This window comes from Megascapheus bottae, unplaced genomic scaffold (assembly GCF_031878675.1).
Source record: "Megascapheus bottae isolate mThoBot1 unplaced genomic scaffold, mThoBot2.hap1 HAP1_SCAFFOLD_79, whole genome shotgun sequence".
In the NCBI taxonomy this organism is placed as follows: Eukaryota; Metazoa; Chordata; class Mammalia; order Rodentia; family Geomyidae; genus Megascapheus; species Megascapheus bottae.
In genome coordinates, this window is record NW_028327439.1 from 227594 (window position 1) to 299682 (window position 72089).

The 72089-nt window shown below is 41.5% G+C and overlaps 1 protein-coding gene, 3 long non-coding RNA genes and 4 pseudogenes across 6 annotated transcripts in view; 4 read left to right on the forward strand and 4 right to left on the reverse strand.

Moving 5' to 3' along the window:
- Nucleotides 1-10266: 10266 nt before the first annotated feature.
- Nucleotides 10267-27683, reverse strand: LOC150039836 (uncharacterized). Of its 2 annotated transcripts, none has more exons than XR_016534209.1 (4): nucleotides 27610-27683; nucleotides 19645-19708; nucleotides 13160-13325; nucleotides 10267-12667 (listed from the first exon to the last, which is right to left on the reverse strand). It is a non-coding gene; the product is annotated as an uncharacterized LOC150039836 (long non-coding RNA). The 2 variants fall into 2 exon arrangements; XR_016534210.1 differs by having other exon boundaries at nucleotides 27635-27674.
- Nucleotides 26301-26748, reverse strand: LOC150039837 (SOSS complex subunit B2 pseudogene; annotated as a pseudogene).
- A 3074-nt stretch (nucleotides 27684-30757) lies between the features above and the next one.
- Nucleotides 30758-32130, reverse strand: LOC150039838 (pre-mRNA-splicing factor ATP-dependent RNA helicase DHX16 pseudogene; annotated as a pseudogene).
- Nucleotides 32131-33057: 927 nt separating this feature from the next.
- LOC150039839 (stromal interaction molecule 2 pseudogene) lies at nucleotides 33058-35535 on the forward strand (annotated as a pseudogene).
- A 2228-nt stretch (nucleotides 35536-37763) lies between these two features.
- LOC150039840 (uncharacterized) lies at nucleotides 37764-41547 on the forward strand. Its single transcript, XR_016534203.1, has 3 exons — nucleotides 37764-37832; nucleotides 40646-40705; nucleotides 41483-41547. It is a non-coding gene; the product is annotated as an uncharacterized LOC150039840 (long non-coding RNA).
- Nucleotides 41548-47614: 6067 nt separating this feature from the next.
- Nucleotides 47615-56169, reverse strand: LOC150039841 (uncharacterized). The gene is made up of 5 exons (XM_090327562.1): nucleotides 55984-56169; nucleotides 53684-53779; nucleotides 49681-49807; nucleotides 49426-49483; nucleotides 47615-49135 (listed from the first exon to the last, which is right to left on the reverse strand). The coding sequence occupies exons 1-5, from the start codon at nucleotides 56167-56169 to the stop codon at nucleotides 48076-48078; spliced, it is 1527 nt and encodes a 508-aa protein (XP_090183688.1). The 3' UTR covers nucleotides 47615-48075.
- LOC150039842 (small ribosomal subunit protein uS2 pseudogene) lies at nucleotides 51894-52613 on the forward strand (annotated as a pseudogene).
- Nucleotides 56170-71914: 15745 nt separating the features above from the next.
- LOC150039843 (uncharacterized) overlaps nucleotides 71915-72089 on the forward strand; it is a 3958-nt gene continuing 3783 nt past the window's right edge. For both annotated transcript variants that reach the window (XR_016534206.1, XR_016534205.1), the window contains exon 1: nucleotides 71915-71948. This is a non-coding gene — a long non-coding RNA (uncharacterized LOC150039843). The remainder of the gene's footprint in view (nucleotides 71949-72089) is intronic.

The following is a 72089-nucleotide window of genomic DNA, read 5'->3' on the forward strand; positions in this document are numbered from 1 at the left end:
CCCAGGCTCCCCAGCAGTATATGGCCTCCCCAACCCTGTTGTTCTTGTTCTTCTGTTCTTGATGGCTAGGGCTCACATACAGTACTTCAGGTTCCTTCCTTTGGTTACTAGTTGGCTACAGGCTGCTCCTGTGAGTCCCAGCTTATACCTCTAAACAATTTGTATTCCTAATTTTTAACCCCCCACCCTTTGGCATGGTAGACAAGAGTTCCTATAGGATGTCACACAACAGCCCTCCCACCCGCCCCACCCCTGCCTCACGTTTACATCTGTAAACCCATAGTTCAGTGGTTGCTAGTGACTCACACCTGTAACTCTAGTTACGCAGGAAGCTGAAATTTAGGATTATTGCATGAAGCCCATCTGGCAAGAGGATTACAAGACTGTTATTTCCAATTAATTATCTCCCCTGCCCACCCCCCAAAGAAATAATCTGTTAGTTGTAGCTAAAGTTGGGGCATGCCTACGCTGTGAGTTCTACCCCTCCACCATGAATACATGCGCGCACACACACACACACACACACACACACACACACAGTTTTTTGAGTCCTTGAGCAGGCTGGAAGGAGCATGCACAATAGTTCATGAGCATATCACCATCTAGCGACTATCAGGTAACTGCAGGGCAGCCTGAAATGTTTAAACAATTATGGACCAGAGTGGCAACTCAGGAATTTATTGGGACCCATGACCGAGTACTTTATAGTGTTTGTTCTTTTTGAAAGTCCTGGAGCTTGAACTCTGGATCTGGGCACTATCCTTGGACACTTCTTGCTCATGTCTACTGCTCTGCCATTGAGCTACAGTACCACTTCTGGCTTTTTTATGTGTATGTGGTACAGAGGGACTGAATGCGGCCTATCTGTATTCTAGGCAAATACTCTACCACCAGGCCACTCTACCGACCCCAGAGTATTTTCTTCAGTAATAATAACATTTTAGCCAGGACAAGATGCATTTCTTTCCTTGTACCCTTCCCCACCCCAACCCCTCAGTGTCTACTGCTTGCTACATTCTTGCTGGGTATTTGGTTTTCCACTTCATCTCAGCTACCCAATTGTTATGATTTTTAGGCAAAATTTCCTTCTATGAGACTCCAACAGACTGGGCAGTGCTACCCAAACCATTATGTCTACTAAAGAGAGAGAGGAAAGACATACAGCCATTTGGCATGACCTCATTGAGAAAATGAGATAAATTGACCCCAAGTCAATTTTCCAGAAACTGACATGAACTATTTATGATTTCTACAAAAGGAAGACAAAGTACTTGGACATATGTGGTTGAGAGAGCATAAACCCTGATCAGGCCAATGTGCTGTCTGATCATTAACTCAGTTGTGGCTTTCTGGAGGTTTGGAGACACTCTCAATATCATCACCAAATCAAGAAGGCAATCTAGTCCCCAAAACTTAACTTGAGTAATAGGATTTCTAGGGAGGGCCAAGTGCAGTTTTGCTGGGAGAGAGAACTAAGGGGAAGGAGTCTTGGTGGAGTTTCTCAAGGAGAGACAACTCAGGCAAGGGGCCATTTTCCAGGACCACCTAACATCCCAGCCTTTTGATCATTATTAAGGAGCACAGACTCTCTCTATCTACTTCCCGCCGACAAGGGGCATCCACCTCAAGGGTAGAAGGCAGAAACGTAATCCCATCCAGAGAAGGCTGCAGTAACAGTTCCTCTGTGGTGAACGCCCCTATTTGTCTCTGGATGAAATCGAAAGGACAAGGCAGGAGCCATACAGTTAGAAAAAAAAAAGACCAAGCATAATTAGCGCACTCATAAATGGCAGAAGAAAGGAGAGTCATCAGTTCAGGCTAGAAAAGAAAGAATTGAATGTCTTGGCTGGTTCCTGTCCCCTTTGTTGTAGGTGGTTCTGCATTGGTAGGTATGTCCCTAACTACTCCTGAGTGACATGTGGCCACTGGCTAGAGGACAGCATAGTGGACTTGTTAAGAATAACCAGTCAGAATCTGTGACTGGATTAGAATGGTATGGGCCCAGTGGGAGGTCTTGGTCATTTTCTGGAGTAAAGAATATGGATGGTAGACTCGGTATAAATAGAACTAATAGGTAGTAGATATGTGTTCCTTCCCAGTTAAAAGACAGATAGGAATGAGTATTAGATAGGCATGCTTATGAAGTCTGTACTTTTGATATCTGGACTCTGGTTAATTTTGAAATGGGAAGCACTAACTGACTCTGTATGGGATTTAACATCCCCTCTTACCTGACCAGTTCTCCCCAGCTTCCTCTGGGGGGAAACTTGTGGCAGCAGTAGTTCTGTGGAGGGGTGTGTGGAAACTCCCTTTTTCCTCTTCTTGCATACCATCTTCACTAACTTTACTAATAAGCTCTACCTTCTCAAACCAAGACATACTCATACCAGCTGCTCCTTACTCAATCCAGTAGTCTTCATTTCCTCCTTTCTCTCCTTGGAAACAACCTTTTCAGCTAATTCTTACTTCCCAAATCCTTTCTTCCTTGCTTCCTTTCCCAAGGCTTCCTTTATTAACTTCCCTCTGTTTCTTTACATTCCTAATCTCCTTCCTATTTTCTTTACAATGACTTTTGAACACCTTGGTTGGTGGAGAAGGAGAAAGATGGGAAGAAGAATGTTGGTCACAAGAATACCTACCACTGTGTACAAATACCACAACTTGTTGATCCACTCATCAACTGAGGGACATCTAGGTTGGTTCCATATCTTTGCTATGGTGAATAGTGCTGCAATGAACATTGTTGTGCTAGTGGGTTTAGTATGTCCTTGTTTCTGGATGGTTGGGTAAATGCCAACTAGTGGAATTGCTGGGTCATAGGGGAGTTCTATGTTTAGCCTTTTGAGGCACTGCCACACTGCTTTCCATAGTGGTTGGACGAGTTTGCACTCCCACCAACAGTGTAGTAGTGATCCCTCCTGGCCACATCCCCTCCAGCATCTGTTGTCACTCGTTTTCCTGATCCTGGCCATTCTAGCTGGAGTGAGGTGGAATCTTAGAGTTGTTTTGATTTGCATTTCTTTTATGACCAGAGATGTTGAGCATTTCTTCATGTGTCTATAGGCCATTTTTGTTTCTTCTTCAGAGAAGACTCTCTTTAAGTCTTTGGCCCATTTTTTAATGGGATGGTTGTTACTTTGGAGATGAGTTTTGGAGTGATTCAATTTTTTGAGTTGTTGATATATTTTAGATATGAGGCCTTTGTCCGTTGTTTGGTTGGTGAAGATCTTCTCCAACTCTGTAGGCTTCCTGATTAGTTTAGTTGCTATGTCCTTTGCCATACAAAAGCTCTGCAGTTTAATGCAGTCCCACTTATCCAGCCTTTCTCTGATTTTTTGTGATTCTTGGTCCTTATTAAGAAAGTTTTGACCTGTGCCAAGGAGCCTAGTGTATCTCCGATTCCTTCCTGTAGAGTTTTCAGTGTGTCAGCTTTTACCTCCAGGTCTTTGATCCATTTGGAGTTAATTCTAGAGCAAGGTGACAAAGAAGGATCCAGCTTAATCATATTAAGTGAAGTAAGCCAGACTCAAAGGAACTTAGGCTCAATGGTTTCCCTCATTCGTCATAATCAGTAGAAACCTTGGGCTCTACTAGCAGAGATTTGCAATAGAGCAAAATCTTGATACATAAGGACATATAATGTGAAGCTAATAAAAGGGACCTCCAGGATAGTGAAACAAAAGCCATACAATGAATGATTGTTGTCCTTAATGTACTATGTTGTCTCTCATCTCCTTTGCTGTCCCTTGTTATCTCATAATGGTATAGTATCTCACTTTGTTATCTGATATATTGAATTTATTTGTATTTGGATATTTGAAATTTGATAGGGAAGGGGGGAAAACCAAGACGGGTGGGGGTGTGGGGGGGAGGGAAACGGGTACCAAGACATGTGAAAGGGTATCAATGTATGTGAATTAACGCACCTTCTATATGGCAAATATCATGTAACCCTTTTACTAATTACAATAAAAAAGAAAAAAAAGAATACCTACCACATGACCTTTCTCTTTTCCTAGGTGGGTAGCAGTCTCCAGGACCTGCAAAGAGGATTGGGGAAAGTGCCCTGAACAGATTTTCAAGGAAAGGAGGCAGCCCTTCTCTTACATTCTATTAGCTTACATTTTATTTCTTTTCCTGCAGCATGAAGGTACACAGAGCTGAGACTGAATGTTTGGTGCTAGGGGAATATCAATACCAAACTTCAGACTCCATTACAGAGCTATACTAATCAAAACAACATGGTATTGGTACCAGAACCAGCCAGAGGACCAATGGACTAGGACTGAAGACCCAGAAATTAACGCACATACCCATGGCCCCTAATCTGTGATAAGGGAGCAAAAATATGAATGGAAGAAAGATAGCCTGTTCAACAAATGGTGCTGGCAGAATTGATTAAGCACCTGTACATAGCCAAAATTGGATCCTTATATATCACCCTGCACCAGAATTAATTCCAAATGGATCAAAGACCTTGAGGTAAAGGCCGAAACCCTGGAAACTTTACAGGAATAAATAAGAGACACACTAGGGCTCCTTAGCACAGGTTAATAAAGGCCCAGAAATACAACATAATAAAGAATGTTTGGACAAATGGGACTGCAGTAACTGGGTTGGTTACATATGCAAAGCATATAGCTAGATGTCAAATAAAAATGGGAGAACTTCACTAGCCATACAATAGACAAGGACCTCATATCAAAAATATACTAATGGCTCAAAATATGGACTCTCTTAAAAACAAATCCTCAAAAAAAATGATTCCATTTAAAGGTGGGTCATAGACTTAAAGAGAAACTTCTCTGAAGAGGAAATAAGAATGGCCATCAGTAGAAACCTTGGGCTCTCCTAGCAGAGATTTGCAATAGAGGAAAACCTTGATACAAAAGGTCATAGAGTAGGACGCTAAATGAAAAGATCTCTAGGATATAGAAACATAAGCCATAAAATGAATGATTATTGTTCTTAAGGTACTATGTTATCTCTCATCTCTTTTGCTGTCCCTTGGTTATCTCATAGTGTTACAGTATCTCACTTTGTTACCTGATATATCGGATATATTTATATTTGGTTATTTGAAATTGGATAGGAAACGGGGGAAAACAAGATGAGGGGTGGGGGTGGGGGGAGGGAAATGGGGACCAAGACATGTGAAAGGGTATCAATGTATGGGAATTAAGGCACCATCTATCTGGCAAATATCATGTAACCCTTCTATTAATTACAATAAAAATATATGAATAAAATGGCCAATAGACACATGAAGAAATGCTCAATATCTCTTATCAAAAAAAGAAATATAGGGCTCAGGAGATTGGCCTAGTGGTAGAGTGTTTGCCTGGCATGCATGAAGACCTTGGTTTGATTCCTCGGTACCACATACATAGAAAAAAAAAGCCGGAAGTGGTGCTGAGACCCAAGTAGTAGAGCGCTAGACTTGACAGATTCCAAAGGACAGTTCTCTGCTCCGAGCTCAAGCCCAGGAGTAGCAAAAAAAGAAAAAAAGAAGGAAATGTAAATCCAAACAATTGAGATTCCTCCACACTCCAGTTAGAATGGCCATTATCAAGAAATCAAATAGTAACCGTTGTCAGTAGGGATGTGGCCAGAAGTAATGTAAACTGCATTGTGAGTGGGAATGCAAACTTGTTCAACCACTCTGGAAAACAGTGTGGCAATTCCTCAAAAAACTTAATGTTCAGTTCCATTATCACCTAGCAATCCCACTCCTGGGCATTTTCCCAAATGTCCATAAAAAGGACATATTAAACCTAGTACCACCACCATGTTCATTGCAGCATTACTTACCATACATAAGATATGGAACCAATCCAGATGTCCCTCAGTTGAAGACTGGATCAAGACATTGTGGTATATATACACAATGGAATTCTCTGCTGCCATCAGAAAGAATGACATCACCCCATTTTTTAAGGCAATGGAAAGACTTGGAAAAAATCATATTGAGTGAAGTAAGCCAGACCCAAGGTGTGCCTCATTTGTAATCATTAGTATACCTCTAGGTTTTCCTAGCAGAGAATCACATTAGCTCAAAAGCAATGAACCTATGACTATACAGGGTGAGGCTAAAGGAAATGAGTGTGGTGAGGATGTGCAGGGAACCCAGTAAAGACACAGAGGGAGTCTAGAAGGACATATTATTCTTGAGGTCAAAGAGGGAATGAGGAAGTGGATGGAAGGCATCCCAGTGTGCTCCAGCTCTCTCCAACTGACTGTCAAATTCCGATTCATACATCTTCAGAGGGGGAAGAGACTAGCCAGAAGGTATAGAGTTTCCCTTGGGTGTGGCACCACGTTAAAAACAGAGACAGATGAACAGAGGGCTCAGAGTCAGGAGTTACACACCAGCAAGACATTGACAGGAGATGATGTGGTGCATGCATGGCCAGCATGGGAAAGGCTAGAGTCCTGAGGTATTTCTGTGTGTGCACATGTGTCTGTATTCTTCCACTATAAATTCTCCCATAGGGCATTGCAGATATCCTAGCTTCTACCTCATGGCTGATGCATTAAATCAGGCACCATGCTTCCAGGCACCATTTTGCTGAAGAATTGGATTTGTATGCTGACACATGTCTACCCTGAGTTTCCTTCAAAATTGTTTCCCCTGGCCTCAGGCATAAGAGTAGAAACTATTTTACATGTCAGACAGCAGGATGCTCAAGATCAAAAGTATGGAGAAAGCACAAAGGTATCATTGAAGAATCAAGCACATGTGAAATAGTGACTCTATCTTGAGAGCATGTCTATTACAGGCCCCTGAATTGCCATCTCAGTACCCAAGAAAAACAGTGGTGGGGAGGAGGAGCTACAGATGGATCTCAAGTGACATTGCACATACCAAACACGCTCAAGGCCATGGGTACACTACTGTGGACAATACACTATGGACAGACGTACGATTTCTTCCATAATTACTTCCAGATTCTTTTTTCATGTATGTGTTGAATTTGTTAATGGTGAAAACAGCTAGTTTGCAGCCATTGTCACTTCCTCAACTAGACATGATCATTGTTGAGTTAACTTGTCATTTGTGTTTAATCATTTTGGAATATGATAAGAATATACAGGATGCATAACAGCCCATAAATATCTGCATGAAATTTTTTCAGATGTCAAAATGAAATAAGGAGACTGGGTCTCCACACCATCACCTTGTTCTCACAGCCATCCTGGCACCAAGCTGGGTGATAAGAGCTTTTCATCCAGCTACAAAACCTTCAAAGTGAAACAAGCCATTTTTAGGAGAGCTTGTCTTCAGAGAATATGGAGATGCCATGCTGTTTGGCTTTAGGGAAGATTGGCTCCAGAGAATGACTGCTCCTCACCCAAATCATGTGTTTTTTGTCTTTAAAAGCTTTGTGCAAGCTCTATGCTAGGCTGCAGGTCTTTGAACAGAAGTCTCCCTGCAGTCACTGGCTCTCCAATAAAGACTCCCAATTCTGCATCTCAAAATCTGGCTTCTCTGTTTTTCACTGACTGAGTTCTCATACAACAAAAATAAATGGAAAACAATTGAAAAGGACAAAAGATAATTGCTTATGGTCTGTTGTGAAGTCAACTACTAACAAACACAATGCTTAGTAAGATTGCCACAATGGATATATGGAAGTCACAAGCCACTGAAGTGAGAAGGCCCTAAGAAACAAAGGAGCAAACAAACCCAGGATCAACACTTAATAACAAAGAATTCTCCTACTCTGACTGCCCCATTTGATGAGGGTCCTGCTTCTATCCTTCAGCTCCTTTTCCCTATCAGATAGGCAGGTCAGACAGGAAGCATTAGCACAGCAAGGAGTGAGAAGAGGGAACATGGAAGCAGAATTTTAGATGTGGAGTAAGGACATAAGTTCCTACAAAGTATGTTAGCTTTAAAATGGCTTAAACAAGAGGACATTTAACATTGGGTTGGTTAACAAGGAAAGAAATTTTCATCAATGTAGCATAAAACTTTGCTTTTGTAGAGTCTCATGTCTATGAAAAAAACAGGAAATATCCTTCTTCATACGCACCATTTAAAATGGTGCTTAGATAAACTGAAGTAAAAGTGTGTGAAAAAAGTAAGTCGAATGAATTTACATGGTATTTGACTATAATTTCATTCTTTAGCATGGATAATGAGGACAATTATGTGAACAACAACTATGTCAAGAAAAATCATTGATTATAGTTTTGTGACTGGGTATTCTAGTGAAATCACATTCTCAAAGAAATTATAGTGGGTGTGTGTTGTGTGCGTGTGTGTGCATGCATGCACATTGCTTATATGGCATTATGCCCCATGACTCTGTATTCCTTGCTAATGCTTGAAGTCTTGAACTGTGCTTTTCCCGTCCAGCATTATGCTGGTGAGTTGGAAATGGCTATCAATAACAGTAAAGCCTTATATTCAATCTTGAAAATAAGCAACAGTAGACTATGTGGAAAGACAATTGCTCCTGTTCTCTTTGGAAGTCAAGTAGGAGGAGCTATAAGGTCAAATGCAGATGGCCATAGTACATGTATGCAGCTCAAACTTATTGGAGGGAATGGAAACAAACTTCACATACAGAGTAGCTAATGGAGCCTGAATCAGTTTTCTGTACCCCACAACTCTGTTATATTGAAAGGTCCACCACCATATTGGATGGGAGTTCTGCAGATCCTTTATCAATCAGATAGGCTGGACAGAGAGCCAACAGTGGTGCCAGCAGGGAGGAACAGAAGCATCATGGAAGCAGAGATGCAGATGATAAATGAGCTTTGTATCCCACATAGCAAGTGAACTAGAAAATAAGCCACAAAACCACAGGAAACATTAGTGTATAGTCATAAGGAAAGAACTATTCATCAACCTTTCTTCTAGTTTTTTAGCTATATTATGCTTTTTGACTGTTGCAAATTAAGGTAGTGATCTGATTGTATCCTTGGCGTTTCTATGTGACCTTAGCCACATGTCACTGATTGCTGCTAAGAAAAGATTCAGAATTACTCCTACTTTTTGTTTCAAAATTATCTGATTAGTTCAAATAAGTTGCCTTACTTCTACTTCATTATTTTGTGGAAGCTGCTTTAAAACATTAAGGGCTATTGCATCTGACCAACCTCATCTCGATAGCATTAACCAACCCCCACTCCACTCCTGTCTCTCAGGCATACTGCCCATGCTCCCATGTCTTGTACCTCTTGGAAAACAACTTGTAACTTCCATATTGAAGTGAGTGTGCTGCTCAGTATTGTGTTCTTCATTAACTTGAAGAAAGTTCAAATTTCCCTGTTGATTTCTAAACATCGTGTTCCCTAGCTGGATCTCATGAATTATATATCAAAACATGCTTTGGGCACCAGTGTGGAAATGAGCTGAGTAGGAAGACATGGTTGAATCTCATTTTTAACACAGGCCTGTGTGACTTCTCTGTATGTTCAAACATCTAGAGAATCCCATCAGAGTTCTGAGCCAAGGCTCACTGATGGAAATGGCTACTTTAACAACTGGGACAGATAACATATTTCTCTATGTGTTCCAATAAATATTTTGCTTCTGTAATTTTTAATCTTGGTGTAGAAATATTCAAACACTGGATAAACAGCAAAACCATCATCAGTGTACTCTCACACACCCAGCAGTGCCTGGCATGTGTCACAGTCTGCGCATTTCCAGGTGTGCATACACGGAAACTTACCGGGTTTGTATCATAAGGTGGGATGAAATGGTTACATGACGTCTATAGATGAGAGAAGAACAGTAAGCGCAGAATCCAAATAGGAGAAACACATTGATAACTTACAATCGCCATACCTTGCCGGAGGCACCCGGCCAAGCATCCTGGAAGAGTAGGGCTGAGAGGTTGAAAGGAAAATAAGACAGAGACAGAGGGGTTTGGGAGGGCCAGAACAATTGCTGCATCTGACAACTTTATTAAACAGCTTGTCTATTTTATACCTTAGTACAAGAAAGCAATTGCTTATGTTGGCAATGAAGCTACAGTTCCATACTTGAATAATAACAAGAATTCTCAGAAGACTTATTGTTTGTATAAAGAATCATCCAGTCTCAACTATCAAGTTATTCTCAGCAAATCTATCTCCTGGAGGGAGAGGGTAACCAAACAAGTCTGGGAATACTTTCAAAGCACACTGTCATGACCTGTGAGAATTTAGGCAAAAAGGTTACTCCACCCTCGCATAAAGGCAGGCAGATTGTACTCTTCACCCTTTGTCCTCAATATAGGCCTTTCCAGTATAACTCTGTTAGACCCCAGACTCATATTGGTTTCCCACAATACCTAACATAGAAGTTATTAATATTCACTTATCCAGCAGGCATTCTAGTGATGGCAAGACAGTGAGAATTTAAAGACAAAGGTATAGAGCTCACAAGTGTGGCACAGGAAGTTTGACCTGTAGCATAGTAAAATTCAATTATTTGCTTAGAACTGAAGTGAAATCTACCATCACACCCAAAAGACTTACAGCAATAAATGTTATTTAAAAAAATTAATGTGAAAGTGTTGTCAAGAAAATTACAATTTAGAGATTTTGTGTTTGCACCTAGGATTCTCCTGGTAGAGGATTACAGTCGCACAAAACCTAGATACATAAGGCCATATAGGATGAGGCTAAATGAAAGGATCTCCAGAATATGGAAACAAGAGCTTTATCTTGTGTGATTATTGTTCTTAATGTACTATGTTATTTCTCTTCTCCTTTGTTGCCCTTTGGTTAATCTCATATCATTACAATATCTGACTTTGTTGCCAGGCATAATGTACATACGTTTATTTGTTTATTTGAAATAAGAAATGGAAGGGGATAAAACAAGATGATCGGGTGGGGAAGGGGAATGAGGACAAAAACATGAGGAGTATCAGTGTGTGAGAAGTAATGCGCCTACTATCTGGCAAATATAACTGTAAACCCACTATATATTACAATAACAAAACCACATAGAAAAAGATTTTGTGTTTGAACAAAATTTTATTGACACAATTTTATTCATGAAACAGAGTTCATTTTTAAAGTTTACAGGTCCATAAAATTATTTGCTGACATTCAATTGTAAGCATATGAGCTCCAGCATGGAGGGTAAGCTTGAGATGGTGCAGGACAATCAGGTTTTGTGAGGTGAAATCATGCAGGTGGTGAGCATGGCCAGTGATGTGTCTCGACAGCAGTGTTCATTTCCAAACCAGTTCAGATGCCGCTTCCACAGAAACTTAAAATATGCTAATTTCCATATCCTTATGGAGTCAAGTTACACAAAACATAACTTTTCTCATCGTACCTTTGTGCCTATTTTAGCACTATTCAAAAGAGTTGAAGCTGGACACCAGTGGCTCTCGCCTGCAGTCTTCACTAGTCAGGAGACGAGATCTGAGGATCACAGTTCAAAGTAGCATAGGCAGGAAATACATGGCACAGTACTCTCCAATTAATCACCAGAAAAACGGAAGTGGCATTGAAGCTCAAAGTGTTAGAGCCCTAGCCTTGAGCTGAAGAGCTCAGGGAAAGAGCCCAGGCCCAGAGTTCAGGTCTCACAACAACAACAACAAAAATGTTGAAACACAGGAATCAAAACTATTGCCTACTCATCAATGAGTATATACAAAACTGCTATATGTGGACAAAATGAGGAATGGGTCTGCTCTAAAAATGGAGTGAAATCATTATGGGGACAATGGATAGGAGAACTCATTATGCTAAGCCAAATACATCACACTGAGAGCCAAATGTCACATTTTCTCTCCATTTTGTAAATCTAGACTTTAAAGATGAATAATAGGAATGTACAAGAGGACCTTTTGCGGTAAGGGCAGCAGTGGGGAGTGAGGACATGACAAGAGAAGGTATGGGACATGTATAAAATGCTCTTCAGTATACTATCTGATAAACATTAATAAAGTCAGAGCAACTGTTGAAATTATCCCACGAATAGAGAACACAAGTATGGAGGATACTGGAAGCCCCACTGAGAACAAAAAAGACATAACAATAACAAACAAACAAAAACAGCTGGCCAGCCACCATGGCTCGTGCCTGTAATCTTAGCTACTCAGGAAGTTGAGATCTGAGGATCACGGGTCAAATCCAGCTCAGGCTCTAAAGTCAATGAGACTCTTATCTCAAATTAACGACTACAAAATCGGAAGTGGCGCTGGGGCTCCAGGGTAGGGCAAGAGCTTTAGCTTTGAGCTGAAAGGGCTCAGGGACAACACCCAGTCCCATGACCAAAAAAAAAAAAAAAAAAACCTGTAGCAATTCAGAATGAGACCTAGAGGTTTTAAAAAATGCCAAGATCTCCAATTCTTTTATGAACACTGAATGGTAGCAATCTTAACTGAATACATACAAGGCAGTCAAACAAGTCAGGATGTCAAAAACTGAAGAATAATCATTCAAATACCGCAAGCCAGTGGAAAACATTGACGCAACTGACCCTGCTCAGGTACTGGTCCAGGCTCTCAACTGAAGTGTATGCATTTGAGGATGAAGTCACATGGTTTTCTCCAGGAGAGAAACTTCCCTTCAATTCTGCAACATGTGGAAGTTTTTCTGTAGACTAGCCCTCGCTGCTAGGCCTTGTGATAGGAGTATGGGCAAGAGACTGAGTGTGTGCATCACCAAGGAAATTCCTTCAATGGCCTCCTTCATGCTGTCCACAGTCCTGTGAAGTTTGCCAAGGACAAATACCAGCATTTCATTAGTCAATAAAGAACTCCTAAGGAACTTGCATTTCTGAGAACCAGAACAAAAGAATAAATGAAAAATGCCTTTGCATCCATAGTGTTAGTAATATTGGACATATGTCATAACATGGCTGAGTGCTGAGGAGCTGTGAATGAAGATTCTTTCTATGAGTATTTTTGAGATATTGATCAAACTCATGTTTCAATTTTATAATCCTATACATAAAAATATTTGTTGAAAGTAATTAAATAGGAACATATAAAATTATTTATATACAGAATATTTTTTCTGGCAGCATCAACAAATAGCATATTCAAAATTTTTGCTTTACAATGAGATCTCAGTATATTCTCCTTTTAGGAAGTCATTAAAATTGTGATTTAAGAAATATGCCTTTAATCATTACATGTATCAGTGGTAAACTAACTTGTCCCAAACTGTCAAACACTACATATAGATAGGCATTTACCTCAAAATGACAAAATTCTCCTTCCTGTTCTTCACACTGTAACTGTGATAACATATTCTTTGCTTTTTTTTTTGCTCCTTCTCTTGGCATCTCCACATATTTCCCAAGCATATTCTCATATGTATTTTACATATGAATGAAGTGCATTCTGGCTGAAATAACCAACCTGAAAGAAAACAAGGGAAAAAGCTATGTCAGGTTGGGTTATTTTTTTATTATAAAGGAACACATATTTTCTCATCCACTCTCTGTCCAAGTGCATAAAGAGGTTCTACTTCAGGAAACAACTACATGAAGATCTGTAGGTAGATGAGTTACATCCTTGTTCTGGGTTAGCTTAGAGACTAGGGCAATGGAAAGGCAGAAAAATGGCCACTATCGATTCACTAGATGCTGGAATAAAATGCATTTTCTCCTGGGAATTGACCTTCTTTAGGCACAGGAGTACTTTCCAGAAGAAAATAGCTACATTGATAGCTAAACACTAAAAAGGAAGCAAGAAGAGAGACTATGAACTGGCATTTATCCAGTCTACAATATTTACTGATGCTTCATGGCAGTCTGTTTCTACCTAAGGTGGAGTAAGCTGCACTGAGCTCTGTTTCTGTATGAAGCCAATCCAAAAATATTCAAGCAAACCACATTAAAGCACTTTGAAGACAACCTATTTGAGAGAATGGAGTCAGTGAATGCACAGACCAAGGCAAAGAAAGAAGGGAGCTAGGTGGTGCATACTCCAAGTTCCCAAGATGCAATGGTGAGTAAAACAGGCTGATGGAAGAGAGGAGGATGAGTGTCACGTGACAGCGCACTGGAGTGTTCAGAGTGGTATGAGGGAAATCCAGGAGAGCTACACAGGACCCCCTTGCATATGTAACAGAGCAATGGATCACGTGTGTTCAGAAAGGAGCCTGACATTGAGGAATAAAACACATGAAGAGATGACAGGAAAGTACCTATTGTTCACACACTGCCAGGAAGTGATGTCTTTACAGAACAGAGGACATCAGAGATGCCTTGCTACAGCAGGGCAAAATTAACACTCCATAAATCCTGCCCTGAAATATCCAACAATTTATAAAACCAAGAGAGGAAGAACCAACTTTCTTGTAAGTGATCTAATTATTGCCAAAAATAGGGCTCAAGAAATCTAATTACACATTATAGAGATAAAAGATTGAAATCATACGGAAGGTTGATGAGCATAGCGAATGTTAACCCATGTGTTAAACATCAGTGTTTTATCTGAGTAGTCCTAATTATAAGTCATTTGTTTTCCTCTGACATTTCTTACAAGTGAATAAAAGAAAGAAACCCCATGCCAATAGATATGCATGCCAGTAGTTCATCTCTTATAATCCTATTTACTCAAGAGGCTCAGAGGATCTTGGTTCATAGCTACCAGGGGTAGGTAAATATAGAAGAACTTTACCTTCAGTTAGTCATCAAAAAACTAGAAAGTAGAGGATCAAGTGGTACAGAGCCAGCCATAAGTAAACAACCAAGCAAGTTTTTGAGGATTGGATTTCAAGCCTTAGTACACACACACACACACAGTGATCAAATTAGTGCCAGAAAGTATCCTCTCTAAGAAGGAATCTAGGGCTGGGAGTTTGGCCTAGTGGTAGAGTGCTTGCCTAGCATGCACGAAGACCCGGGTTCAATTCCTCGTTACCACATACATATACACAAAAAAGCCAGAAGTGGTGCTGAGGCTCAAGTGATAGAGCTCTAGCCTTGAGAAAGTCCAAGGACAGTGCTCAGGCCCTGAGCTCAAAGCCCAAGACTGGCAAAAAAAAAAAGAAGGAATCTAGTAGACTGAAGAGACCCCTCTCTAGATTTCCCCCTAATTTCCTGAGTAAGCTGTGGGCTGTAAATTCCTGACAGAAGAACAAAGGCAAGAAACCAGGTGGAAATGTTACAATTTTTTTGGCCTCTTGCATATGGCCAGCTTGTGCCTTATGGTCAAATTACTAAAAAAAACCCTGCTAACTGACGGGTCGGGGCTCTCAATTCTAACCTGCTGTGTGGCTGATGATTAGGAGCCCAGGCTCAAGCTTGCAATAAAAGACTCTCAGGTGTTTACATCAGCTCCTAGCTACTCAGGAGGCTGAAATGTGAGGATCAAGGTTCAAAGCCAGCCCCAGCACAAAAGGACTTGAGACACTTTATCTTCAGTTAATCTCTAGAAAGCGGGAAGTGGGGCTTGGCTCAAGAGTAGGGAAGCTGAAGAACTCAAGGACAACACCTAGGGTAGGGTGGTAAACTTGAGCTGAAGAGCTCAGGGACAGTGCCCAGGCCGAGTTCAAGACCCATGACCCACCCCCCAAAAATTACAAGATGTGGTTTAACAGATGCCAGAGGAAATAAAAGTAGTTTTCACAGATATTAAAACTCCATCTTGCACACTGAAGTCATCATACAGAGAAAATCAGAGCTTTTATATTTGTGTTTATTCTTTATTTAACTTAAACTACTATAGTTGAGTATCAAATACATATTTTAAGTACTAATATATTCACTGGGCTAGAAATAAAATATGAAAACACTTTCTAGAAGAAAAATTTCTTATGTCTCAAAAGATGATATTGATACAATCAGAGGGATCCTAATACTGAATTAAGCAAAAGAAAAAGTATCATCAGCTGGGCTCTAGTGGCTCACAACTGTAATCTTAACTACTCAGGAAGCCGAGGTCTCAGAATCCCTGCCTGAAATCAGCTTAGGAATCAAAGTCTATGGGACTTATCTCCAACAAACCTCCAAAAAACTAGAAAGGAGCTGTGGCTCAAATGGGAAAGTGCTAACCAGGAGCAAAAACATGTAGGTGCCCAGCTCTGAGTTAAAGCCATAGGATCATGACCAACAAGCAACACCAACAAGAAGAAAAACAAGTATTTTCCTAGATACAAAAGGACCCAAGAGGGTGTTAATCTAATTATTAAGGAAAAGCTTTCTCTGGCAAGAAAGCAGTAAATCATGTGAGAGAGTTCAATGGAAATTTTCTTCTGTACATTAGCTTTATTTTTTTCTTTTTTTTAATTTTTTATTGTAATTAATAAAAGGGTTACATGATATTTGCCAGATAGAAGGTGCATTAATTCACATACATTGATACCCTTTCACATGTCTTGGTACCCATTACCCTCCCCCCCACACCCCACACCCGTCTTGGTTTTCCCCCCTTCCCTATCAAATTTCAAATAACCAAATACAAATAAATTCAATATATCAGATAACAAAGTGAGATACTGTAACAATATGAGGTACCCAAGGGACAGCAAAGGAGATGAGAGACAACATAGTACATTAAGGACAACAATCATTCGTTATATGGCTTTTGTTTCAATATCCTGGAGGTCCTTTCAATTACCTTCATACTATATGGCCTTACGTATCAAGATTTTGCTCTATTGCAGATCTCTGCTAGTAGAGCCCAAGGTTTCTACTGATTATGATGAATGAGGGAAACCATTGAGCCTAAGTTCCTTTGAGTCTGACTTACTTCACTTAATATGATTTTTTCTAAGTCTTTCCATTTCCTATCAAATGGGGTGATGTCATTCTTTCTGACAGCAGCATAGAATTCCATTGTGTACAAATACCACAACTTGTTGATCAAAATCAACTGAGGGACATCTAGGTTGGTTCCATATCTTTGCTATGGTAAATAGTGCTGCAATGAACATTGTTGTGCTAGTGGATTTAGTATGCCCTTGTTTCTGGATGGTTGGGTAAATGCCAAGTAGTGGAATTGCTGGGTCATAGGGGAGTTCTATGTTTAGCCTTTTGAGGCACTGCCACACTGCTTTCCATAGTGGTTGAACGAGTTTGTACTCCCACCAACAGTGTAGTAGTGATCCCTCCTGGCCACATCCCCTCCAGCATCTGTTATTATTCGTTTTCCTGATCCTGGCCATTCTAACTGGAGTGAGGTGGAATCTTAGAATTGTTTTGATTTGCATTTCTTTTATGACCAGAGATGTTGAGCATTTCTTCATGTGTCTATAGGCCATTTTTGTTTCTTGTTCAGAGAAGACTCTCTTTAAGTCTTTGGCCCATTTTTTAATGGGATGGTTGTTACTTTGGAGATTAGTTTTGGAGTGATTCAATTTTTTGAGTTGTTGATATATTTTAGATTGTACATTAGCTTTAAATACTATGTTTGAGCCAGGAGTTTGTCCTATTGGTAAGAGTGCTTGCCTATCCCATATCACATATCATGTTTGATTCCTCGGTATCACATACATAGAAAAAGGTGGAAGTGGTGCTGTGGCTCAAGGGCTAAAACACTGTCCTTGAGAACATAAGGACAGTATTCAGGCCCTGAGTTCAAGTCGTAAGCCTGGCAAAAAACAAAAAGGAAGAAAAGAGAAAGAAAGAAAGAAAGAAAGAAAGAAAGAAAGAAAGAAAGAAAGAAAGAAAGGAAGGAAGAAAGAAAGAAAGAAAGAAAGGAAGGAAGGAAGGAAGGAAGGAAACTACAGCCAAGCACAGTGTCTCATGCCTGTAATCTTAGCTATTCAAGAGTCTGAGATCTGAGAATCTCTATTCAAAGCCAGATCAGGCACTAAAGACTCTGAAGACTGTGAGACTCTTCTCTCCAATTAACCACTAGGAAATGGGAAATGGCACTGTGGCCAAGGGGTAGGGCAGTAGCCTTAAACTGAAATGCTAAGGGAGAGCACCCAAGCCCAGAATCCAAGCCCAACAGCCAAAAACAGAAGAAAATACCATTTACAGCTTTCCTCTGTGAATAAAAAAGTATAATAAGCTTTAAAAAAAGGCAAAAGGACAGTTGCTTGCTTAATCCATTTATCTTTCTTTCTTTGGATTTCAGATTTAGCTGGTTTCAGCCTTTAAACTGAGGGCCTCTCTTACTCTTTCTCGCCTTTCTATACCACACTTGGCCTTTACCTCATGAGGTACACTGTCTGCCTCCTTTTTTTTTTTTACTACTTATTGTGGATAGGGAGTCTCCCAGACTTCTGTGATGGGTTGGCTTTGAACCTGGACCTACCAATTCCCAGCCTCTTGATTAACAGAAGTATAAGCTGTATATGGTAAGAAGAGTTACTTTTTTTTTTGCTAGTCCTGGGGCATGAACTCAGGGCCTGAGCACTGTCTTTAGGCTTTTTCCTCAAGGTTAGTTCTCTACCACTTGAGGCAAAACACCACTTGGGTGTATGTGGCACCAAGGAATCAAATCCTGGTCTTCATGCATGCTAGGCAAGCACTCTACCACTAGGCCAAACTCCTAGCCCAAGAAGAGCTGCTTCTTAAATGTGAGAAATCTCCTTGTCCTCCCGCTGTCATTCCTTTCTGTTCATTATAACAATGTAGATGCCAGGATAATGGTATCTTTCTAGCTGACACCTGCTCAGCCCCTGACTGTCAGGGTAAAATGATGAATGTAGGCGTGCTCTGCTCGTCTCCCTGGATGATGATCCTCCTAGAGATTCACTCATCTGTCAGCTTTCTTTCCATGGAGGATCAATGTCATATTAGGGAACCTGTTGTTTGAGTAGGGAATTTTCTTCCTTCTGGCTTCCATCTCAGGAACAAAGGAAATGTAAATCCTTCTCAACATCTTCACTGGAAGGGGTTCTAGAGCTAAAAATTCTTTGCTGACAGATTCCTTCTCTGTCATGTCAATACAATGCAAACATGCATGGTTTGTTTCCTGATGGTGTCTCCATAGGTAACTATTCAGAAAGGGAAACTGATTCAGTTTTGAATACACAACACAATTTTAACATGGCATGAAGCCATGATTTCTAAGTTTCTATTGGATATATGGATTAATGGTTTCCTTCCACTTGGTTATAGTCTATACAGGGTCTTTCATCTGTGTATACTCACAGCAGAAAGTCCAGTGTGAATCTATGCTAAGCTATATTTATATCAGTCTATAAAAATGTGGTTGTATTTTCTGATCCAATTCATTAAAATGAAATATTTTGGGTTTTTTGTAATATTCAGCACCCTTCCCAATCATCTCCTTCAGATACATGTCAGACTCTTCTCTCCCTCAATCCACACATTGAAGGTACGCATACCACATGATATATTTCTGTTCCAGTCTTTGGCATTAATGATTTTAATATGAAATTATGAATTGGGAGCCATTAAGAATTATTTCCCTTTGATAAGAAGCTAAGGGTTAATGACAAAATAGGATTCTTAATTCTGACTAATTAGTCAGTCTTTGATTTGGATTTAAAGTTTTATCACATGAGGCATATTTATTATCAGAAGCACAAATCAATCACACATTTTGAGCATAACTCTAAAGATCATACTTAATATGATGCTGATATTTCTTAAGTGTTTTAGTAAGTACTCATACTTGCAAAAATAATTATAGCAGTTGCTGATTTGACCTATTAATTGTTCAGGGTAGTCTTGGAAGTAAATTCCTTTGGCTATATTATTGAAAATACAAAACCCACTTATACGAGAAGATAGAATATAAATAATGAACATACCAAAGGATGGATATGTTTCCTCACAACTGTCTTGCTCTTCTGATGCAATATACTGAGTCACATCCTGTAAAGTCAGATAAATCATGGTATTTACAGCAAAAAAACACTGATCCTTAAATAAGAAATAACAAAAGTATATTTCCTCAAGTGTTCAATGTAATTCTTATTGGAATACTTTTATTTTTCCTTCAGGTATTACTTCAATGACCTAAATCTTCATCATTTAAATATATACTGAGTATCATGTAAGATGCACACACAGAAATATTTTGGTTATTAATTTGACACAAGTAAGCTAGCAGAATAAAAAGAAACAGTAGGGCTGGAATTGGGAGCAGTAGTATTCTAATGGTCTAGTGCTCACATAGCATGTATGAAGCCCTAGGTTCAATTCCTCAGTATCCCATACACTGAAAAAAAGCTGGAAATGGTGATGTGGCTCAGGTGATATAGTGCTAGCCTTGAGAAAGCCCAAGAACAATGCCCAAGCTGTGAGTTCTAGCCCCAGGACTGGCAAAAGACAGAGACAGAGACAGAGAGACAAAGAGAGAGAGAGACAGAGAGACAGAGAGAGAGAGGCACAAAATACCAAAATGAGGGCTGGGAGTATAGCCTCATGGTAGAGTGCTTGCCTAGCATGCAAGAAGCCCTGGGTTCAATTCCTTGGTACCATGTACATAGAAAAAGCCAGAAGTGGTGCTGTGGCGCAAGTGGTAGAATATTAGCCTTGAGAAAGTTCAAGACAGTGCCCAAGCTCTGAGTTCAAGCACCAGGACTGCCATTAAAAAAAATATCAAAATGAGGGGCCGGGAGTTTGGTCTGGTGGTAGAGTGCTTGCCTAGCATGCATGAAGACCCAGGTTCAATTCCTAGTTACCACATAATAGTGCTCAGGCCCTGAGTCCCCACCCTGGACTGGCAAAAAAATAAAATAAAATAAAAACACCAAAATGAGCAAATTTAAGGTGCACGTTATTGTGTACTTCACATGAATAACCTATAAACACCTTGTTCCAATTTCTTTCACCTCAACAATAGGTATTTTCCCAAAGTATTTCTTCTATTACTTTGGCAAGTCTTTTCCTCATTAAAGACTTAGTCTACCATTTGTAACCTTCATTAAGGATTCCTTTTCCTCCTAGATGCCCACACTAACATTCTTTGAGGTTAGCTTAATTCTTTATCAAATTTTCACTGCATCTATAACTCTCAGAATGGACAATATTTCCTTAGATGGTTTTTCCCTTTCCTGCTGGTAAGGAGTTTTATACTGTCTTATTTACCCTGACAAGATCAGAAAGGAATGGCCTTGTGAGCATGTAGAATTAAGATTGTATTTTGGTCCAGTGATCAGACTCTTTCCAAATAGCTTTCTCAACATTAAGCGTGACACCTAAGGGAATAATTTATTACATTTCTAGCAAAAAAATGTTGTTCTTCATTTGCCCATAGCCATTTCTATACACAAACTTTGTTTTCCTGGATTTAGTACATTGTCTCTGAGTGAGCTTCATTATCATTTCCTTCCTCCTGTAAGCCCTATTGAAACTCATTATGGAACCCCATTCTGTGGCATTCATAGAATTTGATGATAAAAAATGGTCAATTTACAAGGTAACTTTTGACCTATAAAGAAAAAGGCAAATTCAATATGCTATTGTAATTATTCCTTGGATCTACCTTCTAAGCTTACCTTTATTATCTATCATTTGATTGATCATTTAATGTAATAGTCAATCTGTTAAGTAGAAAATTTTCTTTTTTATTTTTATTGCATTTTATCTTCAGGATAATGTATACAAAGGTTACAGTTACATCCATCAGATAGTGGGAATATTACTTCTTCAACATTGATACCCCTTCTCATGTTTTTGTTCCCCTCCCCCTTCCCCCACCCCCTCCCAATCATCTTGTTTTCTTCCTTCCCTTCTCTTTTTCAAATACACCAGGTATACAAACATATATACAATACACCAGGTAACAAAGTCAGATACAGTAACCACATAAAATTAACCACAAGGGAAAAAAAAGAGAAAAGAAATAACTTCATAACAACAATCACAAAGATAAACCTCTGTTTCCATATCCTAGAGTTCATTTTGTTTAGTTTCATCCTATATGGTCAGATGCACTTAGCTTTTGAGCTTTTGATCTCTGCCAGGAGATGCATAGATGTGTACTAATTATTACAAAGGGAGCCTATGTTCCTTTGGGTCTGGCTTCACTTAATATGCTTTTTTTCCCCAAGTCTTTCCATTTCCTTACAAACAGGGTGATGTCATTCTTTCTGATGGCAGTATAGAATTCCATTGTGTATAAATACCACATCTTCTTGATCCATTCATATACTGAGGGGCATCTGGGTTGGTTCCATATCTTAGCTATGTTAAATAATGCTGCGATGAACATCGTTGTGCTAGTAGCTTTTGTATGGCCTTGTTTCTGGACTATTGGGTAAATGACAGGGAGGGGAATTGCTGGGTCATAGGGGAACTCTAGGTTTAGTCTTTTGAGGAATCGCCATACTGCTTTCCAGAGTGGTTGAAGGAGTTACACTCTCACCAACAGTATAGTAGCACTTCCTTCTGGCCATATTCCCACCAGCGTCTGTTGTTATTTGATTTTTTGATAATGGCCATTCTAACTGGGGTGAGGTGAAATCTCAATGTTATTTTGATTTGCATTAAGAAGAAAATTTCTAACTGGGCACAGTGGCTCATGCCTGTAATGAATGCTAGCTACTCAGGAGGCTGAGATCTGAGGATTGTGGTTCAAAAGAAGATGACTACAAATTTCTGTCAACTAACATTTTAGAACTTAATTGGATTCCTCACTTAACACTAGTGCCTTTTCTGCAGTTTGTGTTGTTAGACTTGCAGCCTCAGAGGACTGAGCAGCATACTTCTTTAAAAGAACAAAGGAAGAAGTCTGCAGAATAATGGGATGAGCAATGAGCCATGGGGAGATGTAGGGATCACATTCTGACAAGATGCTTGTACTTCCTCTCTTAGCAGCAATGGGACAGGAAAATGTGAGAAGCATGTATGTGAAACAAAAAGCACATGAATACAAGGGCTCATATATATGATCATGTACAACCAATATGTCTTTTTAGGATGTGGACCCACTGACCAGTAATCCAAACACCTATGTCTAGACACAACTTCCTGATATACAGAATCATAGCACCCAGGAATACATTGGGGAAAAAAGGAAAGCAGGAAGACAAGACCTGAGTTCAAGCCTCAATACCAGTACCAGGTGATAGATAGATAGATAGATAGATAGATAGATAGATAGATAGATAGATAGACAGACAGATAGACAGACAGGCAGTAGATTTTATAATTATATCTGCACATAGGTACTTTGTTGGAGACCGACAGTGGGGTCAGTAACCGTGACTGTGGGGTCAGTGACCTTGGACCCGCACAATTGAGTACACAAGGAAGTAAGCTCTTATCATGATTTTGGGCTGTGTCAATAGCTTCTCATTTAACCTGTTTGGGACTTGATAGCTTCTCATTTAACCTATTTGGGACTTGATCGCTTTTCATTCAACCTATTTGAGACTTGATACTGTTTGTACGAATGTAGCCACTGGCAGTTCCCTAGTTTAAACAAGTGTATTTAAGGTCAGAACTGGAAATAAACTGGGCTACAGTCTTGGGCTACTGTCTTCTTAAGCTGTGGCTCCTGATTTGGGCTGTAGCCCTCCCAAACCCCATCTGTTTGTCTCTCTTCTATTTTTTCCTAGTCCCTGCCCCCTATTTCAGGAATCCCAATTTGTGAACCCTGGTTCACTGCCGGCTGGCCCCAGCAGTACTTGTATTTAGGAAGCAATCATCTGAACATATTAACATTCAAATATATCAGCAAACCATCTGGTTACTGAAGGATGTAAGTTAGTGGTTAATATTTTGGGATGGTGACAATTTTTATGATTTTAGTTTTTCTTTTTCTTCATATTCATCTCTATTCATGTCTTCTAAATTGTTCTTTTTGGTTCTTTCCATCTTCTTGTTAACTGAAGATAAGAGTTTCCTACCCTTTTCAAACCAAGCTCAATTTGCACTGCGATCCTCATCTCAACAATAAAAAGCTGGACGTGGTGATTCATGCTGTCATCCCAGTTCAGTTAGAAGCATAAATAGGGGGATAGAGGTTCAGGATGGCCTGGGATAAAGGAAGGCCCTATTCAGACAATCACAAGAGAAAACCTAACTAGGGGTATGGCTCAATCAGTTAAAAAATTAATCAATCCCAAGCCAAGCACAGTGGATCATGCCTATAATCCTAGCTACTCAGGATGCTGAGATCTGAAGATCAAGGTTCACAATCAGCCCCAGCACAAAAGGACTTGAGATGCTTCTCCAATTAACATCTAGAAAATGGGAAGTGAGGCTTGGCTTAAGGCAGTAGCCTTGAGCTGAAGAGCTCAGGGACGGTGCCCGGGCCGAGTTCAAGCCCCATGACTACCTCCCCCCCACAAAAAATTAATCAATCCCAAACCTTGCCTGGCAAGCACAAGCCTCTGAGGTCAAACTCCACTCTGTATAAAAAAAAAACCAAAAGAGAAAACAGGAAAAGAAAAAGAATATCCATAACAGTTACATTCATCACAAACCCAAAATTACAAATAAATCCAATGTCCACGGATAAATAAATATGGGGATAAATGGATGAATAAAATGTGATAATGGATAAACAAAATGGGGAATGTTTATGTAATAGAGTACTATTTCAAAATATAAAAAGAATGCAGAGGGTTTATTAATAATTTATAAGTATCTTGGAAGTTTTATATGAAACCATGCAATATGCAGAGTTATATTTATAGAAGGTCCTACAAAAGGCAAAATCTAAACTACAGTAGGTAACAATAAGAACAGGTCAGGTATGGTGAAGCTTGTCTGTCTTAACAACTCCCAGAGAGCTGAGACAGAAGGATCTAGAATTCAAGTCTAGCTAGGCTATCTGTGTCTCAGACCTTGTCTCACAAACAGAAAAAAAAAACAGAAAGGAAGGAAAGAAGGAAGGAAAGAAAGGACGGAGGGAGGGAGGGAAGGAAAGAAGGAGGGAGGGAGGGAAGGAAAGAAGGAGGGAGGGAAGGAGGGAAGCAAAGAAAGCAAGAAGGAGAAGTTGGATGTGCTGCACATGCTTTTAATCTCAGCTACTCTGGAGGCAGAAATATGAGTTTGTGACCTGTATAGTAATTAGATGTCACACAACTTATGTTTTATGGTGGTCTTTTGGTGGGGAAGGTGCTGGTATAGACACAATCTCAGGCCCTAAGTGCTGCCTTGTAGCTTTTATCTCAAGGTTTGTGCTCTACCATTTGAGCCACTCTCCTCCACTTTTCACTTTTTTTTTAAATTTTAAAATGCTATGACTTTATTGTATGATTTGAGGTAGGAAGGAAAAAGCAACAAAAGTGGGAGGGGGGAAGACAACAAATATAAAACTAAGAAGTCTCCAGGTTAATGTTATAATGTCAGGAAGATGTATAGGCTCTCCACTGTTGTCATAGAAAAGAGTAAAAATTAGAAAGATCTTTTAATATTAATACAAGTTTTATTCAAAAGAGGAGGTGAAACTTTAACAAAGGAAAAAAGTTACTAGCTATCCACCCATATAATAAAAAGTAAAAGTGGGTCTCATTTGTAACATATAAATAAAGTACACGTTAAAATTTTTAATAAAGCTGCAACCCACTCTTGAGAGTCATGTAACTTTTGCTTATAATGTCAATCTATTCCAAAATTAGGACACATACACACAACTAAAATAAAGGGAAGTACCTAGCACTTTCACTGAAGGCTGTTAACTACCAGGGCAACTTAAGACTGCTAATTGCTACATGGATTCAATTTAAATCACCTTCATTATATCTACTTACACTTTTTTTAATAATCAATGTTTGTGATTTTACAACTCCTCCAAACTACATTTTAATATTTTACATGGTAGCTTCAAAACTAAATACTTAAGGCCTTAGTTTTAAATTTTCCCCCAACATAATAAGTAGTTTTAAAAACAAAGGTTAAAAGTACCACATTACAGAAAGCACAGAAAATGTACTTTCTTACAAAATAATTACTTTTATTCCATAATTACGATAAATTGAGGGGGGCAACTCAAGAATTCTAGATGATTCAGTGCTAGGGAAAATCTTAATAGCAGTCAATATAGTCAGTTATTCCTAGAGTCAAAATGGCTGTTAGCATTGATCAAATTTCACATTTTTGGTGGTTGTTGCTTTAGCTGGTAAACAGCTGGATTTAAAACAATATATCCCATTAAACTTTATGCCAAATATTACAAAAACATATACAGAAGATAGACTCACAGAGGCTATAAAGCTTAATATCTCAAGTAACTCACCCTTAAAATGGGTACAGATTTTTAAAAGAGGATATCCAATAGTTTTGCTCTAAGTAAATGCCCCTAATTCTCAGAGAGCTCTTACTCTTCAATAGGATACTTGAGTAGCTTAACAGTTTTGCTATAAAAATCAACCACTTGTCTTAACAAACCAAAAATGTAAAAGAAAACTAATAAAGGACATACGTTTCACAGTTAACAATAAATAAAAGTGCAATATGTGTTCAAGTAGGTCATGTAGTTCAAAAACTACATGTGACTATTTGGCATAGGTCATCTTTTAAAGGCCCTCCGGGGATCCCTGCCATTACTCATTGTGGTCATGACTGTGTGATTATTAGTTGCTCCTGATAGCTGTGGATAGGTCAGTCCCCGGCCATTGCTTCTACCAGAATATGAAATTCGGCATCCCCTTGATTCGGGGCCAGTTTGAACACCATTTCCCACTGGTACAAATGTACCTGTACTGGTATTACTATTTTTCAGCTCATTATTTACCCCTTGGTTCTGCTGTCCTTGATAATCTGGGTTGGGTTCACTGAAATTTGGCACTTCTGAATAAACCATACAAAATTCCCCAATTTTTTGAAGTTCACCACCTCTTCCAGTATAAAGTGTCAGACATCCTTTCCACATAGATGCATATCCTCGGGTCAACCGTATGATATCCCCGGTCTGGATGAGACTGCCGACCTCATCCCACACGGAGATGGTGATGCTGCCCGTTTTATCGGCCACTTTGCACGACCTCACTTCATGGCCATCTTTGGTCTTGGTCACGCGCCACACGCACGGGCGCGCGTCCCATCGGGCCCGGGCTCCGGAGAGGGACGGGCGGTGACAGCGAACCCTGAGCGCAGAACGCAGCCCCCGCGCCACCGCGTCCCCAAGCAGCGACTGCCCCACTTTTCACTTTTTACTGGTTAACTATGGACGTTCCTGCTTGGCCTGGCTTCAAATCACCATCCTCAGCTCTTAGTCTACTGAATAGCTAGAATTACAGGAATGAGGTGCCCAAGAACAGAGCTTAGATGCAAATGTTAATATTCTATACCTAAAACTGTAACAAAAACAGTCTTGACTATCTTGAAAACATAATTTTCCATTTTACCCAGAAATTTTAATCTTTTATGATAGAAAAAGTGATGTATAAATTTCAATGGTGACCTCTTCATCAATTTAATTTACAATTGTCAAATCAATCCTCTGGGTAAAATCGTAACAACCTTTTTTTAAAGTTTTCACTTGACTGAAACGATGGGATATGGAAAATGGCAAAATTATTTATTAAGAATATTTTAAGCCGGTTGTTAGTGGCTCATATCTGTAACCCTAGCTCCTCTGCAGACTGAGACTTCAGGATAATGGTTTGAAGCCAACCCAGTCAGGAAAGTCCATAAGACTTCAATAAACCACCAGAAAGCCATAAGTAGTGTGGCTCAAATGGTATAGCACTAACCGTGAGCAAGAAAACCCAGACCTTTCCCCAACCCAGTTCAGGATCCACTACCCACAAAATGAATGAACAAATTATTAGTTATAAGTAAACTATATATAAATAAACGTTTAAATTCTAAAGTACATATTTTAAGTTAAAGTCAATGTACGAGCAAACTCCAAATGCTCCTTTAGTAGGTCTACCAAGAGCTCCTGTCCCTCGGCCTCCAACTGTGCTTTCCACAGGGACTCCAGGCAAGCAGCTCCCATGGTCCTCTGGGCAGGAGGGGCGTGTCTAAGCGCGGGTGGGTGGGGCCGCGGGGCGGGGCTTGGATGGACTGCAGTCCACCTGCAGGCTGCCAGCCCAGCTGGTAGGGGCATCCTCACTGAGCTCTGAGGGAAGGTCAGTGGAGCAAGAGCCAGCCGAACTCTGGTAAACCATCTGGAAGAAGATGGGTGAAAACCAGCTGGTTGCCAGGAAATAGCTCTTGAAGCTGCAGCACTGATCTCTCAAACTTGGCCAGGATTTCTGTTCTTTTTGGTTCTTTCCATCTTGTTGTTATCTGAAGATAAGAGTTTCATACCCTTTTCAAACCAAGCTCAATTTGCACTGTGATCCTCAGATCTCAGCTTTCTGGGCAGCTAGAATTACAGGTGTGAGCCATCAATGTCCTGCAAAGCCTCTCCTCTTTAGAAGTTCACTCTCAGGTATTTGTTTCACGAATGGAAACTTGATTTCCAACATCTACCATTGCAAAAGCATGTGTTACCTAATAAAAATATTTATCAGGTACTGAAAACCTCTCACCTATTCTGTCTAACAAATCTAACTAAAAGTAGTGATTTCCTGTCAGATATTTACATTGTCATAATTCTTGGGCATATATGCCAGGACTGAGACTTAAACTCAGGGCCTTGCATTGTCCCTGAAGTTTTTGCTCAAGACTAGTACACTAGTGGTTAATTGGAAATAAGAGTCTCATGGAATTTCATGCATAGACTGGCTTTGAACCTCGATCTTCAGATCTCGGTCTCCTGAGTAGCTAGGATCACAAACATGAGCCACCAGTGTCAGGCAATTTGATTTTTCTATTTCAAATAAATGAGAGTAGCTGCTTTCTTGGGGTTAATAATTTATCAGTAATATTTTACAATCTTTTTGTACAAACTAGGACTACAATTAACTCTCAATGTGAAAACACAACAGTTGTTGATTCCAGTGACTCACAACTATAATCCTTGCTACTCTGGAGGCTGAGAATAGTGGTTCAAAGTCTACCTCAGCAGAAAAGTCCATGAGACTCACATCTCCAATTAGCCAGAAGAAAAGCTAGGGGTGAAAATGTAACTCAATTAGTAGTGAACTAATGTTGAGTGAAAAAAGACAAACAAGTGCCTTAGGTCCTCAATTGGTGCCACATTAAGGAAAGAGTAGGAGGAGGGAAAGAATCAGGAGGAGAGAGAAGAAGACGGTGAAAGAGAGGGAAAGGGGGAGAGAGAGAAGGAGAAGGAGAGGGGAGAGATACAATTACTGAAATTCAAAGTCTTCTTTTCAGTTTCTCTTAGTCTGCTGCCAACCTGCACTAGCCATCTGGCTGCTTTACCTGAGTCTCCCTTCGGGAAGAACTATGTGAGAAAGAGAGTAAGAGGCCTGTGAGGTAGCTGAGTCATGCCCAGAGAAGCAGTCCAGCTCATTCTTGTGGACTTTGGACACGATCTTTACATTCGAATTTGACATCTTCCTACCTTAACCCAAAATATCACTCACACTATCTGCCCATATGCATAAAGTTTCTCACTTGCCATTTACAAAATAACTGGAGCCTACCAGTAAATTTTGATCTTATCTTTATAAAGACATTACTGTAAGTTGCCAAATGTAAAAGTCTTACATCTATTTAAACCATCAAACTACAGCTGCTAAGGAAATGTACCTAACATGTAAAACACAGGAGGCCTGAGGTGTTATAAGCTGTAAGCATACTATTACACATTCTAAAGCAGCATATGAAGGCAAGGACAGTTTTATTAAAGAATTTCTATATTAGGGGAAGCATTCACTGAAATCTAGCTGTTATTTTTACAGCACATCATTAGCCAAACATGAGTTAGTGATAACCAAGAATCATTTATGAGAAGTGTGTGTGTGTGTGTGTGTGTGTGTGTGTGTGTGTGTGTGTGTTTCTTCCTGGGAATCAAAATCCTGGCCTTGTCCTTGTTTACCATAGGGCTTCACCTACATTTCTATTCATGACATATTCGGGGGGAGGGGTAGCAGTGCTGGCACTTGAGCTCAAGGCCTTTTTATTCACCTAACATGTCCATTTTTCCATGATTGCCTGAGTCAAGGATTAAAGCAGTTTTAGAATTTCAGATGTGAATTTTGTTTTTCAACTTGAAAGAGAAGCAGTAAAGGCTGGACTATGGTTTGGAAAGAAATTGATAAGTCTTCCCCAATCCAATGTAAGTTCTGTAGTTAAGCACCCCCTGAAATTTTCATTTGATTTCAATGGAACTAATTGTACTCTGTCATGCTATCTGTGGCTGGTGGCTATTGTGTAAATTAATACAGATTGTACCACTTTCCCTATCTACCAGGGTAGCCTTCGTTCTCTCTTATGTATTTGCAAAATGTCCTCAACAAATGAATGGATAGAAAGATGGGTGATGGATGGAGAAATGGATAATGAATGATTGGCTGTATGGGAGGATGGAGAGCTGAATGGATGGATGGGTGGTTATGTGGTAAGAATGGATCAATAGGTCAGTGCGTGAATGAACAGCCTCAAATGTGCTTAACAAGGTTGCTAGTGCTGAAATTAGTATGCAATTTCTTTTCTTTTCTGATATTTAGTTCAATTTTTGGTAGGGCCTCTGTGTGCTAGGCAGTCTTTACCACACAGCTGTGCCCTCAGCCCAAAGCACTGCTTCCTGTCATCAAATTCCTTTGTATAATATCTTGTTGCATGGAGCAATTTGAGCATTCTTGGTGATTGTGGGTGCTGAACAGCAGACATTATTCTTGGCTTGGAAATACCTACCCATTTCTTTCCAAATCCTTACAGTCCTTACTGATCCTACTTTCAAATGGAAAAGCAAAATTCACATCTATGATCCCCAAACCAACTGAATTCCTGACTGAAGGGAGCAGGAAAAAAATGGACATATCACGTGACGCAATATGACTTTTTTTTATTAAAAATAATTTTATTTAACAGGAATTAAACAATGTACAGAAAGAAAAGGTGCTGGAATCAAGATCTGTTTGTGTTCCTTCCCATTTGTCCTTTTCTCTAGCCCAGTTCTTCACGTGTCTTGCCTATTTTGGGGGGCATTTTCTTTGTGTGGGCATCTTCGACCTCCTTGGCCTTGTAGAAGTGGGGAGCTACTTCCAAAAGCCAACTGCTGTCAATCTCCAACACCTGTCTCATGAATGCCTTGCTGGTCAAGACAACTTCATGGCAAAGCAACCAGTGGGGCGGCTGCTCTTTAAAGAGGGAGGAGTTGGGAGGAATGACCACTTCGTGCCTTTTCTTCACTGTTCGGTAGCCAGTAGGTGTCAGCCGTGCTATGTGGTAAAAGTAACCAGAAGTGATGGCCTTGCGGACCCGGATGTAGTCCCCCTGGCAGGAGCTCAGCCCAACTTCCACATGCTCCAAAGCCCTTCCAGCTGTTCCCGCACATCCCGGGCTCGGCGCATGGATCTGACCTGTACAAAGTTCTCATAGCACCACTGGGAGGAGTAGCCACTCTCAGCCCACTGTGTAAACACGTTTAGCAGAACCAGGTGGTCTCCACCAGGGAGGAAGAAGTTGACACGGGCATTGTCAGCGTGGACAGCCTTGTCCTTAGGCCGGTAGAAGATGGAGTTGTTGACAGAAAGCATGGCAGCCACTGTCAGGATCTCCTCTGAACAGCTGTACTTCTCAGAGGCCAAGATCATTTTACATAGCATGGGGTCCACAGGCAGCTCTGCCATCTTTCGACCAGTCGTGGTGAGCTCTCCAAGGTGTTTGAGGGCTCCTAGAGCGTACAGTTGTTCCAAAGCCAGCAACAGGGTCTCATATGGTGGAGGGTCCAGGAAGTCAAAGTGCACCAGGTCATGGATCCCTAAGCTCTTAAGCAGCAGCACAACATTGCCCAGGTTGGTCCTCTGGATCTCAGGCACTGTGGTCTCTTCCAGCTCATGGTGATAGGCCCAGGCTGTATACAGACTGAAGCACTTGCCTGCAGCTACTTGACCTGCTCGCCCAGCACGCTGATTGGCTGAGGCCTTGCTGCAGGGGGTGACAGTGAGCGACTCCATGCCTGTGCGAGGATTGTAGCTCTTCTGCTTACACAACCCGGGATCCACGACGTAAATGATGCCCTCGATGGTGAGTGAAGTCTCTGCAATGTTGGTCGCCACAACCACTTTTCGGGCCCCAGGAGGTGTGAGCTGGAAGATTCAGGCCTGCATGTTAGAGGGCAGGTTGGCATACATGGGCAGCACCAGGAGCTCCCGGATTTTGGAGCCCAGTTGGCAGCAGCAAACCTGGAGCATCTCGCAAGCAGCCTCAATTTCCTCCTGTCCAGTCAGGAACACCAGGATGTCCCCAGGGGACTGTGTCACATGGGTCTGCAGCACAGACGAAACACAGGCTTCCAGGTAGTCAGTGGGGCCAGAAGGGAGAAGACATCATGCAGGGAAGGTCAGGGAGCAGGCAACAAGCAAGTATCATGCCCCTTGTCACTGTGAGAGGCCTAACATCTGACTACCTTTCCAGCTCAGGGAAATCCCAAGATGAGTGGGAGTGAGATTGAGAGGAGCTGATGCTCCCTCTTCTGTGATTATTTCTAAGTAGTTTTACAAACAGGCTTTGATTCAACCAATCAGTTAATTAGTACAACACACCTTGATAAAAGTCACCTCTTCTCTCCTTCCCCATCTCTCTCAACCATACTTAACTCCCCTCAGTTTATCAAGTTCCAGTGTCATACAATTGCATTAAATAGTATGGCTCTATTAATCAAATGCTTATGAATTTTATTTACTCAGTAGATACTTGAGTTTAATTCAGTCACAAAATACGTATGAATTTAATTCACTCATTTTTGTGTTTACAAAGCCTCATTCTCACCCCTTTCTAGATGCTTTGGATAGGATGTTTCTGTCGCTGTCCCTGAGGCACTCACTGGAGGAGAAACCAGGCAAGTAGGCGTTATATGTTACAACAAAGGGAAGATAAATGAAAAACAAGAGGATTGGGAGGAGTTGAGGGAGGGAAAACCTGGGAAGGGATAACAATGTTCAAGAAGCAAGGTACAGGGCGGGGATTGGTGTGCTAGCAAGAGTGTGCGGGGCGGAGACGTCCCGGCCAAGCATGGTACTACCACAGGCGCGGGCTGGAGGGGGTGGGGGGGGCGATGTGCGGCGGCGGCGGCCGTGGCTGCGCTGGCAGCTGCAGTGCTGGTGCTGGGCTGGAGCTGAGCCATGCCAGAGCAGTGGATCCTGGTGTCGCAGGGGCAGCAGCGCGAGTTCGCGCACGGCCAGGAGAGGCGGTGCCTTTCTGCCTCCCACCCACTTTTTTTGTTTTGTTTTGTACAGGAGCCAATGAACGCCGCCGCGACCCGAGCTCCAGAGGCCGCAGGGGTCCCGAGGAACAGACTGGCGTCCAGCGGGAGGCAGCGTCTGGGGTGGCAGGGCGGCCCGCGGAGTCGCCGGCCATGGTGGCGCCTGGCAGGGCCAGCGAGTGGCCGACTGCCGGGGCGCCGCCGCCCCGCGGTCCCCTCGACCCGCATCCCTCCAGGACGCTGGCCCCGGCCTCGGGCTGGCTGCCAGGGCGGCACTGGGCTGCGCTGCTGGTGTTCGGGCTCCTGGTGGCCGGAGCCATGGACGGATGCGACCTGGTGCCCAGACACCTCCGCGGGCGACGGTTGAGTGGCTCGGCCAGGGCGGCTGCTTCTCCAGCGCCAGTGGCTGGCGATTGCCAGGCGCTGCTGACAGATCCCTGCATGTCACTGAGTCCACCATGCTTCACAGAAGAAGACAGATTTAGTCTGGAAGCTCTTCAGACGATCCATAAACAAATGGATGATGACAAAGATGGTGGGATTGAAGTAGAGGAAGGCGCTGAATTTATCAGAGAAGATATGAAGTATAAAGATGCGACTAATACGCATAGCCATCTGCACAGAGAAGACAAGCCTATTACTGTTGAGGATTTGTGGAAGCGATGGAAAGCATCGGAAGTTCATAACTGGACCCTTGAAGAGCCCCTTCAGTGGTTGATAGAATTTGTGGAACTCCCACAATATGAGAAGAATTTTAGAGACAATAATGTCACAGGAACAACACTTCCCAGGATCGCAGTACATGAGCTTTCATTTATGATTTCTCAGTTGAAAATCAACGACCGGAGTCACAGACAGAAACTACAGCTCAAGGCCTTGGATGTGGTTTTATTTGGACCTCTGACACGTCCACCTCATAACTGGATGAAGGATTTTATTCTCACAGTTTCTATTCTAATTGGTGTTGGAGGATGCTGGTTTGCTTATACACAGAATAAGACATCAAAAGAACATGTTGCAAAAATGATGAGACTTAGAGTCTACAAACTGCAGAACAAAGTCTTACGGACTTACAAGAGAGGCTTGAAAAGGCACAGGAAGAAAACAGAAATGTTGCTGTAGAGAAGCAAAATCTAGAGCACAAAATGATGGATGAAATCAATTATGCCAAGGAGGAGGCCTGTCGGCTGAGAGAGCTCAGGGAAGGAGCTGAGTGTGAACTGAGCAGATGTGAGTATGCAGAGCAGGAATTGGAGCAGGTTCGCATGGCTCTAAAAAAGGCTGAAAAAGAATTTGAACTGCGAAGCAGCTGGTCTGTTCCAGATGCTCTTCAAAAATGGCTTTAGTTAACCCATGAAGTAGAAATACAGTACTACAACATCAAAAGACAGAATGCTGAAATGCAGTTAGCTATCGCTGAGGATGAGGCAGAAAAAATTAAAAAGAAGAGAAGCACCGTCTTTGGGACGCTGCACGTTGCTCATAGCTCCTCCCTAGATGAAGTAGATCACAAGATTCTGGAAGCAAAGAAAGCTCTCTCAGAGTTGACAACTTGTTTACGAGAACGACTTTTTCGCTGGCAACAGATTGAGAAGATCTGTGGCTTTCAGATAGCCCATAACTCGGGACTCCCCAGCCTGACCTCTTCCCTTTATTCAGATCACAGCTGGGTAGTGCTGCCCCGAGTTTCCATTCCACCCTACCCAATTGCTGGAGGGGTTGATGACTTAGATGAAGACACACCCCTAATCGTGTCTCCATTTCCTGGGACTGTGGCTAAACCTGCTGGATCTTTAGCCCGAAGCAGCAGCTTGTGTCCCTCTCGCCCTAGCATTGTGCCCTCTTCACCACAGTCCCAGCGAGCCCAGCTTCCTCCACATGCTCCTCATCCAGCCCATCCTCGTCATCCTCACCTGCCTCAGCATCCCCAGCACTCATTGCCTTCCCGGATCCAGACATCCTCTCAGTGTCAAGTTGCCCTGCACTCTATCGGAATGAAGAAGAGGAGGAGGCCATTTATTTCACTGCCGAAAAGCAATGGGAAGTGCCAGACACAGCTTCAGAATGTGACTCCTTCAACTCTTCCATTGGAAGAAAGCAGTCTCCTCCCCCAAGCCTCGAGATATATCAACCAGTGTCTCCTCGGAAGATATCCAGAGATGAGCTCTCCCTAGAGGATTCTTCCAGAGGAGATTCACCCATGACGGCAGATCTCTCCCTGGGCTCTCCTGATTGTGTAGGTCTGACAGAAACGAAGAGTATGATCTCCAGTCCTGCAAGCAAAGTGTACAATGGCATCTTGGAGAAGTCCTGTAGCATGAACCAGCTCTCTAGTGGCATCCCGGTGCCTAAACCTCGTCGCACATCATGTTCCTCCACTGGCAATGAAAGCAAACCAGTTCAGGAAGCCCCAAGTGTTACCAGGATAAGCAGCATCCCCCATGACCTTTGTCATAATGGAGAGAAAAGCAAAACGCCATCAAAAATCAAAAGCCTTTTTAAGAAGAAGTCTAAATGACCTACCTGGCTGTTTTGTTGGGATTCCATTTCGGTAGCACCTGTACACGTTTTTTTCCATCCATCCTCTACTCCCTATTTTTGTTTTAATTTTAGGACTGCAATTAACTCCATTGGGGCTTTCGAAACTGGATGCCATAGTGGAATGTCCTGCAAGGCAACTGTCTACTGTCTGCTTATTTAAGTGACTACAGAGCCAGTTCATCAAGCCAATTACTGAAAAATCATTAAGAGATGAGACAGTTTACAGTCATTTCCTGCCTATTTATTTCTGCATTTTTGATGGTGATGTATATACAATATTTTGTTGAAAGCCACTATGGACTTCCAAGCTTTAATGGACTAGTAAGCCAGCATGGGCTTGCAAAAATTTCTTGTTTACCAGAGCATCTTCTTATCTTTCCACAGAGCTATTTACATGATGGACTATATAACTTAAAAGAAGTAAAACTAATTGCACTACTGTTTTCCAGACTGGAAAAAAAAATCTCTGCAAGTTAAACTGTATAGAGTTTGTAAAATGACTGTGGATAGGGGACTGTTTTCACTTTTAGATCAAAATGGGTTTTTAAGTAGAAACTAGGGTTTCTAATTGACTTGATTTCTGGAAACGAAAACCCATGCTTTTTTTTTTGCCAGTCCTGGGCTTGAGCTCAGGGCCTGAGCACTGTCCTTGGACTTTCTCAAGGCTAGAGCTCTACCACTTGAGCCTGAGCACCACTTCCGGCTTTTTTTTTCTATGTATGTGGTACCGAGGAATCGAACCCGGGTCTTCATGCATGCTAGGCAAGCAGTTTAACCACTAGGCCAAACTCCCGGCCCAACCCATGCTTTTATTATGGGATGCTTCTTCAAAATGCATTTAATATAAAGGTTCGAGTCCTGCTGTAAAGATCATGTTTTGTTTTCCCCAGGGCTTTCACTGGGATTTACTGCATTTCAGGGTGTATGATACAAATATAAATAATTTAAGGAGAGAAACCTCTTGATTCCTTATGTGAATGGAAGAGCTAAAGCTTGATTGAAGGACTTAAAACATTCACAAGCTGAAACTGAGGTGGGGAGTGTGGGGATTCAGACCCTTGTTTACAGACTTTGAATACCTGCAAAGGACTTACGGTTTGTGAAAAATTTGTACTGTGGAAAAGATAATAAATTGGAGACAATATTGAAAAAAAAAGAAGCAAGGTACACTGGGGGGAGAGGGGGAGCGGGGGCTCACGCCTATAATTCTAGTTCCTCAGGCGGCTGAGAGCTGAGGATCAAGGTTCAAAGCCAGTGCAGGCACAAAAAGACCTGAGACTCTTGTTTCTAATTCACTTCTAGAAAACGTGAAGTGGGGCTTGGCTCAAGGGTAGGGAGGTAGCCTTGAGCTGAAGAGCTCAGGGACAGTGCCCAGGCCGAGCTCAAAACCCATGACCCCCTCCCCACACACAAAAAGAAGCAATGTACCCACTACCTGATGAATGTCACTGTAAGCCCTCTGTACATCACTCCAACAATAAAAAAAAATAAATGTTATAACAGAGGTGTCCTCAGGGTCCTGTGGGAACACAGTGCAAATGAGGGCATGGGTCACCACCACCCTGAAAATAATCATCAGTGAATAACATATTAGATGGTTACACACACACACACACACACACACACACACACACACACTCACACACACACACACACACACAATCAGACTTCCAGATGGAGGCCAGTGGTTCACATATGTACTGCTAGCTACTCAAGATGCTGAGATCTGAGGACCTCGGCTCAAATCCAGCCAGGGCAGGAAAGGCCATGAGACTTGTATCTCCACCAAACTACTAAGAAAATCTGGAAGTAGAGCTGTGGTTCAAGTGGTTGAGAGCCTTGAGCAAAACAACACGCTCAAGGACAGAGCCTTGGCCCTGAGCTCAAGCCTCAGGACCAACACACAAAAACAAAAGTGTACTTTAGGAGAGGAGCGCTACAGTTCAGGGGCTCATTTATAGGAAGCAGCTCATCTTGTCTCCTCTCTTCCCCAGGCCACCCAGTGGTTGGCAGGATCTAGTTCACCCATCCTATGCTGTTCCCTCAGTGAAGAAGCCCCTAGACCTTAGCAGACTGGCCAGAGGCCCTGGTACTGGGGCTGTGCTGTCCCCGCCCCCTTCCTCTGGGCTCCGCCACACGCTCTCGGGCACGCCCACTCTGCACAGGGAACAGTGGGAGACAAGGCCTTGGGTTCCTAGACTGGTAACCACCACGCTGGCAGCTTAAAGGATGCTCTTGGTAGCTTTAGGAGGACACTTCTCCTCTCACTGCAAGGTAGGATCACGCTGATTCCAGTTCCTCCGGGGCTGTTCATGGCTTCCGTGATTGTTTTCTTGCTTTCCTTCTCTCCTCTTCTTTCTTTCTTTTTCTTCTTTTTCTTTTCTTCCTCTTCCTCTTCCTCTTCTTCTCCTCCTCCTCCTCCTCCTCCTTCTTCTTCTTCTTCTTCTTCTTCTTCTTCTTCTTCTTCTTCTTCTTCTTCTTCCTCTCTCTCTCTCTCTCTCTCTCTCTCTCTCTCTCTCTTTCTCTCTCTCTCTCTCTCTCTGTCTTCATCCCTCCCACCCTCCCTCCCTCTCTCTTTCTGGCTGGCTTGCTTGCTTTCTCTTGCTTTCTTTGTCCCTCCCTCCCTTCATTCCTTCCTTCCTTTCCTTCTATCTTTCTCCACTTTTTCTCTTCCTCCCCCCCTCCTTGTTCTCTCCTGTTTCTCTTCTCTCTCCCCCCTCCATGGCTCAAAGCCACGAAAGTTCATGACATTCTTATTTCCAATTAACCACCAAAATTGCCAGAAATGAAGCTGTCAGTTACCTCATAGAATGCTAGTCTTGAGAAAAAAAAAAAAGCTTATGGACAGCATCCATTCTCTTGAGTTCAAGTCCTGTGGCTGACCAAGAAAAATACGGAAGAATAAGTTTTTTTATACCAAGAGCACAGTTACGCTGATGACTATCTTATTGGCACAAATGATGTGAAACGTGCATTAGGTCCAAGAGACAGAAAATGACCAGACCCTGTGTTCTGATTTTAATGATTACAGCCCAATCTAGAACACCAAGATGAAAAAAAATTAATCCAGTTTTTATTTCTAAATGTTGGTCTTTTGCTTAGATCAGCTGGTTAAGACTAGATTTGAGCCAGGCACTGGCGGCTTACTCCTGTATTTGCAGCTCCTCAGAAGTCTGAGATCTGAGGATCACAGTGTGAGGCATGCCTGGGTAGAAATGTAACCAGCAGGAAACAGAAGTAATGCTGTGGCTAAAATTTTAAGAGTGCCAGCCTTGAGCATAGAGAGGCTCAGGATCAGTGCCCAGTCCCTGAATTCAAGCCCCAGAATTTCCTTTGCTGAAATCATCTATTTGCCTAGAGGAGCTCCACGGTGGCTTTCATCTTTTACCTTTAGTGAGGTGGAAAAGTTTGCTCATTCACTTGGACACACAAGATTGGAGCAGGAGAAAGCAATAGTCTCCTTACCTGTAGAGAATATAGTCTTTCTATTCCACAGCTTTTTGAAAGAGGAATAATAGCCTATTCCAGTGTATAGGAAGAGAATGGAGAAAGGGAACAATGAGAGACAGGTGAGAAAGACATTTGATACTGCTCTAGGAAGAAAGAGAGTAAAGAAGGAGCTGCTTGAAAGCAAAGAAGAGAGGAAAGGCCATGTCCTTTGATGCGGTTCATTATACTAACCTTAAAGTTTTCCACCACCTCTTACTGGAGAGACTTGAAGCCCTTCAGCCATACCTGTTTGGCCTCAGGTGAATGATTTACAAAGCATCTTCAATACCAAACGGAACAAATTTAATTGTTTTTAAAATCAAATTCTTAGTTGTGAACGTTAAAAGTTCCCTTGCATTTTAGGAATTGGAGAATGATACAGGTTTGCAGCAAGGAGTGAGAACTAGTCATAAAAGAAGACCTCCCAGAATTAAGATTTTTTAAAAAATTAGGATAAAAACCACAGCATACGATGTGCCAGCATATCTGTTTTTGTACAGCTGGGTAGTGTTAGGTGCATTGCCTAAGCTGTGAGGCAACTTTGGGTCATTTTGTTTAATCCGAACCTCCATGCTCAGAAGCCACCCTGTCTTCCTCCTTTTCTGTAAGCTTGCAACTCACTATTCAACTTTCTCATCCTGTGAGTTTGGTGAGCTCCGTGCTTCACATAAGTGGACCATGAAGGTTTGTATTATTTTCTTCCCTTTTTTCCCTCATCTTGTTGATTGTACTCTTTAGTACCATTTTTTACAGTCTCATATGATTTGCATTTTTTGACTGCAACTTGAGTGTCAAGTCCTTAAACTCACAGCCAAAACTACTTCCGTGAACTTGTGTGTTTGCACACATGTGTGTGCCCATGCACTAGTAGTATGGCATTGTGCTTCTTCTCTTGGGCTGCTGGCTGATGCTTTAACCCTTGAACTGTATTGGGCGGGTGAATTGGAAATGGCCTTTCAAAGCCATTCCTACTGTGAGTGCCTTCCAATTACTATCATCTGGCCTCAACCCTCCCAGTAAATATTATCTAGTTGAGCCAGTGGCTCATCAATCCAATCCTGGCCATGCTGAGGGCACACAAGGGGTTCATGTGATGAGGCAGCATTGCCAAAAGCTAGACTCATTCCTATGCAGCTTCATCTAGCACAGGTTTCTGAAATCAAACCTCACTATTGAAGAAAGGCCTGGCAGGGATAGAAGAGGTGGAGGTATAGCTGAAATAGTAGATCGTGTGCCTAGCATGCAGACAATCATGGTTTCAATACTCAGCACTGTAGATAAAAAATATGATTTTCTTCTACACTGTACAGACTTTTCTTTGGAGGGGGGATGGTCGTGGGGCTTGAATTCTGGGCCTGGGCATTGTCCCTAAGCTCTTCAGCTCAACGCTAGGGCTCTACCACTTGAGCCATAGTGCCACTTCTGGTTTTCTGTCTGTTAATTGGAATAAGAGTCTTACAGACTTTTTGTGCCCAGACTGGCTTTGAACCACAATGTTCAGATCTCAGCCTCCTAGTAGCTAGGATTACATGTGTGAGACACCAGCACTTACCTAGCTGCAGACTGAATTTTTGTGTATGTGTTTAATTTCTTCATAGTGAAGACACCAGCACCCAAAGGGACGATGACTTCTGATCTTGTCTGGAACCAAACACCTGGTGAGTCCATATGCTGCTCATTTTAGTGTTGAACAATTGAGAGTATTGTAACCATACAGTATACAGGACAGCCTATGGGTATCAGTACATCCTTGTCTTCAGTTTTGAAAGTAAATAGGCAACAACAGATCAGGTCAAAAGATAATTGCTCCTGTTCTCTTTGGAAGTCAAGTCCTAGGAACTACAAGACTAAATGAAGATGGTCACAGGATTTATATGCAATAAACACTTATTGGAGGGAATGGAAACAGATTTTATGTACAACGTAGCTTAATGGAGTCTGAATCCGTTCTTTGCACCACACAACTCAAGTTACTTTGAAAGACCCACCATCACACTGGATGGGAGTACTGCAGATCCTTTTATCAATCAGAGAGGCAGGGGCTGGGAATGTGGCTTAGTGGTAGAATGCTTGCCAGGCATGCATGAAAGCCCTAGGTTGGAGTCCTCAGCACCAAATAAACAGAAGCAGAGGTGACACTGTGCCTCAATTGGTAGAGGGCTAGTCTTGAGCAAAAGAAGCTCAGGGACAGTGCATGGGCCCTGCGTTCAAGCCCCAGGTCTGGGGAAAAAAAATCAGAGGCAGCCAAGAGTAGCACCAGCAAGGAGGGAGCAGAGGAGTCCTGGAAGCAGAAATACACGTGGTATGTCAGCTTGAGTTCCTACATAGCTAATAAAATGGAAAATAAGGAAAGCAGCAAAAGCACAGTAAACATTATATAGGTTCATAAGGAAAGAACTCTTGGTTGATCATGCATAAAAAACTTTGTTTTGCAGAGGTCATCATTTAATTTAGTAAGAGGCCTCATTTCATGGAAAAAGCAGGAAATATTCCCATGCATGTACAGTATATAAAGTTGTTAGTGAATTATAGCTAATTTGGATGAAAAAGTAAGTGTATGAATTCACATGGTATTTTTCTATGAATCATTTAATCCTTCCATGTTCTCAAGAGAACCAGAACACAGTGATGATGGGAGAGGTTTGCTTAAAAAGGTCAGATATCCAAATATAGATAGGGATGTATATAAAAGATGTACAGAGACAAGGCAACAAGTTTATGGGAACTATTTTGAATGTCACAGCAGTGCAGCTTTTGTCTGTGCCGTTCTGTCCTTTTGCAAGTTGAGTAAATGACCAAGACACCAGTATGGAGATGGAGTTCTTGCTGTTCTAGTTACCAGTGAAGAGAACTCTTAGAAAACCCTGATAGGATCCCTTGTGTATGAGACCCTATTCCAATGGGTTCACATTTTCTAGGATTGCAGTTACAAAGGATCAGAGAAAGTAGCTTCTGTACTACCAACTTACATCACGGCACTGGGGAACACAGGTTTCATATTGAAGTGCCTGCTACCATTTGGTTTTTCCTCGGGTGGTAGAAAAGAATCTATCCATGAAGTCCCCTTTTTCCTATTTTCTGGGTTGTTGACAATTGCCAGTGGACTTACTCTCAGGATTTCTGCCTTATTTTGCACATGATATTCTTTCCTTCCTTTTTTTTGGGGGGGTGAGGTGGGGTAGGGGCGGTCCTAGGCCTTAAACTCAGGGCCAGGGTACAGTCCTGGGACACGTTTTGCTCAAGGGTAGCACTCTACCACGTAAGCCACAGCTCCACTTCTGGCCTTTTCTATGTATGTGGTAGTAACGAATAGAACCCAGGGCTTCATCCATGCTAGGTGAGCATTCTACCACTAGGCTATGCTCCTGGCCAAGACTTTTTGTTTTTGGTTGGTCATGGGGCCTGAACTCTGAGCCGTCTGTCTTTTGGTGGTGGTAGTCATAGGGCTTGAACTCTGGGCCTGGGCGCTGTCCTGAGCTCTTCAGCTCAAGGTTAGTGCTCTCCAACATTGAGCCACAGTGCCACTTCTGGTTTTCTAGTGGTTAATTAGAAGAAAAAAGTCTCATGGACTTTCATGCCTTGGCTGGCTATGAACCTCAATCCTTAGATCTCAGCCTTCTGAGTAGCTAGGGTTACAGTCATGAGCCACTAGTGCCCAGCTACTTGACTGCCTTTCTATACACTTAATGATAACTTTTTTTTTTGGTCAGTCACATGGATTGCAGGGCTTGAACTCTGGGGCCTAGGCGCTCCTCAGTAGCTAGGATTAAAGGTGTGAGCCACCACATCTAGCATGGAAACTTTTTTTATCAGTCTGAATCCAAGGTTTCTGACTGAATTAATTGTGTATAGACATCATTTACTGAGGGTAAAGTGTTAAAATCTTGGCATCAGGCATGATTATAACTGCTAAATGAGCAGTGATGGTTTTCTAATGAAATTACATCCTCAGTCAAAATTTAGGGAGTTGAGACAGGAGTTTGGTCTAGTGGTAGAGTGCTTGCCTACCATACACAAGGGACCTGGATTTGATTCCTTGGTACCACATACATAGAAAAGGCTGGGAATGGTGCTATGGCTCAAGTGATAGAGCTCTGGCCTTGAGAAAGCCCAAGGACAATGCTCAGCCCCTGATTTCAGGTCCCAGGACTGTGTATGTGTGTGTGCATCCTCCCGGTAATATTATCATCCAGTTGAGCCAGTGGGTCACCAGTCCACTCCTGGCCATGTTGAGGGCACAATAGAGATTCACATGATGAAGCAGCATTGCCAGAAGCTTTTTCAGGCTTCCTCTAGCACAAGCTTCTAAAGTTGAACCTCAGTACTGCAGAGAGGCCTGGCACAGATAGCAGAGGTAGAGGTGTGGCTCAAATAGCAGATCTGTGTGCCTAGCATGCACGTGCCATGGTTTCAATACTCAGCCCTGTAGATAGAATGATGTTTCTACACTACTCATACTAAATTTCTGTGTATTGTTTAATTTCTTCACAGGTACCATGTAAATGAGTGATGTTGTTCACTTATGTGCTGATGTAAAGATCTGCAGAGTCCACGTACTTGTCATCTGAGTGTTAAATAATTTAGAGTAGTGTAAAAATAAAGAATACAGATGACAGGCTGTCGGTATCAGTATGTCCTTGTTTTCAGTTCTGAAACTAAATAGGCAACAAGATACAGGTCAAAAGATAATTGTTCCTTGTTGGGAGCAGAGTGCAGGGTCAGGCTGACCCATGAATCTGCATCACTGAGTCAGATAACCACCCAAAGAAATGAGCTGTCATGTATGAACACCATGCCTAACTTTGAGCTATACCGTCGGTATTGTGAATCACTCTCTGCTGAGACCTAGAGTGAGAGTAAACATGTGCACCTCCTCCACGCTGCCCACCTTTGTGTTGATAGGCCCCTACAACCTATGTTAGCTGAATGTACTTCCTCATTAAACAAGTTCCTGCCTTGACGGGTGTCCCTGACGTGTCTGATTGTCTTCTGGTGAGGGAGGGCTGGGTGCAGGCAGTCAGTCGGCCCACTCCTTTCTCGGCTCGTCCTGGTCAGGCCGTGTTCTCCCTATCCCTCCTGCGGGTCAGGAGGGACCGAGGACTAAAAACCCTGACAATTCCTCTTCTCTTTGGAAGTTAAGTAGTGGAAATACAAGGTTAAATGATGGTCAAGTCGCTGCAGCCAGGTGCACATGCAGCCTGAAGTGCTTTCTAGGAAAACAATCTATGCAGGATGTGGACTATGTCAAATTCCACGCCTTTGCCTCTCAGTTTTTGCTTTCAGAAGAGCCTGCTTATAAGAAGTCCTCTCTTCACACATCTGTTTTCCATGACTGTTTAAGCCAGGAATTAAATCAGTTTTAGAATGACAGATGAGTTTCATTTTCAAACTTGGAAGAGAACCAGTGAAGGCTGGAACGTGTTTGGAAAGAAATGGATATGTCTTTCCCAATCCAATGTAAGCTTCTTTGTTCAGCACCCCAAATCAAATTGTTCAAATGCAAAGAGATATTTTACAAAGGTATTTGATGACAAGAAACAGTGCTTTGGGTGGAGGACATAGCTGTGTGGTGAAGATGGCTACTATATAGAGTCTGGTTACATCTCCCACTCAGACCAAAAACTTGATCTCTGAAAACCCAAAAACAAACAAAAAGGAAATGCCCTATGGAATTAGGTGCATACTAATTTCAATACTAGCATTTCTCCCTCCCTTTCCCATGTCTCATTATTCTAATCAGCAGTGTGCTTGTATGATCCATCGTGCCATCGCTGGAATTTTGCTGCTTAACTAAGGGTAAGAGTATTAGAGTTTTCTGACTGAGATGGCTTCAAACTGAATCCCCACATCCCAGCCTCCTGAATACTAGGTTTACAGGTGTGAGCTACTGGCACATAGCAAATCTCATTAATCTGAAATACGTCCACATCCAAAACAGGGAGATAGACCAATCAGTAGATCACTGGATAGATAGATGGATGGGCACACAGATTTTCCAACAACCCTCCATTGAAACACTCAGCCAAGTTCTCATCTATGTGTATGGGGTGGGGAGGGGAAATGATCAATGGAGTTTGAACTCAGGGCCTCAAGTTTTCTACCAGTTCAACTGATAAGTCATACAGGAAGCTCTTTTTCCACATGGATATTTTGAGGTATTTTGATTTTTGCCTCTAGTGTGGCTCCACAGTGATCCTATTTTCAACTTCCTCTGTTAGCTGTGCCTGTGCTAACCAAGAATTACAATAGTCTCAACCTCAGCTTCCCATATAGCTTCTAGAAGTCTGAGGAAATACATTTCTGCTGTTTGGATTTCCTTGTGGTAGCATTTAATGGCAGAGTTGGAAAACTAATATCCCAGGGATGTGGAAGGATGGCATGAAGAAAGGCTTGGCCAGGGTAAGAGGACTACAGTCCAGGTGAGGGAGAACAAGAGTGGGGCCAGAAGGGAGAAGGCCTCAAGGCATCATGCAGGGAAGGCCAGGAAGTAGACAACAAGCAAGTGTCATGCCCCTTGTCACTGTGAGAGTTCTAACATCTGACCACCTTTCCATCTCAGGGGAATCCCAAGATGAATGAGAGTGAGATTGAGAGGAGCTGATGCTCCCTCTTCTGTGATTATTTCTAAGTAGTTGTGCAAAGAAGTTTTTATTCAACCAAATCAGTTAATGAGTACACTGCACCTTGATAAATGTCTCCTTTCCCATCTCTCCCAACCCTACTTACCTCATTTTACCAGGTTCCAGTTTCATACAAGTCCTTTGAATAGTATGGCTATATTAATCAAATGCATATGCATTTTACTTACTCATTAAATACTTGAGTTTAATTCACTCAGAATACACTTATGATTTTAATTTTGTGCTCACTTATCTTCATTCTGATCCTATTCTAGATGTTTGGGATGAGATGTCCCTGTCACTGGAGGAGAAACCAGGCACGTGGGCATTAAATGTTACATCAGAGATGTCCACAGGGTCCTGTGGGAACAAAGTGCAAACGAGGGCGTGGGTCACCACCACCCAGATAATGATCATCCATGACCAGGAACAATTTTCAGTGATTAAATACGTACATGTGTGTGCACATACACAACAGACCCTAAAAATGGGCAATGGTGGCCCATGCCTGTAATCAGAGCTACTTGGGTGACTAATCTAAGGACAGTGGTTCAAATCCAGCCAGGCAAGAAAGGCCATGAGACTAATATCTAGCAAACTATTCAGAAAATGCTGCAAGTAGTGCTGTGGCTCACGTGGTAAAGTGAGAGCGTTGAACAAAACAACAAACTCAAGGACAGAGCCCTGGCTCTGAGTTCAAGCCCGAAGACCATCAAAGAAAAAGATAAAACTGGAGTTTGGCAGATTGAGTTCTGCAGCTTTGGGAGTAATTTATAGGAAGCAGCTCAACTTGTCTCCTCTCTTCCCAATGGCATCCAGTGATTGGCAGGATCTAGCTCACCCGTCCTATGCTCGGTCCTCAGTGAGGACGCCCCTATACCCTAGCAGACTGGCTGGAGGCCCTGGCATTGGGGCTGTGCTGTCCCCACTCCCTTCCTCTGGGCTCCGCCCCCACGCTCTTAGGCACACCCACTCTGCATAGGGGACAGTGGGAGAGGAGGCCTGGGTTCCTAGACTGGAAACCGCCTTGCTCTGCTCTCTGGGTAGTGGATGTACTTGGGAACTTCAGGAGGACACAGCAACTTTCTACCATGCTGCTCCCTTCAGCACCTGGCAGGATCAGGCCGAGTCCAGTTCCTCAGGGCCCCTCAAGTCCCACAGCCTTCCGTGTAGCACAGGAGGCACAGAACCCCGCATGGGTCCCCTTGGACCTGGCACCGGGGTGGGTACTGCTCTACCACTCAAGCCTTAGCTCATCTTATGGCACTTGCTTTTTTTTCTATGTTTCTTTTGTCTGTTCTTCTTCCTCCTTTTTACCTCTCTCTCCTCCCTCCTCATTTTGGTCAATTAGAGATAAGAGTCTCAGTGAAAGTTCTTTCCAGGGCAGGCTTCCAACCGCCATCCTCAGATCTTGAGTCCTCCTGAATAACTAGGATTACAGATATGAGGCACCAGCTCCCAGCCTGTTTTGATGCAAACAGTGCTGTTCCTATTACAGTTTTGGGTATAGTATATCCGAACAAAGTAAACCTGGGTGCTGGAGGCTCACACATGGAATTCCAGCTACTCAGGAGATTGAGATCAGAAGATTAAGTATCAAAGCAGGGAGGGGTTAGGGGCGCACACAAAGTCTGTGAGTCATCACCATTTAATCAGTAAAAAAGCCACAACTGGAGATGTGGCTCAAGTGGTAGAGCTATAGTCTTGAGTTCAAAAGCTAAGGGACAATGCCCAGTCCTGAGTTCAAGACTCAGTACTACTGGTGCCACACATATCTCTCTGTGTGTGTGTGTGTGTGTGTGTGTGTGTGTGTGTGTGCGCAGAAAAGTTACATGTTCAGTATTACAAAATGCATGCAATATTTTTATGCTGTTGTTTCATATCAGCCCGGGACAGTGAGATCTACCGTGAGTGAAAAGATTGAGGCATGCCTCCTCACCTACCCATCCTTCACTCAGCTACTGGTATCTTCCAGGCAGGCTGCTGGTATCTGCCCACTTCCTTCTGGAAATCTCAGGGATCCCATCCCCAGCTGGGGACCTTGGGAGATGCCTGTATCTAAATAAACAGCTACTTACACTCTCCCAAAGCTCAGGGTACAGAGGATCACGGGGCTCTGTTCCTAGATTGGTTTATTATTGCAGAAAAAGAGCAGTCTATGCCAAGAACTCTCTTCATCCCAGGATACCAAATAGCAATGATAACTGTAAGGATACAGAGGAAACAGCTTCTCCTCTTGAAGGAAAATCACTATCCCTAAGCTAGCCAGGGTTACACTCATAGTGAGATCCTGTTTCAAAAGAGCAAAAACAGCCAGGAGCCAGGGGCTCATCCTATAACTCTAGGCAATCAGAGCTATAATAAGAACAAATATTTTCCCATACTGCTTAAATCTGTAAGGTTTCTCTTTAGTGTATTCTTTCATGTCTGTGAAGATGGTAGGGAAGAACAAATGCTTTCCCACATTGCTTACATTTATAGGGTTTCTCTCCAGTGTGAATTCTTTCATGTCTTCGAAGGGAACAGGGAAACACAAATGTTTTCCCACACTGCTTACATCCATAGGGTTTCTCTCCAGTGTGAATTCTTTCATGTCTTTGAAGGAAATGGAGAAGAATGAATGTTTTCCCACATTGCTTACATGTGTAGGGTTTATGGCCAGTGTGACTTCTTTCATGTCTGCCAAGGGAACTGCGAAAAATGTATGTTTTCCCACATTGCTTACACTCATAGGGTTTCTCTCCAGTGTGAATCCTTTCATGTTCTTTAAGGTAACTAGAGAAAGGGAAGGTTTTCCCACATTGCATACATTCATAGGGGTTTTCTCCAGTGTGACTTTTTTCACGTCTTCGAAGGGCACCAGAAAAAGTGAATGTTTTTCCACATTGCTTACATCTATAGGGTTTCTTGACAGTGTCAATTCTTTCCTGTGCTTTAAGAGAACTAGAAAAAGAGGTTTTCCCACATTGATCATATGCCAAGGGTTTCTCACCAGGGTGGATTCTTTCATGCCCTTGAAGAATACCAGAATGAGGGCCAGATCTTCTACAATGCATACTTTCACAGCAGTGTTTAACTTCAGTGTCAATTTTTTCTTGTCTGTGAAAAAAACTGCTAAAGGAGTTTTCACATTGTTTAGCTGCAAATGGATTTTCCTCATTGTGCATTCCACAGCTGATTTTCCCCTGATGGAATTTCCTGTAAGCTCTCCCATCTTCTTTATGAGTGTTGTGGCTGTCCACATATACTGATATGTCCTGATACTGAAAAGATATTTGTCCTGTGTGAGCTCTGAAAGGCATACCCATGGGTGAAGGAGCAAGGATGGTTTCTCCAAACATATAGTTTTTGAAAGATGCAAGTCTGAGTAGAGTTTTCTTATTCATGGTATGTTCTACATTCTGTTGGAAGGCTTCATTAAACTGACTCTCTTCTTCAGATCCATAGAGCCTCTCTAAAAATATAGTTCTGAAAAACAAAAGGCAGACAAACTAAGAACTTTTTTTAAAGCACTAAACCATTAAAAAAGTATCTCCTGTGCCTGCATGGTCTTCTCCAAATGGTCTCCATAGTGTCATATTTTAGACTTCTGAATTTACAAATTTTGGAACTCCACTTGTATACATGTTAAAAGAAAAATGTCCTAAGATTAAGTCAATTTCTATCCTTATGTATTTGCGTTATCTGTTTAGTTTAAAAATTTCCTGCCACCCTACAATATTTGAAAGAACAGTATTGTTTCTGCTTAGTGCAATTACCTTTTTTCTTCCCTGGAGTTTTGGTTCACTTCACTATTTTCTTGTCCCTGCTTCTTTTCTAAAATAAAAACACAGAAACCATTGATTCCTTCAACATTACAGAAACAATATTAAGACTACATCACTTTTCATGGCATAATGAGATCATGGTATATTTACAGTCATATATTCATCTACATGTTCCATTTTTCATTCTAAATCATGCAGCATTACCAAGGGCAGGAACAGCTCACAGTTAAGTAAGGGAATATTTACCTATGGAGGCCAGGTTCTTAAATGTTTCCCCCATCACATCTTGGTAGAGCTTCCTTTGAGAAAGACTTAGTAAAGCCCATTCTTCCAAGGTAAAATTGATGGCCACATCCTCAAAGTTCACAGTCTCCTAAAATATTCCACAAATAATTCCAAAAGCAAGAGTTAAAAGCCACAGAACTGGAAATGAGATTCAACTTATTAACAACAACAACAAAAGAAACACATATATTGTGTTGCCTAGTCAAGAATTTAACATTCACCAGCCATCCAGCCATCTTTTTTTTTTGGCCAGTTCTGGCTGGAAATGAGCATTTCCCATCTCCTGGGGCCAGTAACTCATGCCTATAATCCTAGCTTTCCCTCTGTATGGGTGAGATCTGAAAGAAGTGAAACCTGCAGGGAAAGCACCTGAGCCCCTTAGTGCTGGTCATAATAGTTCCAACAGTAATAGTCTCACTGTAATGAAAAGCCCAAGAATAAATGTGCTCACTACTGAATTCTCCCAGTCCTTTAAAGAAGAATCAAGAATGTTCCATAAAATGGAAAAGGAAAGAACTTTGCCACACATTCTGTGAAGCCAGTATTAGTCTGATAGCCAAACTGAACAAAGATACCACAAAAACAGAACAGAACTATTTATATATATAAAGAATGTCTACGTAATTCATCTTTTGGCAAGTGTGGATACAGAAAAAGATTAGAAAGACACACCAGAGTGAGCATGGACTAGTATTCACCTACACAGTAAATCCACACTTGTTTATATTATGTAGATGTAGCCTGAAATAAACAACTAATTTATTTGAAGAAATCTATTTCATCCTATACTCTCAAGTCCTGAATAAGAAATTTTCCATCTTCCACTCACATCATAATAGAACCTACTGAAATGTAGATGCAAAAGAGCATTTCAGTTGAGTTCCAGTGGCTCATGCCTATAATCCTACCTGGTCAAGAGGCTGAGGTGTGAGATCTGAAACCAGTCTAGACAAGATACAAAACTCCATTAAGGCTTATATCTCAATCATCAAAAAAAAGTTGAAGCTATGGCTGAGTGGTAGAACACTAGTCTAGAGCAAAAAAGGTAAGAGACAGTGCCCAGGTCTTGAGTTTAAGCCTCGGGACTAGTATACACACATATACACTGACAAAAAGAAAATACTAAAAAGACAAAGAAAAGGGCCTGGGAGAAGCTGCCTCAGTGGCTCATGGTTTGATGGAAACCAACACGGCAATGCTTCAAGGCCTTAGAGACCACTAGCACTGGGCTGGTACAACACAGCACAGGTCATTCTATGGGACACTGAGGAAAACTTTAGCAGCCAGGAAATGGAACTCTGGTTCCTCTACACCGCCTTCTAGTCCACTCTTACCATCATGAAAGATTTTTCCAGAGGCCTAAAATCAACCAGTCATGAAACACTCCCTACAACCTGGGAAGGCTGTGACTTGTGTTCTACTTATCTGTTATCACTTGTGACAACTAAGATGTTATGGTTTGGGAACATGATTTAATTATCCAGCAGCTGACAATTCAGTTGTAACAGCATTCAGGCTTATCCCAATCCATCTCACTATATAGTCACTATCCACTAAAGGGGCCAATCTATAACATGTTTTCCCTACCAGATAGCCAGTTCTGTGGGTCTTGAACTCAGCCTAGTGTTATCCCTTTTAAGCTGTTTTTGTTTTTGTTTTGTCATTGTAGGGCTTGGACTCTGGGCCTGAGCCCTGTTCCTGAGCTCTTCAGCTCAAGGCTACCACCCTACCCCTTGAGCCATAGCACCACTTCCACTTTTCTAGTGGTTAATTGGCGATAAGAGTCTCATGGTCTTTAGTGCCAGGGCTGGCTTTCAACTGTGATCCTCAGATCTCAGCCTCGTGAGTAGCTAGGATTACGGGTTTGAGCCACCTCGGCCGGCTCCTTAAGTTGTTTTGTGCAGGCCTGGCATTCTACTACTTGAGTCATGACTCCACTTCTGCCTTATTGGTGATTAATTGGAGATATGGACTTTCATGCCAAAGAGAGCTTCAAACTGAGCTTCCTGAGTATTGACAGTTTAAGAGGGGTGAGTCAGGGTGCCAGGCTGCCAGTCCCCAGCCTGCCAATGCTACAGAGAGGCAGCACTCTGGCAGAGTTCATGTTCCCATGCATTCAGACAATATTTGAAAACAGCTTATGAAAAGAATCAAAGGCTTTCCGCGCTCACCAGGCCGGGCTCCATACGTTGTTCTTGATTCCCGTCGTAACTTCCCAGGGAAATTCACACAATGTCCGGAGCCTTGGACGTGCTGCAGATGAAGGAGGAGGACGTGCTCAAGTTCCTGGCGGCGGGCACCCACCTGGGCGCCACCAACCTGGACTTCCAGATGGAGCAGTACATCTACAAGAGGAAGACGGATGGCATCTACATCATCAACCTCAAGAGGACCTGGGAGAAGCTGCTGCTGGCCGCCCGCGCCATCGTGGCCATTGAGAACCCGGCCGACGTCAGCGTCATCTCCTCCCGCAACACCGGCCAGCGCGCCTTGCTCAAGTTCGAGGCGGCCACGGGCGCCACGCCCATCGCTGGGCGCTTCAAGCTGGGGACCTTCACCAACCAGATCCAGGCCTCCTTCCGCGAGCCGCGCCTGCTGGTGGTGACCGACCCACGGGCCGACCACCAGCCGATCACCGAGGCCTCCTATGTCAACCTGCCCACCATCGCGCTCTGCAACACCGACTCGTGGACATCGCCATCCCCTGCAACAACAAGGGCGCACACTCTGTGGGTCTCATGTGGTGGATGCTGGCCCGGGAAGTCTTGCGCATGCGCGGCACCATCTTTTGCGAGCACCCGTGGGGGGTCATGCCCGACCTCTACTTCTACCGCGACCCCGAGGAAATCCAGAAACCCAGAAATGGTGCTGTAACTAAATGGGTAGGGGGGTAGCCTTGAGCTGAAGAGCTCAGGGGCAGCAGTTACGCCCAGAGTTCAAGTCCCATGACCAAAACAAACAAAAAAAGGTAAAAAGATTTCTCCTTCATCTGATTTTGAGCACAACATTCATGTTGGCTTTGATGATGGTAATGAAGAATTTACTGGCAGACCACAATGGTGGGCTTGGCCGATTCAGACCTCAAAATATCACAAAACTAGAGTAGAAGTATCTGTAGGCTGTGCTGAATGTCTTCTAGTTCTAAAACTCTTAACACTGTGAAGCAGAAACATATATGTTTGATTCCTCCTGAGAAAAATGTCTTCCTTTCCAGTACACTAAGCACTGAATTCCAAAGGATCAGAAATATCAGCAACAACAGAGAAGATGGGGATGAAGAAGCTATACCTCCTGTCATTGCCCTGTGAACAGATCGTGCAACATTAACTTACACGCAGTCAGTATTTGACCCTATTCCTGCACTAGGTGGTGACGTTAATGCTGACAGTAGTGTCAAGTTTTCAGACAAAAATAGACCAGGCTAGGAACCTGGCTGTAGTAGAGTGCTTGCCTAGCATGCACAAAGACCCGACTTCAATTCCTCAGTACCACATACATAGAAAAAGCCAGAAATGATACCATGGCTCAAGTGGCAGAGTGCTAGGCCTTGCGGAAAAAACCCAAGGACAGTGCTCAGGCCCTGAGGGCAAGCCCCAGGACTGGCAAAAAAGGACAAAAAAAAGTCCATTGTTTTTATATCTTGGAGTTCATTTCAGTACATATATTATTTTATATAAATATGAAAAGGTATTCAGGCATTGCACCTTTGTGATTCTTTCAAGAGAATCTCTTCTGGTCTCCCTGTATGTGAGTAGCTAGAATTCCTTTATCATTTGTCATATCCCAGTGCATTTTAGATCTAACTTCAGCATAGTAAAGAGAATATGAGCCCTCTGAGTTGTTTTCATTTTTTATACCTATTCACAACTCAATCAACTTTTAGGACCAATGTGTTAGCCAGCAATTTGAAATCCTCAAGAATTTTTTTTAAGAGAATATCTCCATTAGCCACAAGCAAACGTACTGCAGAAGAAGCCAGGTTGACAGGCAATTCCTGGCTCATCTCTCTGATCCTCCCTGGTGAGAGATACTCGGTCACCACAAAGTCAGCCAGGCTGTCCTATCACAAACAAGATCCCTGTGATTTCAAGATCAAAGTAATATGAGTTATTGAGGGCTTTCTATCTGCCAGGCATTGTTCTAAGCACTTTTTATACTAATTAACACATTCAGTCCTCATAGCACCACGGGGTTATCCAGGGGTACTATTAATCCCTGATGTACAGTTTGGGAGCCTATCTTCCAGAAAGAAGCTATTAAGTTTGAAGAGTCTGAGACTCTTATCTCCAATTAATCTCTAGAAAACTGGAAGTGGGGCTGTGGCTCAAGGGGCAAGGCAGTAGACTTGAGCTGAAGAGCTCAGGGACAGGCCTGGAGTTCAAGCCCCATGATCTACAAAAAAAGAAAAGGAAAAAAGAAGCTCTTCAAGCTGGGCACATAGCCTCGGCTACGATTATCCTAGCTATTAGGCATAAACACTCATGAATGCAGGAACCCAAGCGCGTGTGTGCCTGAGAACGCATCCCTGTGCATGTGCATGCACACGCTCACGCGCCCACGCACACACACACACACACACACACACTTTTAATTTAAAGAGTGAGTTTTCAACTCAACACATCAACTCAGCATGTTATTTTGAAAGTATTTTGCCCGCTCCCCCCACCTTTTTTGTTTTTGTTTTTTGGTGCAGGTCCTGGGATTTGAACTCAGTCCTGAGCAACATCCCTGGGTTTTTCTGCTCAGGTCTGGCATTCTACCACTTAAGCCAAGGCTCTACTTCTTACTTTTCAGTAGTTAATTGGAAATAAGAATCTCATGGACTTTTCTTCCAAACAGGCTTGGAATTGTGATCCTTAAATCTCACACTCCAGTAGCATGGATTACAGATGTGAGCCACCAGTATTGGAATAGTACTGAAAATTTTAATACTTTGACTTTGTCAACTCCATCTCTTCTACTCTAAAATTCATTATATTTACAATAGTTAAAGAGTTTTCCTGTAGACACACACTTTGATATTAGTTTTAATGCATTGTATCTCTTAATTGAAATATTTAAATAATGTTAAAAGTAATACAGAACTGTGATTTTTTAATTTTAAACAGTTCACCTCTTGTTGAAAGAACAATTAAATATGACTCAAGGTTCAAAGAAGGAAAATCAACATCTACTCTGATCCTATATTATATTTATCTAAATGAATTCCAGGGGCTAATGGGAAGACACAGAAATGGAGGCACAAAGCCTGGCACAGAAGCTCATGTCTGTAATCCTAGCTACTCAGGAGGCTGAGATCTGAGGAACAGGGTTCAAATCACTAAAAATGAGAAGTGAGGTTGTGGCTCAGGGGTAGGGCAGTCACCTTGAGCTGAAGAGCTCAGGGACAGGACCCAGGCCGAGTTCAAGACTCATGATCCCCCCTCCCCCCCAAAAAAGTAACTATTAAAAGTCAACATTCATCCTGTTGCCAGGGGCAGAAGTACCCTGTATAATCCTGGCTACTCAGGAGGATGAGATTTGAAAGCTACACTGGGCAGGAACATCTGTGAGACTCTTATCTCCAATTATCCACCAGAAAGCAGGAAGGGCAGCTGTGGCACAAGTGGTGGAGCACCAGCCTGAGTGAAAAAGCTCAGGCCCTGAATTTAGCGCCCAGACTCATACATGAACACAAACACATGCACACACATACATCGACATCATAAAACAAACCTGAAATCAGTCACATGTCAGAGAGGACAACAGATCTCTCCAACTTCCACCACCACCAGATGTGCATATGGATCTCCATCTCCAATGTGTTTGGTAATTTAGGAGACAGGTGAAAAGTCACATTATTTATCTTGGGAGCACTCAGAATGGTCCGGGGATTTAAACCCTGCTTCCCTTGGCCCTGAAAAGTCTCTTAGGAAAACTAGGAGAAGGGACAGATGACTGGGCACACCACATTCCCCCTGCTCCTTCTTACAAATAATAAATTCCTCCACCCCACACAGCCTGTGGTGACTTCACCTCCTCTGGAGCAGACAGGATGGCCAGGACAGGGTGGCAGGACTCCTAGGACTCAGGTGCCCGCTGCCAGCCCCGCCCCGCCCCAGCCCTTCTCCAGGCCTTGGAGGGCTGAGGAGCCCTTCACTACCTGGAGGAGCTCTTCACTACCCGGCCCCCTAGGGCCTACCAGACCCAGCTGAGGCCCTGCCTTCCGGATCCACCCCCCCACCCCGCCCAGGATGCTGACCATGGACTGGTGTCCGCACTCACCACTTCCTGCTCCCCGCGCACCCCGCTGTCCTCGCGGAGATCCACAGGCACTGCACCCCACACACCCGCGGGCGGCTCTGAAACCAGCCCGGGCAGTGACATCTGTGGGAGTCTAACCCGGAGAAACGTCAGCAGCGGGGCCGAGGCCCGGGGTGGAGGGTGCTGGCGTCCAGGGAAGAGCCCCATAGGCCGCGCTCAGGACCACAGCTCAGCTTCCCCAACTGGGACGGGGGGAGTTGTTACTGAGCAGAAACTCCACCACAGGGACTGAATTAAAGTTCAGGAGGAGACAGCCCCACTCATGCAGGCAGCATGTGCCTCTTGCCATGGACGCTTCTCATTGGACGATTCATGAAGACGCTCCTACAATTAGCCAATCAGAAGCAACCTGTGGTGATTGGCTCACCGTGGCCCATCCCACCCCCAGGCCTGAGTCACCCTACTGGGTTCATTTACCTGACTGAGTGGAGTTGAAGGAAGGAATCCAGTAAAAACCATCTCCTGTTAGCTCAAGCTTTAGTCCCTGAGCCAGTTATTTGTACAGCAGACTTTGCTCTATGTATCCATTTGTAGTTTGTGTGTGTGTGTGTGTGTGTGTGTGTGTGTCTGTCTGTCTGTCTGTACCCTAAAGGCTTGACCTCAGTCGGCCTGGGTGCTGTTTCTAAGCTTTTTTTTAACTCAATGTTAGCTCTCTACCACTTCAGCCTTTTTTTATGTTTATTTGAGTTTGTAAAAGGCACAGGGCGTTGGAGAACCCTCAACAGAGGAGAGTAAGTGTTCACCGAGTTATTGGTGGGGACTCCCACCAGATAGCCCTAAGGATGCCATAATTGACACCAAGTTTACTCCCTCAAGAACTGGGAGAAAAATGGCCCATTTCTGTTGGCCTGGATGAGGGTTTAGGGCTTGGGTGTTTACAGTTTTGAACTAAGTGTGGGAGTACAGCGTGTACTGTGGAATTGGAAAGACCAGTTTACAGGGGGAGGAAAAGCCTTGGTCCATACATCTGGTCAAGGAGGAGCTGCACCCAAAGCGGCATCATTGGGACTGGCCAGGGACTTGACAATGCAGAGGTTGGTTTGGCACACGTTGGGATTGGACAGGACATCTGAGGAATTAAAAGTTGTATAGCATGGCACAGAGGGATATAAGGGGAGATTTAAGGGCACGGTGTGATGGGTGGAAGTAGGTTTTATTTTTAGTAGAAATGTTAACTAGGAACCAAACCACAGGGGATTGTTGTAGGGGAGCCCAAAGAAAATAATCTGTTTTAATTAAAAGATTAGAGAATGGGCCAGGAGCATAGCCTAGTGGTAGAGTTCTTGCCTAGCATGCATGAAGCCCTGGGTTCAATTCCTCAGTACCACCTACATAGAAAAAGCCAGATGTAGTGCTGTGGCTCAAGTGGCAGAGTGCGAGTGTTGAGCAAAAAATGTCCAAGGACAGTGCCCAGGCCCTGAGTTCAAGTCCAAAGACTGGCAAAAAGTTTTTCATAAAACAATTTAGGAGATGAGTATAAAGAAAAAGAACCACTAAAACCATAGAAACCGCCATCATCCAGAAAAATTAACAACTAACTTAGTCCTATAACCAGATAGTTTGCTGATGCTTTTGAATTTTAATATGTTCAGATGATTCCTTTCTGGATATAAATACACATATGTGCAGATACTATCTCCTAGTACTGGCATTGGGGCTTAAACTCAAGGACTTGCTCTCCTGTTTTGGCTTTTTCCTAACTGAAATACTAGGCAAAATAGGCACCCTAGCTATGATTCTGTGTCTGAGGAAGTTGTATCTGCACATACATGTTTGGATTACTGGTCAGTGGCCTCTGCATCCTAAAAAAGACATACTGGCCATACAGGGCTTATCGGAGCCCCATGTATATATGATCTTTCATTTCACAGACAGGCTTCTCACATTTAATATTCCATTGCTCTTGAAAGAGGAAATTCATCTTGTCAGAATGTGATCTTCACAACTCCCCACAGCTCGTTTTGTTTATATCATTATTCTACAGATTCCTTCTATGGTTCTTTTAATTTAGTTATTTTGTATTATTGTCATTATAAAGGTGATGTACAGAGGGGTTAGTTATATTCATCAAGTAAAAAGTACATTCCTTTGTGGACAATGTCATCTCTTCCCTTGCTGTCTCTCAAGCACAATTCTTTTTTTCCATATATTTTTATTGTAATTAATAGTAGGGTTACATTATATTCATAAGATAGAAGGTGCATTACTTCACAAATATTGATACCCTTTCTCATGTCCTGTTTCCCATTTCCCTCCCCCATCCCCTCTCACAACTTAATTTCCCCCTTTCCCTCTCCTATTTCAAATAACCAATTAAGCATATATAAAATATATCAGATAATAAGGTGAAGTATTATAACAATATGAGATAACCAAGGGACAGTAAAACAGATGAGAGATAACATAGTACATCAAGGACAACAATCACTCATTATATGCCTTTTGTTTTTACATCCTGGAGGTCCTTTCATTTAGCGTCATACTATATGGCTTTTTTTTCTGTGTTGATCTTTTGCTCAGTGGCAAGACATATGTATAAAGATTTTCTTTGAGCTAGGCACCAGGGACTCATGCCTGGAATCCTAGCTACTCAGGAAGCTGAGATCTGAGGATCAGATTGAAGCCAGTAGTGGCAGCAAAGAATCAGAAGTGGAGCTATGACTCAAGTGGTAGAACGGTATCCTTGATTGTAAAAAGGGAAGGGATAACATTTAGGCCCTATGTTTAAGCTTACTGTGTTAGAAAACAAGAGAAGGCAAGTTTGCATTTCAATGTAATCTGCTTTTTCGCCTTTCTTAAGTAAGCAGATTTAAAAACATAGAAAAGTGTTATTAGTGAAGAGACTAATTCTCAGCAGTGCTATTAATTGGAACAAAAGAAAAGATCATGAGAAAGAACATGTATAGGAATGTAGGGTTATGTGCTTTCTTCAGCAATAGATATTTGAATATCATAAGTAAAGGACTGTGATTAGCTGAAGATACCTGAGGCTAGTTTAATAGACTCTGGGTCAGAAAGGTCAAGTATTTATTTTTTCTTTTAATTGTTACACAGCATTTCACAGAAAAATTCTGAAGCAATGAATAGTGATGAATATAAAGATAAAAACTAGTCATAGAAACTGTCACCATAAAAAAAGTTTCAAAATTATCTCCTAGACTTCCATAACAAGTTAGATTGCTGATGTCTTTGAATATTAATATGTTCAGATAATTCCTCCCTGAATACAAGTACCTATGTGCAGATATGATTATACAATCTATCATCTATGAGTCTGTCTTTTCTATCTGTCATTTATGTAGTTCCTGGTATTGGAATTGGGGCTTGAACTCATGACTTGTCCTTCTGTTTTGCTTTTATTCCCAATATATTCCTGGTTGAATATGCACCCTAGCTATCACTCTGTGTGTCAGGAAGTTGTGCCTGGACATAGGTGTTTGGATTCCTGGTCAATGGCTCTACATCCTAAAAAGACATACTGGCCATACAAGTCGTGTATCAGCCCCTCTATTCATGATCTTTCATGTCATATACATGTTTCTCACATTTTCCTGTCCCATTCCTGCTAAGAGAGGAAGTTCAAGCATCTTGTCAGAATGTGATCTCCACATCTCCCACTGGCTCATTGTTCATCCCATTATTCTGCAGACTCCTTGCTTAGTTCTTTTGAAGAAGTGTGCTGCTCAGTCCTCTGAGGCTGAAGAGCTAAGGATACAAACTCCAGTGAAGGCACGAGGGCAAGGTAAGTAGTCCAATTTACTTCTAAAAAGTCATTTAACGGAAATTTTCTCAACAGATTTACTGTTATGTTAAATGGTCAATCAAAATGATAGCTAATAAAGGTAAGCTTAGAAGTAGATCCTGAGAATAATTAAAGTAGTACACTGCATTTGCCTTTTTCATTACAGGTCAAAGTGACCTTGTGAATTGATAATTTTTTAAGTCATCAAGCTCTCTGAATAGGATCAGTGGAGCAAGCCACAGAATGGGGCTTCGTAATGAGTTTCACTATCCACTCCTGCTCCTGGCCCTACTGTTTACTTTTTTTGCCAGTGCTGGGCTTGAGCTCAGGGCCTAAGCACTGTCCTTGGATTTTCTCAAGGCTAGAACTCTACCACTTGAGTCTCAGCACCATTTCTGGCTTTGATCTATGTATGTGTTACTGAGGAATCGAACCAGGGTCTTCGCGCAAGCTAGGCAAGCACTCTACCACTAGGCCAAACTCCCAGCCCTAGAAGACATTTTTTTTTTGCCAGTCCTGGGTTTGAGCTCAGGGCCTGAGCACTGTCCTTGGACTTTCTCAAGGCTACAGCTCTACCACTTGAGTCTCAGCACCACTTCTGACTTTTTTCTATGTATGTGGTACCGAGGAATCAAACCCGGGTCTTCATGCATGCTAGGCAAGCACTTTAACTGCTAGGCCAAACTCCTGGCCCCTGCTCTTGGTTACTTTGAATACTTGAGGATTTGCACTTTTGCTTCTTTAAGGATCAAATTTTCTTTTGCTCTAAATACCATGATTTATCTGATTTTAGTAGGTGAGACTGATAAAAGATAATGGTTTTCTCGGCAGGACATGACTCAGTCTAATGCAGCAGAAGGGCAAGATATGTGTGAGAGAACATAACCTTTGGTATGTTCATTATTTACATTCTATCTTCTCCTACAAGGTGTCTTTGTATTTTCAATAATATAGCCAAAGGAATTTATATCCCAGGTTACTCTAAACAATCAGTGGGACAAAGCATTAAGTGCTCTATAATTCATTTCATAAATATGAATATTGGGACACTCCTTAGAAATGTCAATATCTTATATTCAATATGATACTTAGAGTTACACTCAAAATTGATGATTATGATTTGTGCTTCTGATAATAAATATGCCTCATGTAGCTGGGCACGGTGTCTCATGCCTATAATCCTACCTAGTCAGGAGGCTGAGATCTGAGGATCAGGATTCAAAGCCAGCCCTGGCCCTAATATCCATAAGACACTTATCTCCAATTAACCACCAGAAAAATGGAGGTGGTGCTGTGGTTCAAGGGGTAGGGCAGTAGCCTTGGGCTGAGCAGCTCAAGGAAACACCCAGGCTCAGAATTCAGGTCCTACATCCAAGAAAAATAAAAAAAAATAAGTATATATGCCTCATGTGATAAAAGTTTCAATCCCAATCGATGACTAAGCATTCTGAATTGTGAATCCTATTTTGTTACGAACTCTTAGCTTCTTTCGAATTCGACAATTCTCAGAGGTTTCAAATTCATAAGCTCATATTAAAATCATTAGTGCCAAAGATTTGGACAGACATATATCGTGTGCTGTGCTGTGAACTTCAGTATGTGGATTGAGCGAGTGAAGAATCTGACATAATCCAACTAGTTGTGTCTGAGAGGTGTTTGAGAAGGGTGTTTAATATCACAAAAAAACAGAATATTTCATTTTAATGAATTGGATCAGAAAATAAAATCAAATGTTTATTGGCTAATTTAAATATAGCTCAGCATAGATTCACATCGGATACACAGATAAAAGAATCAATATGCACGATAACCACATGGAAGAAAGCCAGGAACCCATATATACAATAGGAACTTAGAATCATGGCTTCATGCCATGTTAAAATTGTGTTATATATTCAAAACTGAATCAGTTTCCTTTTCTGAATATTAACCTATGGAGACACCACCGGTGAACAAACTATGCATTTTGGCATTGTATTGACATGATGGACAAGGTATCTGTCCGCAAAGAATTTTAGCTCTAGCACCCCTTCCAATGAAGATGTTGAGAAAGATTTAAATTTCCTTTGTTCCTGAGATGGTAGCCAGAGGAGGAAAAGTCCCTATTCAGACAGTGGTCATTTTACTGCCTTTCAACTTCCCTAGGCTCTAAGCTAACCCAGAACAGGGATGTAACTCATTTATCTGCAAAGCTTCATGCAGTGGTTTCATGGAGTAGAGTCTTTTTATGCACTTGGACAGAAGAGTGAATGAGAAAATATGGATACATGTGTTCCTTTATGGTTAAAAAACTGAGATAGCCTTTTTACTGTTTTTTTTTCAGGTTGTCTATTTCACCCAGAATGTACTTCATTTATGTAATGATCTTCACAACTTTAAAAAAAGACAATGTAAAATACATATGAGAATATATTTGGAAAATACGTGCAAATGCTGAGAAAAGGAACAAGAAAAAAGCAAAGAATATATTATCACAATTACAGTGTGAAGAGCAAGAAGGAGAATTTTGTTATTTTGAGGTATGTGCCAGTCTATATGGAAATTCTTGAACAGCATTTAGATCTATACATACAACTTCATAGCTTTCTGACTCCCCTCTCAGGTGCTTAAAGGTGTGTTTTTGTAGTGTTCACAGTTGGGGATAAGTTATTTTACCAATGATATATGTAATAATTAAAGGCAAATTTCTTAACTCATAATTATAATGACTTCCTAAAATTAGAATATACTGAGATCTCATTGTAAGGCAAAATTTTTGAATATAGTATTTGTTGATGCTGCCAGGAATAATATTTTGTATATGATAATTTTATATGTTCCTATTCACTTACTTTCAATAACTACTTCTATGTATAGTATTGTAAAATTTAACATGCGTAGTTAACAAATTTTTTGATCAATACCTGCAAAATACTCATAAAAATTTGTTTGTTCACAATTCCTTAGCATTCAGCCATGTTGTCATACTTTTCCATTATTGCTGACAGTAAATGCATGCAAAGGCATTTTTCGTTTATTCTTTTGTCCTGGTCCTCAGAAATTCAAGTTCCTTAGGCATTCTTTATTGACTAACGAAATGCTGGTATTTGTCCTTGGCAAACTTCACAGGACTGTGGACAGAATGAAGCAGGCCATTGAAGGAATTTCCTTGGTGATTGCGCACTCTCAGTCTCTTGCACATACTCCTGTCACAAGGCCTAGCATCAAGGGCTCTTCTATGAAAAGACTTCCACATGATGCAGAATTGAAAGGAAGTTTCCCTCCTAGAGAAAACCATGTGACTTCTTCATCAAATGCATACACTTCAGTTAAGAGCCTGGACCAGTACCTGAGCAGGGTCAGTTGCATTTCAATATGTTCCACTGGTTTGCAAAGTTTGAATGATTACGCTTCAGTTTTGACATCCTGACTTGTTTGACTACCTTGTGTTCAGTTAATATTGCTATTATTCAATGTTCATAGAAGAATTGAATATCTGGGTATTTTTTTAAACTTCAAGCTCTCATTCTGAATCTCTACACATTTGTTTTTTTTTTTTATTGGAATACCTTTTTTGTTTACAGTGGTGCTTCCAGTATCCTCCATACATGTGCTCCCCACTCTCGGAATAATTTCAACAGTTGCTCTGACTTTATTAATGTTGATCAGATAGTATATTGAAGAGCATTTTATACATGTGCCATACTCCCCACTGCTATCCTTCCCCCAAAAGTTCCTCTTATACATTCCTATTATTCATCTTTAAATCTAAATTTACAAAATGGAAATAAAAATGTGATATTTAACCCTCAGTGTGATGTATTTGGCTTAGCATGCTGAGTTCTCTTATCCATTTTCCTGATAATGATATCATTCCATTTTTAGAGCAGACTCATTCCTCATTTTTTCCACATACAGCAGTTTTATATGTACTCATTGGTGAATAGGTAGCTTGTTTTGTTTTGTGGATCCTGGGGCTTTAAATCTGGGCCTGGACACCTGTGCTCTTCTCCTCAAGGTTAGGGGCTCTAACACTTCGAGTTTCAGTGCCACTTCCGTTTTTCTGGTGATTAATTGGATATCAGAGTCTCATGGATTTCCTGCCTAGGCTGGCTTTGCATTGTGATCCTCAGATCTCAGTCTCCTGAGTAGCTAGCATGGCAGGCATGAGTTACCAGTGCCCAGCTTCAGCTCTTTTGAATAGTGCTAATATAAGCACAAAGGTACAATGAGAAAAGATACATTTTTGTGTGCCTTGACCCCATAAGTATATTAGAAATTGAAATATTTTAACTTTCTGTGGTAGCTGCATCAGATGCAATAGCCCTTAATGCTTTAAAGCAGCTTCCACAAAATAATGAAGTAGAAGTAAGGCAACTTATTTGAACTAATCAGATAATTTTGAAACAGAAAGTAGGTATAATTCTGAATGTTTTTTTAATAGCAATCAGTGACATGTGACTAAGCTCACATAGAAATGCCATTGATACAATCAGATCACTACACTTAATTTGCAATGGTCAAAAAGCATAATATAGCTAAAAAACTACAAGAAAGACAATATTCTCTTTTAACATGATATACATTTATCCAAATAAATCAAAAAGGTACCTCTCCTGCTACAATGAACATGCAAAAATGCTGACAGTGATATCTGTAGTGCAGTTTTTATATATGAACTTCCCCAATGCAAATTCCGCATTCTGAGTATTTTGTGTATGAATATACGTTATATATGCTTATATGTACCGTATATATAGTAAATCTGGTTTATATTAGGTATTACATATAGCATAGCTTATATAATACTGTTATCTGTGTTGTGGGTATAATATGTACAATATATACTTAGATAGAATCTCATGTATGAATATGTACATAAATACCCCAAAACACAAAGATACCTATGTCCACACATATTTCATATATATGTGATTAGAATAAATTACTATTTATCACCTTGTATCTATGCATATTATGTGCTCATTTATCTCCCACGTTTCATTATACTGGGAAAGGAAAGGTTTGAATAATAACCTTTTATACCTTTTTCAGAGAAATCCAAAAGATACAACAGTGCAAGCATATACTACAATATGACTATGCAGAAATATAGACAGTGACACTCTGTGTAAGATTAGTCCTCATTATGATCTTCCTACATGCCAACTTCAGGCTTTCTTTGTGTGTACTCAGTTGGCCGCGGACATACTTGCCTACATATATACAAATATATACATATGTATACATATATACATGTGCATGTACACATGCATATATACACACAAGACACTTCACAGGTAGTATGGATTTCTATTTGACCATCATTATTTCCCACATATTTTTTGTGAATATTAGTTTCCAGTCTATCCCAGGTAATCAAAATGTGAGCCATAAAAATATGAATGCAATATTGTTATGTAATTAAAAAGTACATACGACTCTGACATTATATGGCTTCTTAGATCATACATTCTGGTTAATATTTCTCTACAGCTAAATGATTAGTGCGATTTGTTCTCACATAAAGTAGTTGCTTATAATTTTTTCATCATTTTTCTATGTCTTTGAGTTTGACAGATTTGTGATAGACCCATTTAGTTTTGCAGCATCAGTTCAAGAATGGAACCTTTCTGTTTAAGTGTTTAGAGTGGCAGCTTTTTGTGTTGTGCTTTCTTGCTTCTTTTGTACTTTTCTTGTTATTACATAGGTGATATACAGAGGGGTTACCGTATCACAAGTCAGGTAATGAATATATTTGTCTTTAGATAATGACATCCCCTCCTTTATACTCTCCCATTTTTCACCTCTGTTCCTTCTACAAGCTACATAGTTCATTTTCAACATGATTTCTACTGAGTATCACTATTTCATTTGTTCACTCTCTGTCCTTCCACTTTTGTGTACCTCCCTCATCCTCCCCATAGACAGAAGCAGAGAGGCATTATACCTGTTAATTCCTCCTCTAAGAGTACCTGCTTTGGTCTCACTATATATGAATGACCACAGTCCTTATGACTTTTCATGTCACCATGTATTTTAGATTTACTCTCTGCCTATGTGTCATTTGTCTTTCTGAACTTGACTTATCTTCACTTAATATGATTTGTTCTGGGCCCATCCATTAACCCCCAAAAGACAGATTTTTTTGCCATTCCTGGAGCTTCAGTTCAGAGCCTGGGCAGTGATTTCTGAGGCTAGAACTCTACCATTAGAGCCACAGTACCACTTCCAGCTTTTGTCTATATAAGGTACTAAGGAATTGAACTCAGGGCTTCTTACATGGTAGGTGAACACTCTACCACTAGGCCACACTCCAGGCTCCTAAATTACATTATTTTATTTTATTTTTTGGTCAATCCTGGGTTTGAACTCAGGGCCTGAGCATTGTCCTTTGGTTTTTTCCTCAAAGATAGTGCTCTACCACTTGAGCCACAGCACCACTTCCCGCTTTTCTATGTATGTAGTACCAAGAAATTGAACCCAGGTCTTTGTGCATCCTGGGCAAGCATTCTACCACTAGGCCAAACCCCTGACCTCAAATTACATAATTTTTAATGGCAGTGTAAAACTACATTGTGTATCAGTATGGTACATTATTTGGATCCACTCACCATTGTAGGACACCTGGACTGTTCCCAAGACTGGGCTATTTTGAATATTACAGAAATGAACATAGAGGCACAACTGTATTTACAGTGTTCTGGCTTGTGTTTGTCTGTATAGATGTCCTGGAATGTTATGGCTAGTTCACAGTTAAGGGATTTTTTGAGGAACCTCTAGACTGCTGTCCAAAGTGGTTGTATTAGTTTACAGTGAAATAGGATTCCTTTTACCTCAAATCCCCACAGCATTTGTTGTTCTAACTCCTAATGTTGGGCAATGTAACTGGAATAAGATGGAATCTCAGAGCCATTTTGATTTGCATTTTCTTATGGCTAGGGATGATGGATTGCACATCCTCTGTTTCTTTGTCATTCTTACCTCTTCCGCTGAGAAGTGTCTGCTCATTGTTTCTCATTCATTCACCTAACTTGGAAAAGAAAGGGATGGTACAGACAACAGCTGCACTGCTATGACTTTGAAAATAGTTCCTTGGTCTCTACATATCTTTATACACATGTGTATTTACATGCAGATATCTAGGCTTTGATGGAAGACTTTTTTTATTTTGTTTTAGTCATGGGCCTTGAACTCATGGCCTGAGTATTGTCTCAGTTCATCAGCTCAAGGATAGTACTCTATTGCTTTGAACCTCAGCATCAGTTTAAGTTTTCTGATGGTTTACTGGAGAAAAGAGTCTCTCAGATTTCTTGCCTGGGCTGCTTTGAACTGTGATCCTCAGAGCTTAGGCTCCTGAGTAGGTAGGAGTGCAGTCATGAGCCATCAGTGCCCGGCTGTTCATTTTCGTCTGTGCTAAATGATTAAACTATACACAGTCAAGGACCATGTGAATTCATAGACTTAGTTTTTCATTGATGTTAGCAATAGTTCACCTAATACCAACTTTACATACTGTAAATGCAAAGGGTATTTCCTGCTTTTGTGTTAAAATGAAGCTTCTTCTGGCAAAAGTTAAAATGTAAACTCTGCAAACAAAGCTTTTATGCATGATTGAGACATATTACTTTCCTAGCTAACCTAATTCAGTGTTCATTGTGCTTTTGATGCTTTATGTATTTTGCATTTCATGTGCTAATAGGAGTTCAATATGATATAACATCTAAATTTCTGCTTCTAAGTCTTCTCTATTTCTTGTTTGCTCTAGTGTTGGCTGTCTGTTCTGCTGCTCTGATGGATAAAAGCATCTGCAGTTGGAATGCAGGACTCCATCCAAAGTGATGCTTAGCATTTCAAACTGCAGAGTCCTGGGGTATGAGGGACTGACGCAAGGTCAAATAGCTCTTCCTTATCTAAAATCTCTGTCATACCCTGGGACTTATTGTGAGTAGCATACACAGACTGTGATCATCTGACTAAGCATTGTGGTTGCAAGTACTTGACATCACAACGGAAAATGTCTTTGACTTTGTCTACTGTTTCTGTTTCATTTCAAAATTGAACATAATTGCATCCCTGAGCAAGATATGGACAGGCTTTCAAGTATACTATGTATTGTTATACTCCAGAATGGCTTAACACTCAGAGGACAAGTACATGGATATGCCAGGTATTTGGCTAGGAAGTTCAAGTATGATAATATTTGTTAGTATATTGTCATCATTTTCAACATTGCAAGTACACAAAATGTTAATTTGGACAATATCAGAGAAATCATACTTTTTATCTACAGTGATAGGTATTGAAAGCATGGCCTTGTGAATGCTAGGCATGTGGTTTGCCAGTTGAGCGACATCTCCAGCTTAGGTTTTCCCTCTGCCACTTCTCTCCGGTGGTAAGATATGAACTCAGAGCCTTGAACTTTCCAATTTAGTTTCAAAACCAAACACGAGGACATAGTGATACCAATACTCTGTTTTGTATACTGGTATTGTCTCAATATTCTAAAGCATTCAGATGATGAGGACATGGACTCAGCAGGTGCTGAGGTCCAGACAGGCACTGAGGACATTACTCCTTTGAGACCTGTATCTCCCAGTGCTGTCATGTAAATTGTTAGTGCTGAGGCTCTTACTTGCTGATTATTTGTTCTTGTACTTTAGAAAATGCGTACAACCCCTTTGAATTGGGTTTCATACACAGGTGGTTTGATGAGGATTTTTTTAAGAGTTCTAGTTCTCTGCTCATTAGAAGAAGAATCCATCTCCTCAATGGTGTCTCAGTCATTCCCCCAACTTGTCAAAGGGCAGAATGGCACAGACAAAGGCTGCACTGCTGTGACCTTCAAACTAGTTCCTCACAAACTTGGTGCTTGTTCTCTGTACATCTTTATACACCTTCTATCTATCTTCAGGTGTCTGAACTTTTTTGGCTGACCCCTCTGGATGTATGTGTACTCTGCTCCTTGTTATCAGCATTGAATTGTTAGACTCTACACAGTCAAATACTATGTGAATTTCTACACATACTTGTCCTCCCCAAATACCTATAATTCACCAAAAACTAAGTCTACAAGGCTGTATTTCCTGCCTTTTCGAGAAATGAGGTTTCTTGTTCCATTTAAATATTCACCTCTGCTAAACAAAGCTTTGATGGAAGGAAGACCAAGAGTTCATACCTTATGAATCTACACTAATCTTTCCTGTGGTTTTGTGGCAGTTTTTTCCAGTTCACTTGCTATGTGGGATACAACGCTCATTTATTATCTACATCTCTGCTTCCATGGTGCTTCTGTTCCTCCTGTTGGCATCACTGTTAGCTATCTGTCCAGCCTATCTGATTGATAAAGGATCTGCAGGATTCCCATCCAACCTGGTGGTGGGCCTTTCAGTATAACAGAGGTGTGGGGTACAGAAAACTGATTCATGCTCCATTAGCTACTCTGTATGTGAAGTCCACTTCCATTCCCACCAGTAAGTGTGAGCTGCATACATGCACTCTGGCCATCTGCATTTGACCTTGTAGCTCCTCCTACTTGACTTCCAAAGAGAACAGGAGAAATTGTCTTTCCACATAGTCTACTTTTGCTTATTTTCAAAACTCAATATTAGGATGTACTGTTACTGATAGCCTGTCATGTGTATTGTCTATGGTTACAATACTCCAGAAATTGTTTTTTATTTTGTCAGTAGTGAAGCTTAACCTGAGCTTTTCCACTCAAGGATATTCTTTAAGTCATAGCTTCCCTTCAGGCATTTTTGGTGATTAATTGGAGATCGAGTCTCACAGAGTTTCTTTCCCTGCCTGACTTGGAACTGTGATCCTCAGATCTCAGCCTCCTGGTAGCTTGGTTATAGCTATGAGGTGGTAGCACCTGGCCTTCTATTTTTAATTGTACCTCTGTATGATTACACACTGAACACTATTTTTTTTACTTTTGACACTTGAAAGTTCCAAAAGCAAATGCTGAAGTTGTTCCAGATGAAATCCTAGGATCTTTTTTGCCTTTGTAGGTTTCACACATGTATGAGGTTAGAGACAGCCTGCTTCCTCATTTATTAAGGTGGTCCTGATGTTGGGGCCATTTAAGATGACTTTTCAAGACACATATATATGCGAGAGAAACAAATCCACATTACATTTTCTGGATATTAAAAAGATGTCACATGTGTCACAGGACTACAGTCATTTACCACAGTGAGACCAAAGGAGGACATTTTTAGGAGAGGAACATGAAGGGGCAATGCCTCTGTGCATCAGATCATATAAAATAATGCTTATCTTAAATGAACTCCAGCATGTGGAAATGGGGATTCTTTTTCTTTCTTGTTGTTTTCTTTTCATCTTCTTTCTTTGTGTATATATGTCTTTACCAGGTTAAGGAGAAACAGAAATGGCCAGGCAAACAGTGAATAAATGTAACAGTGGTATGTTTAACTGTAAGGAAAATGAACTAAGAAGTTGTGGATTGGGATGAAAAGGCAAGGGATAACATTGTCCAAAAAGAAATGTATTTAGTCCTTGACTGATATAACCATGGTCTCCTGTACATCACCTTTACAATAATAACATTTTAAAAAGATGGCATATAGAGCCTGGACTTTAGCTTAGTGGTAGAATGCTTGTCTAGCATGCACAAAGTCTGGGGTTCAATTCCTTGGTATCACTAAACAGAAAAAAACTTGAAGTGGTGCTGTGGCTGAAGTGGTACAGCTGTAGCCTTGAAAAAGTCCAAGGACAGTGCTCAGGCACTGAGTTCAAACCCCAGGACTGGCCAAATTAAAAAACGTGGCATATGTCCCGATGGCAATGTCTCAGATCTTTAATTTTAGCCAATCAAGTTCGTAAAGTGTGCATTATTTTGCCAATCCTTGGCTTGAGCTCAGGGCCTGAGCACTGTCCTTGGCTATAGCTCTTCTACCACTTGAGCCTCACCACCATTTCTGGCTTTTTTTTATGTACGTGGTAGTGAGGAATTGAACCCAGGTCTTTGTGCACGCTAGGCAAGCACTCTACCACTAGGCCAAACTCCTGGCCCCCTCCTTGTGTATTTTTATATAGTTTCATTCATTAGTGTGCTGAACATATTAATCCTTTGTTTTGACTTGTATTGCATCTAATTTTCTTTTGTCTCCCTTAGTTTACACATATTAAACTACTCCATGTGTTGCATAATATTATTACAGACAAGGTTTTATTGGCTACAATACTTTGCGACAAAAGTGTTAGGACATAAGTCTGGAGCTGGGCCAGATGTCCATTAGCTCATTCCTGCAATCCTATCTACTCAAAAGACAGAAATCTAAGGACTAGAGTTCAAAGCTAGCCTAAGTAGGAAAGTTTATGGGTCTCCTTTCACCACTTAACCAAAACATGACTAGAGGCTGTGCTGTAGTTCATGAGGTAGAGCACTCACCTTGAGGAAAAAAGCTACATGACAGTGTTCTGCCTGTGAGTTGAAGCCCTGACAAAAATACACGAGTCTGAAACAAATTATTTAGCCCTTGCTGACCTTGAACTTCAGGTTGTGCTACATCATCCTCTCCATGCTTTATATTTTAGGCCTTTGCCATTATGTAGGGGAAAGTGTTCTACTTTTAGCTTTCCTGTTTCAAGACAATTTAATTATTGTCTCTGATACAAAGAAATGCAGTACATGTTTCCTGATAGATGTCAGATTGTAGACTTGCTCTTACTGTGTCCTGAATGAATTTATGTTTTATCCTAGTAAGGATTCATGTCTCCTCCTTTGATCTATTTTGCCTGTCACTTTGTAGAATATCATCTAGACAAATTCAAAGTTCTTTTGTTCTTCCTCTGTTACATCATATTTTTCCCGTTTAGCTCTTTCTTCCTTTCTCAGGTTTAAGGAGTGCTAGAATTGTGGGTTTGTGGGGAGGAAAAAGTAACAAAGTACTATGTGAGAAGTACCATGTAGAAAAGATGTCTGGTGAGTATTTAATAATTGATATATAGACAACATAAGGTATCTTTTTGAAAAAAATAAGATGAGACTCATCTCATTTCTGTGACTTTAACTCTTGCTTTGGAATTCTTTGTGGAATATTTTAGGAGACTGTGAACTTTGAGGATGAGGATGTGGCCATCAATTTTACCCTGGAAGAATGGGCTTTACTAAGTCTTTCTCAAAGGAAACTCTACCGAGATGTAATGGGGGAAATCATTAGAAATCTGGCCTCTATAGGTAAATATTGCTTTACTTCACCTGTGAGCTGTTCCTGCCCTGAGTGATGCTGCATGATTTGGTATGAAAAATTGAACATGTGGGTGAATATATGATTATAAATATACTGTGATCACATTATTCATGATGATAGTTGCATTC

Bases quoted from the DNA above. Each gene is read 5' to 3' on its own strand.
- LOC150039841 (XM_090327562.1), bottom strand. From the start codon at position 56,169: ATGGGGCTCTTCCCTGGACGCCAGCACCCTCCACCCCGGGCCTCGGCC. The intron at 49,808-53,683 runs GTACGTTTGCTT...GGAATATTTTAG, and splicing joins TCAACCTGGCTTCTTCTGCA to GAGACTGTGAACTTTGAGGA. The intron at 49,136-49,425 runs GTAATTGCACTA...TTTGTTTTTCAG, and splicing joins AACTCCAGGGAAGAAAAAAG to AACTATATTTTTAGAGAGGC.